Genomic DNA, 72,089 nt, shown 5'->3' with positions numbered 1-72,089 from the left:
GTCCGAACTATTAGCCCGCCAGCTTTTACCATACAATCTGGTTGAGTCTGAGGCGTTCAAAAAATTTGTAGCTATTGGGACATCGCAGTGGAAGGTACCCGGCCAGAATTTCTTTTCACAAAAGGCAATCCCCAACTTGTACTCGATTGTGCAAAAGGAAGTCATGGCATGTCTGGCACACAGTGTTGGGGCAAGGGTCCATCTGACCACTGATACCTGGTCTGCAAAGCATGGTCAGGGCAGGTATATCACCTACACTGCGCATTGGGTAAACCTGCTGACGGCTGACAAGCAAGGAATGCGTGGCATTGCAGAGGAGTTGGTGACACCGCCACAAATTGCAGGCAGTCCTGCTGCCACCTCCTCTACTCCTCCTACTCCATCCTCTTCCATAACCTCCTCGGCTGAGTCCTCTTGTGCCGCTGCTTCTTGCTCCACATCAACGGCACCCCCCCCAGCTCCCCAGGTACTATTCCTCATCCCGGATACGGCAGTGTCACGCCGTCTTGGGTTTGACTTGCTTGAAAGCAGAGAGTCACACCGGACAAGCACTCCTGTCTGCCCTGAACGCACAGGTGGAAAAGTGGCTGACTCCGCAGCAACTGGATATCGGCAAAGTGGTGTGTGACAACGGAAAAAATTTGATAGCGGCATTGAAGTTGGGCAAGTTGACACATGTGCCGTGCATGGCACATGTGTGTAATCTGATCATACAACGCTTTGTGCATAAGTACACAGGCTTACAGGACGTCCTGAAGCAGGCCAGGAAGGTGTGTGGCCATTTCAGGCGTTCCTACACGGCCATGGCTCACTTTGCCGATATCCAGCGGCGAAACAACATGCCAGTGAGGCGCTTGATTTGCGACAGCCCTACACGTTGGAATTCAACACTCCTAATGTTCGACCGCCTGCTCCAACAAGAAAAAGCTGTTAATGATAATGAATATTTGTATGACCGGGGTGCTAGGACAGCCTCTGGGGAGCTGGGAATTTTTTTGCCACGATACTGGACGCTCATGCGCAATGCCTGTAGGCTCATGCGTCCTTTTGAGGAGGTGACAAACCTAGTCAGTCGCAGTTGTGTGTGTGCGTGTGTATGGCTGTCTGCCTGTGTGTGTGTGTGTGACAGGGTGAAGATTTCTTGCACATGGGTGTGACAGGGTGAAGATTTCTTGCACAGGGCGCCCAAAGGCCTAAGGCTGGCCCTGCGCATGGGTCAGTGGCTCTGCACCAGACTTCCCTCCAATTGATCAAAGTTAAAGGATTTCAAGTGGACTGATTACAATTACAGGGCCTCTAAAGAGTCCTGTATTGTTATTTGTCGTCACTACCTTCCAGCGTCGGGAAGATTTCTTGCACAGGGCGCCCAAAGGCCTAAGGCTGGCCCTGCGCATGGGTCAGTGGCTCTGCACCAGACTTCCCTCCAATTGATCAAAGTTAAAGGATTTCAAGTGGACTGATTACAATTACAGGGCCTCTAAAGAGTCCTGTATTGTTATTTGTCATCACTAGCTTCCCGCGTCGGGAAGATTTCTTGCACAGGGCGCCCAAAGGCCTAAGGCTGGCCCTGCGCATGGGTCAGTGGCTCTGCACCAGACTTCCCTCCAATTGATCAAAGTTAAAGGATTTCAAGTGGACTGATTACAATTACAGGGCCTCTAAAGAGTCCTGTATTGTTATTTGTCGTCACTACCTTCCCGCGTCAGGAGTGGGTCATTTGCGCCCCTGCTGCCTTCCTTGCATGTGGTAGCTGTTTGTCAGGGATTTGTCAATCCATATCTGCCAAGTGACCCTATGACAGGGTGAAGATTTATTGCACATGGGTGTGACAGGGTGAAGATTTCTTGCACTGGGCGCCCAAAGGCCTAAGGCTGGCGCTGCGCATGTGTCAGTGGCTCTGCACCAGACTTCCCTCCAATTGATGAAAGTTAAAGGATTTCAAGTGGACTGATTACAATTACAGGGCCTCTAAAGAGTCCTGTATTGTTATTTGTCGTCACTACCTTCCCGCGTCGGGAGTGGGTCATTTGCGCCCCTGCTGCCTTCCTTGCATGTGGTAGCTGTTTGTCAGGGATTTGTCAATCCATATCTGCCAAGTGACCCTATGTAGGGGGAACAGTCTCTATTCTGCTCTGTGTCAGTGTGTATCAGGGATCATTAGGATAGGTGTCAATCCATATCTGCCAAGTGACCCTATGTAGGGGGAACAGTCTCTATTCTGCTCTGTGTCAGTGTGTATCAGGGATCAATAGGATAGGTGTCAATCCATATCTGCCAAGTGACCCTATGTAGGAGGAACAGTCCCTATTCTGCTCTGTGTCACTGTGTATCAGGGATCATTAGGATAGGTGTCAATCCATATCTGCCAAGTGACCCTATGTAGGGGGAACAGTCTCTATTCTGCTCTGTGTCAGTGTGTATCAGGGATCATTAGGATAGGTGTCAATCCATATCTGCCAAGTGACCCTATGTAGGAGGAACAGTCCCTATTCTGCTCTGTGTCACTGTGTATCAGGGATCATTAGGATAGGTGTCAATCCATATCTGCCAAGTGACCCTATGTAGGAGGAACAGACCCTATTCTGGTCTGTGTCACTGTGTATCAGGGATCATTAGGATAGGTGTCAATCCATATCTGCCAAGTGACCCTATGTAGGGGGAACAGTCCCTATTCTGCTCTGTGTCAGTGTGTATCAGGGGTTTTGAGGACAGGTGTCAATCCATATCTGCCAAGTGACCCTATGTAGGGGGAACAGTCTCTATTCTGCTCTGTGTCAGTGTGTATCAGGGATCATTAGGATAGGTGTCAATCCATATCTGCCAAGTGACCCTATGTAGGGGGAACAGTCCCTATTCTGCTCTGTGTCAGTGTGTATCAGGGGTTTTGAGGACAGGTGTCAATCCATATCTGCCAAGTGACCCTATGTAGGGGGAACAGTCTCTATTCTGCTCTGTGTCAGTGTGTATCAGGGCTGGGCTTTGAGGACAGGTGTCAATGTTAGGTGATTTCTGCCCTTTATGGATTAAAAGCAGACTCTGCATCAACTGTGCAATTTTCCATGGGAGTTTTGCCATGGATCCCCCTCTGGCATGCCACAGTCCAGGTGTTAGTCCCCTTGAAACAACTTTTCCATCACTATTGTGGCCAGAAAGAGTCCCTGTTGTTTTTAAAATTCGCCTGCCCATTGAAGTCAATGGCGGTTAGCGCGGTTCGCCGGTTCGCGAACATTTGCGGAAGTTCGCGTTCGCCGTTCGCGAACCGAAAATTCCGGGTTCGCGACAACACTAGTGCTGGTGTTAAAATAATATTACTAAAATGAAAGTGTATTTAATTAATCAATTGTAGGAGTGTTGTTAATATATATATATATTGTCCTGTTGAAATTTGACCCTGAAGAAGGTCCCGAGCGGGGACCGAAACGTTGGTCGCAATTTTAATCAACTTTAAATAAAATTTGGAACTTTTAAGCCCGGAGAGCAGCCTATTTCATTTGGATTTTATATATATATATATATATATATATATATATACACATACATACATATTTGTGTTCGGGGCAACATCGATATTGATGATACAAGATTTTGCTGTGACGTAATATAGGAAAAGTAGGTTGAGGTGTGCCAGAACCGACAATGCGGTAGGCCCCTGGAAATAAAAGTGGGCCCACTCTTAGTAGAATATTAATGAATCAAGAGTGGGGAGGGCATGCAGATCGCCAGACCATTAACGGTAGGGTAGGAAAGAGGGGAGTCCCTTTAATAGGTAATGCATAGCCACTCCCACAACTCTAGGCAAAGCCTTAACATTTGTGTTCGGGGCAACATCGATATTGATGATACAAGATTGTGCACTGACGTAACCTGTTATAGGAAAAGTTGGTTGAGTCGGTTGATACAAGATTGGTTGAGATGTGCCGGAACCGACGATGCGGTAGGCATGGAAATAAAAGTGGGCAAAAAGGATAGAATACAATGCCATTGTATATTTATTTAGACAATGAACATAATACAATGTATATTACATTATGAGGACATTTTGACAAAAGCCTTCCACATTCCTGTACAGGTTGCTTGTATACCTTTATTGGATAGGATGATGTGAAATATGAATGATTCGGAAAAGTAGAGAACATGTGATGTTGTATGTCAGTCAGGTATGACTTGATAGTATTGTGAGATAGTCTTAAGTTAAGGTGGCAAAAAGTAGCGAACATACCAGAGATGTTAAATCAAACATGTTGGCTATGTTATGTTCCGCTATGAATCTCTTGTTTTAGGAGAAGGCCCTATCATCGGATCGACGAGTATTAAGTGATAAAGCCAATTAAGTTAGCACTTGGCTATGGTTCGACAACTCATTGAATCCATTATTAGGTCTTGGAACAGTGGGGCGGTTGTAGCTAGTCATGAGGCAGTAAGAAGGGTTTCCTGGACTGCCTGGAATTGAGAACAAGATAATTGGTCAGCAGCTGTATTGTGAGCATGACAACTCCTGGAACATGACAATACACTAGGTAAAATTGTTTACAGGCCTCTAACCAAGTCAGTCTCCTAAGAAATCTCCTTATGGTTAATGAAGATGAACGCCCTTCATTTATGATATGACAAATTGTTTGATTATCAGAAAACATTGTATCGAACAGCCGGCCGATAAATGGCCACTGCAGCAGCTGCTATTGGGTATACTTCAAATAACGCTGAGTTGCGAGAAACCCTTCTATGTTTAGAACCTCTTCTGGCCAACTACCCCAGAGCCAATTATTACTGAATATGGCTGCGAACCCGGTGGTAGCTACATCTGTCCAGATGACGGGGGAACATACTCTTTCAATCCAATTTAAAAGGAATCTGCGCCACCTGAGAAGGTCAGCGGTGGTATGTGTGTTGAGCGATATATGGCTGATATCGTTGGAAAATTCAGGGAGTAAGCTAAGGAGTCTCGATATGGAGGCTCTACCTTGCGCTATGATTCTCATTGCATTGCATTAAGGGAGCCTAGACGAGATTGTAACTCCTTACAGTTACAGGAACCAATTTGTATGTATTGGCAGCGGCAGATATTAAATAAAAGCCAGCACAAGGTTTCTGCAAATGTGTCGAATATTTTTGCGCTGCTTTTTGATCCCAAAGTAAGTCTTGTGCAAAATAATACATGCTTCCCTATTTAATACCGTGCAGGTGCTATAGAGATGGGTGAATGGGTAGTAGTTTAAAGGTATTAATTATGTCAGTTTTACTGAGCCATGCCCCTATCCCTGCTGAAATGATTGCATCTATGGCACTATCTATTGTTGTGTATTGTAGCGAATCATGGAGTTAAGACTAGGGACTGCTAAGGAGTGTAGCGCAGAGAGGTCTATAATTAGTCTTTGTTTTGAAGAGTTTTCCTGGTAACTATGCACATTGGGTTTGTCCTCCAACTAGAAAATGGAGGTTTCTGAAAAGGCCCCAATAGAAACCCTTGATCCAGTTCATGCTGTTTCAGCATATCTATTGTCTCGGTATTTGCCATAGCCGATTGTAAGTTGTTGTATTCTTTGGTTCCTGCTGGCTTGTGAATAATGCCTGTATGGAAACCTTGGGTGAAATCTGTTCAAGTGTTTGGACGAGCGAGTGGGTAGAGGGCTGACTACAGAACCAACATTCCAGGGGGTCAAATAAAGTTTAGAATGCATTTTATTGCGGCACATCGGTTTTGCATGTGCCCTACAGCAGTGGGAACAAACAAGTAGCAAGCGGCAAGCACTATATCCACAAGTACCTTTGTTGAAGTTGTTACATATTTACCAAATACACAACTGGACGTCCTAATTTATCCTTGACTGGTTTGTCACTCTTTACTTTGGTGCTTGGGGTGGCCAAGTTAGGAGAGATGTCATGTGAAATTGGACATAAATTAGCTGAGTGTGAAGTGGATGCACAGATTGAAAATTTAAAATAAACGAATGAACGATAATGAATAGAGTCAAACCGTGATGATGCTGTGGGAAGGCTGTCCACAGGGTTGAAGGTCAGCGGGTGCTTCCGGGTCAGTTTGCTGCACGGAGGGCTGGAGCAGGAGCAAGCAACTGGAACGGAGCCTGTTGATGGGAGAACGCAGAGACAGCCCACAGCAGAGCAGGGATAACAGCAGTTCCATGCGGACAGGTAAGTTGAAAGATGGCTGTCTGCATGCACCAGAAGTAGATAGCATGCAGATCGCCAGATCATTAACGGTAGGATAGGAAAGGGGGGAGTCCCTTTTATAAGTAACACCAAGCCCCTCCCACAACTCCAGGCAAAGCCTTAACATATATCAAAGTATGTGAATAAAAGCAATAAAAAATAAAGCGCCAATACTAAATAATTAAGGTGGCAGTGCTTTCAAGTATACATTAACAATGCATTAAATAAATGGTATCAAATCAATATTGTTGAGGTCATATTGCTATCCAAAATCTCCTCAAATTTATACTTTACTGTGGTCACCTCCAAAAGGGCATCTGAAGCAAAGGGGTTGGGCTGGGTGCTCAACCCAAAAGGAATCTGTTCTATGTAATGTCACTTTTATTATAATTTTCATTTGGTTAAGAGCAGATATATTATATACATTGTGAGTATACACTTAAAAGAACTACCACTTTAATTGAATTATGTTTTTGTCACATTATATATATTCACAATGCTCTTACAACAGATTATTTAAGTACACTGCAGTCTATTTAGCCCTAGCACTATTTAATGTGTCTCCCACATTGGAATTAGTGTAGGACCCACAATATTGGGTTACTGTGAAATAGTGGTGTGCTTTACACGATATGGCCATATGGTGGAACTGAATACCCATATTTGTTTGCTCAGATAGAGGATTTTAAGTAGCCTTATAAAATGTATAACTGTATTTTTATGTGTGCACTGTTCCTTAATCTGTATTTTGTAAGCCTTTCATTAAGACAGCCTTCTAACAAGCTTAGTAATCACATTAAAAAGATTGGTAACATATTGCTGCCATAGTGATTGATCTTTACAAAAACAAAAATGATGTCAGGTATGGAAACAATTTCCAATATCACTGATCAAACCATGTCAACATTAACTAATGGGTAAGACCAAAGCTATACGAAAAATGAGAGGAACAGATATAAATACATTTTAGATATTGTTTAAATCAGGGGTAGTCAACCTTTGAATATCCACCGCCCACTTTTGCATTTATTGATGGTAAAACTTTACCTCCCACCAGTGCCGCAGTAACTAATTTGATAATGCTTTTTTTTTTAGAAATTAGGTTTTTTTTGCGTGTGTGAACAAGGCAGTGCATGTGTGAGGGGGCTGTGTGTTAGTGGTGAAGTGTGTGTGTGAGGGGGCAGTCTGTGTATGTGTGAGGGGGGCAGTATGTGTGAGGTGGGCAATCTGTGAGTGTGTGTCACGTTTAAACATTTGTTATGAAGGAACACAACTGCAGATTTCTTATAGTTCGAATGTTTATTAGAAAGTAATTGGTATTGACTTTAATTCCAATTTACAGGTACTGTAGCATTAAGTAATAAACGATAACTGAAGTCCACAATTATATGCAATGTAGCTTTAAGGAGTAAACGATAACTGAAGTCCACAATTATATGCAATGTAGCTTTAAGGAGTAAACGATAACTGAAGTCCACAATTATATGCACTGTAGCTTTAAGGAGTAAACGGTAACTGAAGCAGCAAGAGTCCTTTAGTAGTATTAATTAATTAGGTGATAAGAAGTTACAATTAACTGTTCCATAGACTTTAACTGAAGTAAGATAGATGCAGCTAACTGAGACAAGTATGAGTTGAAGTTAGCTGTAACGGTTGGCTTTAACGAAGGACTTTGGAGACAGGAAATAAAAGCTTGAGATGTAACGCTTATCACAGAGGTTTTACTTAGCTTCCGGCACATAGAACACTGGTTCCCGAGATTTCCTCAGAGGCGGTTTATCCTGCATGGATAGAGGTCAGCTTTAGCCGTGGTTGAGGAAAGGTGAAAGGAACTTGAAGTCTTCCAGTCCGGTCCGGTAACAGCAGGCTTTCACAACGATGTTGCAGCCGGTTCGTGAGTACGGAACGTAGTTCATTAATCCAGCGTCGATCAGCTGGTGTGGTCAGATTAAATAGGGAGACCGGGTCATGAAGAGGTGTGGCTAAGCTCCGTGGAACCAGGAAGTAAGGGGATATTATAATTAAGGCATGACAGTGTGTGTGTGTGTGTGTGTGAACGGGGCAGTCTTTGTGTCTGCGAGGGTTGTAGTGTGTGTGAGGGGTGTAGTGTGTTGGGGGGGCAGTGTGTGTTTGCGTGTAAAGGGTGCATAGGGTCTATGCTGTGTGTATGTGGGTGAGATGTAAAAAGCTATCTTAATGTCTCCACCTCCCTTACATAGTTACATAGTTACATAGCTGAAAAGAGACTTGCGTCCATCAAGTTCAGCCTTCCTCACATATGTTTTTGCTGTTGATCCAAAAGAAGGCAAAAAAAAAAACAGTCTGAAGCGCTTCCAATTTTGCAACAATCTAGGAAAAAATTCCTTCTTGACTCCAAAATAGCAGTCAGATGTCTCCTTGGATCAATCAGCTATTACCCCACTAATTTTATGGCAAGACAGGAGGCTTCACATTTGCTTATCTTTCTTTACTGTAACTCCCAGCAGCAAAGAAATAGTTAACAAGTTGTAAAAAAAATTCAACCAATCATAACACATCATACAACAATATAGTGCTATCAGACTCCTCCCACTTCCTCTTTCTTTGCTGCTTGTCTCCCAGGTGAGTCTATTCTAATTACGTTGCCTAGTCTCATTAATTATTTTTTATCTTGTAATTAATTGTTTCATAAATTTTTACATGAATATGTCTATTATTGCTATTTTAATTAAATCCTTGCTCCAAATATCAAGACACTTGCTGCATTGAAGCAATGTCACTTGTGCTCAATGGGATACATGTTATGATTGTTCCCTAGAATCCTTTTTTTGATATATATATCTATATTTTATTGGTTTCATCTGATCTCTCTCCAAAGGGTTTTTGCACCTTTAATTTGATTTAAATGTTTCAATTCCCACGGCCCGCCGGGTTATTTCCTTCCCCTTCAGTCAGGGGAATCTCCTCAGTAACGGACTCCATCTCCCAGGAGTCCGTTACCTTTCATTGCAGCCTTCGCGCCATTTTCGCTTCCCGCCCTTTGCGGCCGGCGCCGCCCCCTCTACTCGCGGCGGCCATCTTTGATCGCGGTTTCGCGTTCTTTCGCCGGACTCCGCGGCTCCTGACAGAAGATTCTTCCGTGGGCTCTGATATAGCCCTTTCAGAAGGTAAGTCTCCCCAACTAGTTAACCCTTTCATTAATGGTTTTGTTGCTTTGTCCCAATTTGGATCAGAAGTCTGATCTCTTTGCAGATACTCTTGCAGGTACCTTGCTCAGGATCAACCTGCTCAACCTGTTTGGGTGACCCCCTCCCTGTTTTTACTAATAAAACAATTGTTTTTTATAATCTACCTTTACATTATTACAATTAACTGTGTGGCTGACACCACCTTATTATTTTGTGGGTGACCCCCACTTACCACTATATATCTGTTTCTGTATTGTGGGTGACCCCCACCTTGTTTATTTCTGTGGGTGACCCCCACTTATCACCATATAATTTTCTATATTGCGGGTAATCTCCATTTACCATTTGTCAGGGTATTTATATCGGCAGACATTTTGTGCTATGATAGAAATTAAAAGTGTATATTCTGAGTCACTCTGAACAGACCAGACTCCATTTTGTTATTTTCAAGTTAACAAGAGACACAAAATTTCTATCCTTTCTCTAAAACTTTGCCAGAGCTAAAAGGAATGTATAGTATAAACAGACCAAGTGATAAGAGACTGTCTAATTGCTAATGGAATAGAATAAATTCTAAACAGACATAGGTGACAGAGAAGATTAAATAATGTAATTTTACTTTCTATATGTACAAGATTCCCATTGTATTGAAGGGGTCATATCTAGTATTACGAACTGTCATATTAGGAATTACTACAGAAAATGCCGACACAATGTCTGGAAAAATCCCAAAGAAACCCTTGATCTGACAGAAAACATAAAATTATGGCAACATAAAGATAAGCCTAAATGACGTCAAAATAGCCACCAGGAAAAGTTAACTCTTTCCTGGATAGGTATGTTTAGTGGGACGAGACTGCCATCTATAGACCAAATATTAAGTTGCTATCTAAAAGATAATCACACCCCTAGTGTTTCTATTGGTCTACGAACCAGTGACTAACAGAGAATCTGTTCCTTTAAAAGTTAAGACAAAGGGAAGAAAGATGAATGCAGATGCAGATGCAGCAAGGTATGCAGAGAGGAGGCAGATGAATGCAGGGGAATGCAGAGAAAGTCGGAAGCAGGCTAAGAAGCATGCAGAGTCAGAGCGAGAAAGAAACATTCCTTGACACTTAGCTACCTGAGAACATCTGGTGAGAATATCTATTTAACTGGTAAATATACTGGCTTCAATTAATTAATTCAAATTAATTAACATTTTTCTAATAGCATGATATATGACTGGATAAATCACGATCAGATTTCGATATTCAGAAATCTTAGTTACTAAAGAATATATATATACAAAAAGAGAAGTCCTGCGCTTAAGCAGCAAGGACTACAACACACATCAGCCCCAATATATAGTAAAAACCAAAGAAAAGAAAAATGTTACCTGCGCTTTCTCCTTAATCCCTATGTATATTTAGACAAATTGAGGTCATTTAGTTGCTCCAATGGCCATTGGAGGGAATGCCCGCCCGCCAACGTCAAGGCAGACCCCCCCAAGCGGGTCCCAACACTGACCCCCCAGCCTGCCTCCCCGAGCCTCTGGCAAAGATATCTCTAATGAGACAGAAAGGGGTATTTTTTATATACACCCCTATACTTATTAACCCTTAATAGGGAACACATGGGATGGGTAGCAGCATTGTAACCAGGCTGTGTGATACAAAGTAAATACAAATACAAAAAGAGAAGTCCTGCGCTTAAGCAGGAAGGACTACAACACACATCAGACCCAATATATAGTAAAAACCAAAGAAAAGAAAAACGTTACCTGCGCTTTCTCCTTAATCCCTATGTATATTTAGACAAATGGAGGTCATTTAGTTGCTCCAATGGCCATTGGAGGGAATGCCCGCCCGCCAACGTCAAGGCAGACCCCCCCAAGCGGGTCCCAACACTGACCCCCCAGCCTGCCTCCCCGAGCCTCTGGCAAAGATATCTCTAATGAGACAGAAAGGGGTATTTTTTATATACACCCCTATACTTATTAACCCTTAATAGGGAACACATGGGATGGGTAGCAGCATTGTAACCAGGCTGTGTGATACAAAGTAAATACAAATACAAAAAGAGAAGTCCTGCACTTAAGCAGCAAGGACTACAACACACATCAGCCCCAATATATAGTAAAAACCAAAGAAAAGAAAAACGTTACCTGCGCTTTCTCCTTAATCCCTATGTATATTTAGACAAATGGAGGTCATTTAGTTGCCCCAATGGCCATTGGAGGGAATGCCCGGGGAGGCAGGCTGGGGGGTCAGTGTTGGGACCCGCTTGGGGGGGTCTGCCTTGACGTTGGCGGGCGGGCATTCCCTCCAATGGCCATTGGAGCAACTAAAGACCTCCATTTGTCTAAATATACATAGGGATTAAGAGTAAGAAGAGGGGAGGGGGAGAGTAAGAAGGGGGGAGAGTAAGAAGAGGGGATGGGGGAGAGTAAGAAGAGGGGAGGGGAGAGAGTAAGAAGAGGGGAGGGGGGAGAGTAAGAAGAGGGGAGGGGGGGAGAGTAAGAAGAGGGGGGGAGAGTAAGAAGAGGGGAGGGGGAGAGTAAGAAGAGGAGAGGGGGAAAGTAAGAAGAGGGGAGGGGGGAGAGTAAGAAGAGGGGAGGGGGGAGAGTAAGAAGAAGGGGGGATTAAAAAGAGGGGAGGGGGGAGTAAGAAGAGGGGAGGGGTGAGTAAGAAGAGGGGAGGGGGAGTAAGAAGAGGGGAGGGGGGAGTAAGAAGAGGGGTGAGTAAGAGGGGAGGGGGGAGTAAGAAGAGGGGGGGAGTAAGGAGAGGGAGTAAGAAGAGGGAAGAGAGGGAGTAAGAAGAGGGGAGGGGGGATAATAAGAGGGGGGGAGTAAGAAGAAGGGGGAAGTAAGAAGGAAGGGAGATAAGAAAAAGAGGGGGTAAGAAGAAGAAGGGGGGAGTAAGAACAAGAGTGGGGAGTAATTAGAAGAAGGGGGTAAGAAGAAGAGGGGGTAAGAACACAACATTTTCCTAGTACGAAAAAAGACGGGAGACCACCGTCCTATTATCAACCTCAAAACATTGAACCAATTTATCACATACCGTCATTTCAAAATGGAAGGTATCCATCTTCTCAGGGACCTACTCTTCGTGGGAGATCGGTTCTCCAGATTCGATCTGAAGGATGCTTACCTCATGGTCCCTATCGCACCCTGTCATTGTGCTTTCCTGCAATTTCTCTGGCAAGACGAAGTTTGGCAGTTCACCTGCCTTCCTTTTGGACTTTGCTCCGCCCCTTGGTGTTTCACCAAGTTAATGAAGCCGGTCATAGCTCTACTCCGTTCTCAAGGAGTGCGCTCCATCATATATCTAGACGATATCCTGATTATGGCCCAAGACCAACATTTACTCCGCAAACACACACACATGACCTCTGCTCTCCTTCAAAACCTTGGTTTTGTAATAAATTTCCAGAAGTTCTGCAGAGATTGCAGGGTCTTGGCGAAATCAGATCTGGAACCTTCTAAAATAGTCCAGTTTCTGGGCTTTCAAATAGATTCAGTTCAGGTGACTTTGCAGTTGCCTTATCCAAAAATCAAAAACATAAAGAAAGAAATTAAAAAGTTACTCTCTTCGCAGCGACCTCGGCTTCGCGACCTTGCACACATTCTTGTACTCCTGTCCGCATCAATTCAAGCTATACTCCCCGGGCCTTTACACTACAGAGCAATGCAACGGTTGAAAACCTCCTACTTACATCGCTCATCCTCTTACGACCAATTCATATCCCTGACAGACAAGGTTCTCATCGAACTCCACTGGTGGCTTCGCAATATGGAAGCCTGGAATGGGAAAGCGATCTTCGGATCTCAACCAGATTTTATCCTGGAATCTGATGCAAGCCTTCTGGGTTGGAGCACTACATGTGCCCGAACCTCCACAGGGGGTCTCTGGTCCCCTTCAGAACAGGCACTTCATATAAATTGTCTCAAACTCATTGCTGGATCCTTCACGATCTGCAGCTTTGCCAAGAACGCATCCAACTGCTCCCTGGTACTTCGGATTTTCTTGCCTCTTTGCATCTCGCCTAAACTGTCAGACAGATGATTTTTTCAGCTGGCTACCAGACCCTCTATCTCTGGCTGTCGACGCTTTTCTACAACCTCAGTAGACTACCCAATCCTACTACCTTGTTCCCTCAGGGTCCTCAGGAACCCAACGGGCGACTACCATCCACTAGCCCTACAGGGCCATCTCCAATTGGTAGCTTGGACAGTTTCAGGGGAGCCTGGCATGTCGCGGGACTTTCACGCACTGCTCAGACTCTCCTATGGGATTCGTGGGCTCCAGGAACCAGACGAACCTACCTCTCCACATGGCGGGTTTGCATCAGCTGGTGTCTGGAAAGGGACCTCGATCCCGTTTCAGCACCAATTTTAAATTTTTTATCATTCCTTTTTGATCAAGGTAAATCATACCGGTCGATTAATTTTTTTCGTTCCGCCATTTCGGCAGCCCATGACACTGTTGATAATTCCTTGGTTGGCAAACACCCGTCCGTATGCAGACTTCTACAGGGCATACGCTTGACGAGGCCACCTGCGGCTAAATACTCCAACTTCTGGGATATTTCTAAAGTTTTCCAACTGTTGGATTCCTGGCCGTCTAACGAGGCTTTATCCCTAAGCCAACTCTCTGCGAAATTGGCCCTGTTCCTGTGCTTGGTGTCCTTCCGCAGAGTTTCAGACATTCAGGCCTTTGAATCTCATGCTGTGACCTTCGCACCAGACGGTGTCAGATTTACTATTACTAGACTAAGACTAATTCCTCCTCAGTTTTTTATCCATACTTTCCAGACAGACCGTCCCTCTGTATAGCCCTGTGTACCCGTTGTTACATTGAGAACACGAACTCTCTGCGTGCCCCTACTGGACCTCTTTTTGTCTCCTACGTTAACCTCACAAACCGGTCTCTTCCCCCACGATCGCACGCTGGATAAGATGGTTGCTTACCCAAGCAGGGATCGATCAATCTTTTGGTGCTCACTCTGTTAGAGGAGCAGCCGCATCCTCTGCCTTTTATGCGGGCAGCTCGTTGGCGGATATTTTATCCGCCGGAGATTGGTTAAGGGAATCTACCTTTCGAACCTTTTATTTTAAACCTACGTCACAATCGGCTTGTTCTTTCATTCAAGAGCGTTAAAACAGCAAATATGAAGCCTCCTGTCTTGCCATAAAATTAGGGATTATTCTAGTTTACAGTGAACGAATAATCTAAATTTTATTAAAGACAGGAGGCGAATATTTTCCCTCCCTTCGTTCATTATGGAACCCACCCTAGGGTAAGTTTCTTTATTTCCTATTACTATTGCATGTATATCCTCTTACAAATTGGTTGTTGTAAGTATACAGTTTAATGTTAATCTGGTACAACCTAGCACTATATCACATTTTATCGCCATGGTTTTTAATCCTATCAAATAATCGGAACTGTCACTTAGGTGCGTATTTATGTTTTTCTCTTATGTAAGACACTATACTTTCACGAGTTTCTCTTCTTCTCTCTGTCACGTCTCTGCTCTGTTCTGATGTCTGGACTTGGCTTCTGGTATCCAGTACTCTTTTTGCTATTCTTGCTTGGTTTTCTAGTCTATGTCTGGTTTTCTTTATGCTGGGATTTCTGGGTTCATTCCTATAGTTCGTCCCTGGATTTCCCAGTCTCCAGGTTTCCTTTAAATGTTTGTTTTATTTGCCACACCCGTATGTTTCCATCTTTCATTATGTTTCAGTGTTCCTGTAGGCAGCTGCTCACTGCTTCTGTCCTTTCTTGCAGGTAAGTACTATATATGTGTTCTGAATCTGTGGATGTTTTAGTATACATTAGGCAGTGTAGGTCCTGCCAGATATGGGGTACATTGGCGTTTTTGGCAGGCTTATGCAATGTATGATCATATAGTGTGACTATATGTCCAGTCTTGCCCAAGTTATGTTCATGTTTTCCTCATGTCTTGTGTATATGTTCTGGGTTTAGCTTACTATCCTTCTCTGGTTCTGGGTTCTATTGGTTCTGTCTTGTTTTCATGTTTGGTGCCTATCTCTAGTCTTGCCTTGTTTCTAGTACTGGATACAATCTTGCTGCAGAGCCTCCCTATTAAGCTCCTGGGAGGTCTGCTTAATTTCCATGCTCCTAGTTCTTGGTATCCGCTGAAGCTGATTCAGGGTCTTGGTATGTGGCTGCACAAACGCTGGTGCTCAACACCAGGGGGCGTGCGGTTACCCTGCACCAGACCCTGCTAATCCACCTCCACACTGTGACTCCTACTCTGAACATCAGGCATACTGGGTCCCGGTCCTGCTCCGCCGCCTGGACACTGTGTCTGGGTTCCGGACATCGGACCGCCACCCTGACACTCTCCTAATGTGAAGATCACATTTGCATCTGTTCGACTACTTGTCTACATGGTTGATTTTTTTTGCACACTGGAATTATGGTTCCACAGTATTTCCAGTTTACATGGTTGACTACTATTATCGCTGATCGGCACCACCAAGAAAGAGGAAGTAGGAGGAGTCTGATAGCACTATATTGTTGTATGATGTGTTATGATTGGTTGAATTTTTTTACAACTTGTTAACTATTTCTTTGCTGCTGGGAGTTACAGTAAAGAAAGATAAGCAAATATTCGCCTCCTGTCTTTAATAAAATTTAGATTATTCGTTCACTGTAAGCTAGAATAATCCCTAATTAGAAATTATATCCCTGTATGTTATGTTTTTGCAAGTATTTATCCAATTGCAGTTTAAACATCTGTATAGACTCTGACAAAACCACCTCTTCAGGCACAGAATTCCATATCCTTACTGTAAAAAAACGTTTTCTTTGCCGTAGATGAAATCTCCTTTCTTCAATGTGTAGCCCTGTTTATGAATAGATTTCCAGATAATGGTTTGTACTGGCCCCGAATATATTTGTATAATGTTATCATATCCCCTCTCAGGCGCCGTTTTTCCAAACTAAAGAGATTTAAATTTTTTAACCTTTCTTCATAACTAAAATTCTCCATTCCTTTTATCAATTTTGTAGCTCGTCTCTGCACTTTTTCAAGTGCCATGATATCTTTCTTTAGAACAGGTGCCCAAAATTGCACAGCATATTCAAGGTGTGGTCTTACCAGCGATTTATAAAGAGGCAAAATTATATTTTCATCTCGAGAATTTATGCCCCTATTTATACATGGCAAAACCTTACTAGCCTTAGCAACGGCAGATTGACATTGCATATTGCTGCCTAATTTGTTGTCTATAACAATTCCTAAATCCTTCTCGTGTGTGGTTATCCCTAGTTCACTACCATTTAGGGTGTAAATTGCTTGTGCATTCTTAACCCCGAAGTGCATAACTTTTCATTTCTCTACGTTAAATTCCATCTGCCATTTTAGTGCCAAGTCCCCCAATCTATCCAAATCCCTCTGCAGCAAGGCAATATCCTGCTCACATTTTATTACTTTACAAAGTTTTGTGTCATCTGCAAACACTGACACATGGCTTTCAATGCCCATTTCAAGATCATTTATAAATATGTTAAATAGAAGCGGTCCCAAAACAGAACCCTGAGGGACACCACTTACCACTTTTATCCAGCTTAAAAATTTACCATTAATGATAACTCGTTGTACTCTAATGTTATGGGCAAATGCAAATATTACAAGTTTTAGAATGAAATGTTGTATTTCTTAAACTGTGTACTTTGTCTTTAAGAGATATTGCAAATTGACAAGGTGTTAGATATGGAACATATTGTTTTTCATAGATGTTTCTTTAAGCAATAACCTCACTGCATAATATATTTGCGCCATTTTGTCCCAGACGAATTACAATAACAATAATGCATAAACAAGCTTCAAGGCTATGCTTCGACTCTTTCAGTACACAATATACTGTGGTAGCCCCAAGTTAATGGAACTTCCCCAAATCCGGGAATCTCCCACGACTGTGCACTTACGTCTTAGTATAAACAACAGATAAGCTATTCAGACTTTAAGATGCCATCTTGAACTAAGTCAGGAAAATTTCCATGAGGTATGCACCCTTTAGTTATGGCCTTGTATGTTTGCCAAATTAAGGGAGGTCCTAAAATTAATAAAGTAAAAGAAGTGTTACTTTTTCATATATGAACTACGGTAACCCTAAAATGGAGACACCTAAGGTATAAATAGGTGTACTTTCAAATGTTAAGACACAGAGGAGAGACTTGGAGACAGACACTGCTCCATCTTAAAATGACAGAGAGGCTGACATGATGACATGTTCAGAAGGGTATGTTAACCTATTAATGATATTTGCAAGCATTTAATTTCATCTTATAAACTCTGCTATAATGGATTTTATATGTCTATATTTATATTTTTATATAATAAATATCTAAAAGACAAAACTATTGCTTCCAAGACAATCCTTATTTTATATTGTATTCTCAATTATTTATATATGTTAAATAGAGGATCTCTTACTAACTATATAAAATTATGGCTAAGATATCTGTATGGTTAGCCCTACTAAGTTCCATGCTTTAAGACATTATAGTGGTAAATAAGGGAACCAGCTGCGGTTAAACTAACCTTAAGCCAATGTTCTACCCAAGAACAAGAATAATCATCTAGGCCAATTTATTTTAGTTTGAAGACTAACCTATTGGGAGGAACTGTATCAAATGCCTTGGCAAAATCCAAGTAGATCACATCCACTGCAACACCCTGATCTATACTTGTACTTACTTCTTCGTAAAATGCAATTAGGTTAGTTTGACATGACCTATGTTTCATAAAACCATGCTTATTATTGCTAATAACACAGTTCTTCCTAATGAATTCCTGAATATTATCCCTTAATAGCGTTCAAATAATTTCCCAGTCACAGAAGTTAAGCTCACAGGTCTATAATTTCCAGGCAAGAATTTTGAACCCTTTTTAAATATAGGAACAACATCGGCCTTCCTCCAATCCTCGGTACAATACCTGAAACAAAAGAATCGTGAAACATTAAATACAGAGGTTCACTTATTTCCCCACTTAGCTCCTTAAGTACTCATGGGTGGATACCGTCAGGCCCGGAGCTTTATTTACATTAATTTTCTTTAATAGCTGTAGCACCTTGTCTCGAGTTATCCAATCACAAGTTATCTGCAAGTTTGTTGCAGCAATCATTTGATTATCTCTTGCCATAGGATCCTCATTAATATATACTGAAGAAAAATTGTTATTTAAAATTGCTGCCTTTTCCTGGTCTTCATTAACTAACAGACCCATCTATGTTTTCAGTGAACCTACACTTTCATTTTTTGTTTTTTTAGAATTGATGTGCTTAAAAACAATTTGGGGTTGGTTTTGCATTCTTTGACTATCAATTTCTCATTTTCTAGTTTAGCCACTGTAATTGCCTTTTTGCAAGTATTATTGGCTTCCTTATATCTTTTATATAGGATGCCTCTGATTTGTCCGATTTTAAATGCTTTAAATTCCCCTTTTCTTATATTTAATTCCTTCTTCTTACCTTTTACCAGGGAGGAGGCACATAATGCTTCAAGCCCTAATGGTCCAGTGGTGGCATGTTCCTCATGCAAGCACAGCACTGTATCGAAGCTGTATAGGAACGTGCGGCAATGCCCCGAACAGCGTGCTCGCGGGAGGAACACCGAGCCTCCCAGGTCCTTCTCTCCCTCTGCTGGAACTCTAATCTCCTCCCCAGCCTGAGAGGGCTTACAGCAAGGCTGGCTCTGCATGGGCCAGCAGGGGAGATGAAAGAATCAGCCGGCTTTGGTTCACAGCCATCGAGGCTTCAGAACCTACCACTGCTCACCTGAAATCCAAAACCACCCACTAGTGGGCGGTAGGGACCAGGTTGACTACCCCTGGTTTTAGTGGTTAAACTGTTCACTTTAGGATTGTAATGCAAGCATCCTAAATGGAGATCAGTAAGGCTATTCTCACATTGTACATGAACTCTGAGAGATCACAGCAGAGAGCCAAAACATCTACATTGCTACCCACTGCCCTAGAGAAGGGTACTATACTATAGAAAAATAAAGAAGGGCACTATACTATTGAAATATGTCATTATATCATGGAAAATGTCCAGAAAGTCAATAGTTTGTAAGCCTACTTCAGAAGGTACCAAACAAATTGGTACTAAAGAGGGGAAGAGAGAAGAATAGAACAAAAATATATATAAAATCAGGATTTATGGCATACAAGGGTATCTCATATACAGGGTGACCTTTTCATGTACATTTTGTAGGAGCCTGATCGAAGCACACACATACCCTAGACGAGGGCTATCGTAACCACATAATAGGCCCCCAGGCAAAGCAATGTACTGGGGCCCTGCCTACGCAACCACTCACAGGAATAAAAATATTAATTATCAATAAAATGAAGCTTATATTTATTGGTACTGTGGCGAAAGTAACTTTGCCACTGGTTTTTGGAGGGGCCTGCTTGCCAGCCTCTTGCCAAAAGACTATGGGCCAGGTCAGTGACTGTAAATAACCATATTTTATTCCCCCTGATTTGGCACTTTCCATAGAACCGAATGCTAGCTCCCTGGCGGCCGTTCACATGGACCAAAACCGTGAATAGACTTCAGGGGAACTTAGCCACTAATGCCCTGGAACAATTTTGCATGAAAATTTTGCGGCTCCCGGTCGGTCCTCCAGCGGCACTTAGCCGTGATTCTATGGAACTGTTTTCGCCATGATGACTTCGCGGTTCCCGGTCGGCCCCCCAGCAGCACTTAGCCGCGAATCCATGGAACTGTTTTGAGCATGGGACCATGCCTGCAGACGGTCAAATAAATGACTTTCATAGAATTTCTGAACCCCTGAACTGATCTGGGTGACTTTTGGATATGTTTGTCACCCAGATCAGGGCTATCAGGAGATGTAATCATTTGTGGGGATATTATGTGTTTTGGGGTACTTTTGGGACTTTTTAGAAATATTTTTTTTTCTGCCTGGTGATAATTCAGTTAATACAGTATCTGACTCAATTATCACCCAGGCAGAGGGGATTGATTGTTAGTTTGTTATAGGAGTGTCATGCATTTAATCACTGTTCTTATTGGTCTGTGTCTTTGTGTTGGAGTCCCCAACAAGGTCCATGTGGGCGTACCCCTTGCATGGGGACTGTCATAAAAGGTTAGTGTGACACCATTAAAATTGAGTCCTGCTTTACCCTCAGCATAGAGCCTGTTGAATAAACACACACAAGGACTGCTGAATACACGCAGACTGCTAAAAACATAAAACAACAAGTACAGGGTGCACCAAGAACAAAGTGAATATACCAGGGAAACAGGCAAATTAAAGTCTCTAATTCACAGGTATATTCCTCAGAATTTCTCAAGACGTCTTGGGTCAAATCCTCATCAGCATATATGAAAGAAAAAAACACACAGAGGGCCCATAGAGGGCAATATAGAGGCCCATAGTGCTCTATATTAAAAAATAGGAGATGTACTTACAATTTACAGAGCAGACAAACTGCTCTGTGTAATGCACCTGGGTGGAACAATGCCCACCATGGATTCTTTGGATGGTATAAAAGCTTCAGATGTTAGGATATGCAGGTAAAAAAAAAATAAGGAAATAAAATAAAGAAACGCGTTGTGTTTTAATCTAAGTAAAAGTATTTTTTCTGACTACCTAATATTTTGACTAGTCTCTTTAATTTTAAATACTTTTATATTTATCCTTATTTTATTACCTGGCATATCCTAACATATCTATGTGTTTGTGGGGGTGATGTGTGTGTGTGTGGAGAGGGTACTGTGGGGGGGGTGCAGTGTGTAAGGGTGCTGTGTTTGTGTGGAGGGGTGATGTGTGTGGGCGGAGGGGGTGCAGTGTGTGTGTGGGTGCTATGTGTGTGGAGGGGGTGCTGTGTGTGTGAGGGGTTAGTGTGTGGAGGGGTTCAGTGTGCGGGGGACAGTCTGTGTGGAGGGTGCTGTGTAGGGGCTCAGTGTGTGGGGGGATTGTGTGTGTAGGAGTTCAGTGTGTTTGTGGAGGGGTGCTGTGTGTGTGTGGAGAGGTTCAGTGTGTATACGGGTTCAGTGTGTGGAGAGGGTGCTATTTGTGTGTGAAGGGGTTGCTGTGTGTGTGTGTAAGGGGTGCAGTGTGTGGGGGTGCTGTGTAAGTGAGTGGAGGGGGTGCTGTGTGTGTGGGGGGGATGTGTGTAGAGGTTCAGTGTGTATGGGGGGGTGAGTGTGTGTGGAGGGTGCTGTGTGTGTCTGGGGGGGATAAGGGAGAAAATATATATATTAAAAAAAGCTTTATACCCCCCTCCCCCTTCTTATCTTTGGCCATGATGGAGAAGGTACTTTTCAATCCCTGGTGGTCCAGTGGTGGGGCTTGCAGGAGCTGCAGGCTGCAGGCTGACCACTCTTTCCTGCAAGTACACTGCTGTGATGGAGCATTGCCATGGTAACAAGCAGGAGGGACGTTCTGCCTCCCAGGCCCTAGCTCACTACCTCCCTCTGCTTTGGGGCCGTTTAGGGAGATCTCTGATCTCCCTCACCGCCCCGAGAAGGCAGATAACAGGGACTGCAAAAACCAGGACATTTATGCATTCCGAGAAAATTTATCGGGATGCCGGGACATATGGCTGAAAACCGGGACTATCCTAGTAAAACTGGGGCGTCTGGTAACACTGCTCATATAGACATTATAGCCACTGGCATGCTAACCAAATTGCTCCTAAATGTAATCCATATGTTATTTTAAAAAAAGCCTCATACTAAGTAATAAGAGTATCTGGAATAACAATAAACCCATACTTATAGTAGACTGCATCCTATACAATTTATAGACTTACTTTAGGCAGTAAAAAAATAAAGCAGTCAGAATAGGGACAAACAGACGCCTGTATTCCTGCGTTCCACCAGTTAATGGGATTTCTGAAAAACCAATCTGTGCAATTGTCATCTTCTCAATGAGACAGTTTAGATCAGACATATTACTAAGAGTAAAAAACAAAACAAACTTATCACCCTTAAAATTATGTGGAAAGAAATCAAATACCTAAAAAGTATTCTTTAAACTGTAGAATGAAATAACAGGACTCCTCCTAGTCCTCACAATACAAAATATATAGATAAAATCTACAGAAAAGAAAAAATAAACTCATAGAGTAGTGCAGTTAAACACACCAATATACCAGTGTCCAAGGTTACACTCACATAAGTATATTGATTGTAGGCGTATCAAATGATTTAAAGATGGTATGAAGTACACAACACAGAAAATGGGCATGAAGGAGAGAATAAAAAATACACAATAAGTGTAGATTGTTAAACACTTAATTATGCGCTTGAATAAATCACAGTTACAAGTTTAAAGTGATATATAGACATATCATATCCATAAAGTATGATCCCCAGCCATCATCCACAGATTTGCGTTGTGAAGGATAAGGAGTACTGCTTCTTGATTATCAAGGCAATTTATTAGCAAAACAAAAATAAAACAGATACAGAAATAAAACCAAGATACAAAGAAATAAACCAAATTCAATCTCCCTACAGTGGCCCAACCCTGCGCGTTAAGTCAGCTCAAAATCGGACTTCCTCAGGGGTAAAATTTTTTAAATCTAATCTCCCGTGTAGTGTAATTCATCTTGTATAGTCTGGCGTTGTTTTAAATGTCAGGGCACCATTCCTGCCATTACTGTGAGCCTATCAGCAGCGAATGGTCCCAGCTGTAGCTTGTATTCACAAAATGCGTTCCAGACCTCGTTCTCGTATGCCGTCCGTTCTTGTGTACATGTGCACATATGGCATTCCGTTCCATCAGTTGGGAGATCGGAGAATACGCTTGTGTTCTACTTCAAGCGCTGTGTCGATTCCTTATACCATCTTATACAAAGTTCAAATATTGCTCGTGGATAATATGTGAAGAAAATAAAAAGATACATATGTACCATAATCTTAAAAAGTAAACAAAGCTTAAAATTTCCCTAACAGAAAAGTTGTCATACCAAATAAGATAAGACAATACAAGGATAGTACCAACAAAAGGTCAGAAGGATATAATATCTGTAGAGATATACATAGTTTGAATTTAGTTGGAAGTTTTAAAGGTATATATACCCAGAATACTTAGTAATAGAATCTACCAAGGATGTAACTAATTCATTCAGAAAGTTACAAAAAAAATGTAATATAGAGTCCTTTAAAAAAAAAAAAAATGAATTAGAGAAAAGATATTAGGTTATTTTTAAAGAAATTTATTTTATTATTTTAAAGATTTTACATACTTTCAAGTTTAACGGTTTGATTGTTAGACTTAAAAGGTTATAAGCCACCATCCATAATCTAGGAAGTGACGGTTTTGCCCTAACAAACAGTCCGCCTGTAACAGAGACAGCAGGTGTAGCAAGTGTGTGTGTATTTTATCTCTTTTCTTAACCTCTCTTTTTTCCTTACCCTATTTATATTTGGATTACTCTGAAAATATAGATTCTTATACTTTAACTATCAGTAGATTCTTATACTTTAACTATGCATTCTCTTCTTTCCACATATCCTTTTTTAAGCTGCTAATGGACTTGCCATGTCAGTATACCTCTGCCATCTAGTGGTGATTTTTAAATATTGCCGATATATTATTGGAAAATCCAAATAATAATTTAAAAAATTCAGTTCAGTTTAATAGAGATTACAAATCTATTTTGTAACCAGCTACCCATACTAGAATTATGACACCAAAATAATTTCAGCGGGGTTACAGGTAACTGTTAAGTTCCAATTTTTACATCTGAGTTGCTCAATATAATATGCTTATTGATGTATATTAATAGTTTAATAGTAATAATAAATTATAAGTATTATGAGTTATCCTTGTTTCATCTTAGGAGATACACCACAGTTTCCTTTGAATCTAGGGAGTGACTAGTTTAAATACAGCATAGATCTACTATTTCTTGAATACAATTTAATCTTTTCTGATGGAGTAAATATTTACTTATATATTTATACTATGATAAATAGACTTGTGCATTTGGATTCAGCTGAATTTGGGCCTATCATCTATTTGGCCGAATTCCATATCTCTGAAATACCATACAGATGTTTAACTGAACAAATGACTAGCACAATGGCTGGACATGTTCTTATTCGAAGTTCTGCTCTTGGTGCAAAAAAAGCCCCCAGATGATTGAGGGCCAAAAAAGATGATTGATGGCTAGGGGACCACTAAATGTTGATTTTTTTTTTTTCAAAGATCAAGTGAGAATAGAGAAATAGAGGGGAGAAAAGAAAGAAAAAGTACAAAAAATTAAAGAAATATATATATAAATATGTATAGTTCAGAATAATATATATATATATATATAATAAATACAGTTGTAGTCAAAATGTTTGCATACCTTTGGATGATTGGTAATATATTCCATTTTGAAAGAAAGCATGAGTGAGCAGGCAAAACACGTTTCTTTTATTTCTTATGGGTTCATATTAAACTGTAGGTTATAACAGAATGGCACAATCATAAAACAAAACATGGCAACAAAGAAAAAAGTCTAAGCTCTTATTACTGTGTATTGCCCCCTTTAGCATTAATGACAGCATGCTGTCTTTTGTAATAGTTGTCTATGAGGCCCTTAATTCTTGCAGGTGGTATAGCTGCCCATTTGTCTTGGCAAAATACCTCCAGGTCAAGCAAAGTCTTTGGTTGTCTTAGATGAACCGCATTTTGAGAACTCCCCAGAATGGCTCGGTAATATAAAGGTCAGGAGAATGTGATGGCCACACTAGAACCTTCACCTTTTTCTGCTGTAACCACTGGAGGGGCAACTTGGTATGTGCTTAGGGTCATTATCCTGCTGGAAAGTCCAAGTGCGTCCCACGCACAGCCTTCATACAGAAGAATGCAAATTGTCTGCCAGTGTTTTCTAATAACATGCTGCACTCATTTTGCCATCAATTTTCACAAGATTCCCCTTGCCTTTAGAGCTCACCTCTCGCCAAAACATCAGTGAGCCACCACCATGCTTCACAGTGGGGATGGTATTCTTTTCACTATAGGCCTTGTTGACCCCTCTCCAAATATAGCGCTTATGGTTGTGACCATAAAGCTCTATTTTGGTCTTGTCACTGCAAATTACAGTGTGCCAGAAGCTGTGAGGCATGTCAAGGTGTTGTGAGCATATTGTAACCAGGCTTTTTTGTGGCATTTGGCTTCTTTCTGGCAACTCGACCATGCAGCTATTTTTTGTTCATGTATTGTCGTATTGTGCTCCTTGAAACAACCACGCTGTCTTTTTCCATAGCAGCCTGTATTTCTCCTGTGGGTTTTTCTTTGTATCCCGAACAGTTCTTCTGGCAGTTGTGGATGAAATCTTTCTTGGTCTACATGACCATGGCTTGGTATCAAGAGGTCCGTGAATTTTCCACTTCTTAATAAGTAATTGAACGGTACTGACTGGCATTTTCAAGGCTTTGGATATCGTTGTATATCCTTTTCCATCTATATAGAGTTTCATTACCTTGTTACGCAGGTCTTTTGACAGTTCTTTTCTGCACCCCATGGCTCCGTATCTAGCCTGATCAGTGCATCCACTAACAAACTCATTGACTATTTATACGCAGACACTAATTGCAATTTAAAAAGCCACAGGAGTGGGAAATTAACCTTTAATTACCATTTAACCTGTGTGTGTCACCTTGTGTGTCTATAACAAGGCCAAACATTCAAGGATATGTAAACGTTTGAACAGGGCCATTTGGGTGATTTCTGTTATCATTATAATTTAAAAAGGAGCCAAACAACTATATTATAATAAATGGCTTCATATGATCACTATCCTTCAATAAAATAATTTTTTTGCGTGATCAGTCACATTTTCAAAATCAATGCCAAAATGTCACAATTTCTGCCAGGGCATGCAAACATTTGAGCACAACTCTATGTATAATATATAAAAATAGATTTATTTTTACTGCTCCTCCTTTTTTGTTCCTCTATTGGTTACTTTTGCTCACCTGATCTGTGAACCAAATGGCAGGAAAATGCACATGTCAGTGTACTGCAAAATATATACATAATATTGTTATATATTATATATATTTTTCAGTGCACTGAATGGCCTATTTTCAAGTTAATTTTGGTTTGTACGAATGTTTCCCTGAATATATGTCTATGGGCAGTATTTGGCGGAACAATCATATGAATGAGAATTGGACATTCTGAACAGAATTTCAATTTCAGGAATAAGATTTGGTAAGCCAAACTTTCCCATGTTTAATGATACATTATTTTCCCGGGACGAAAGAAAACACAGAGTATTCCTTTATGTGAATCCACTTTCAAAATTTTGCTTTAACTGGTCCTAAATTAGATTTCATTTTATTGACTTTAAATTCTATGTATCTCCTGTTTTGAAAAGTTCTTCTCTACGTCATAATTCTGATGTCCTATGAGACTGCATTGCTGGACTAATTAAGATATTTGTAATTACATTGCTGTTTTTTTCGATCTAGGGAAAAGGGTTTGATTTTCTTTAGTGTCTAGCTGAAAGCAGAAGCCTGCTGGGATTACAATGGAAAATTGCTTCCTCTACCTTACTGATAAATACCAAATGTATCAAATATTTCATATTAAATGTACACTCTTTAATATGGATGGTACTTGCATTTACATTATACAAAAGTAATATACTGGGAGGCAGAGTTTGTGTTGTAACATACTATACATACTTTCCTTAAATTCCTCTCCACATACAGAGATGATTTATTTTTACAAATCTGTCACAATGGCCTTGGGTGGAATCCCTATCCTGCTCCTTTCCACCAGCTGCACATTAGGTGTCCTCCATGCCAAGCTGTGGGTGTCAAAGTCTCCAGGGTCTGGCTTCAGTCTCTACTACAACCATGATCTAAGTTGGAGCTGTTGTTCCTGGAATATTTATGGAGTCATGTGACACTCCACCTCCACAAAGAAGCCATTCCTATTACCTGGAAACCCTTGTGAGAACTTTGAGAGTCAAAGTTTCAGAATAGCCAAAGACTGGACTGAGAGCAAAGGTTACCCAGCATGTTGCTCCTATCCCTACTTCTGCACATGTTCCTGCCCTGCATTACCGCTCCCTAGTCCTACCCTGCTCTCTATATGTCGTTGGATCTCCAAACTACTTGGACTTGGCTGCGTATATTCAGTTATGTACCTTTGCTGCCTGCCCTGACCTCAGACCATCTGACCTCACTTTTACCTTGTCTTCTTGGACACCTCACTTGACTATTTTTTCTTAATTTTATTAATAAAGCTTCAGTGTTTCCACAGATCTTCTAGGATCTTGTCCTCATCCAACTCCAAGTTACTCTAGAGGTCATGCTTGTAAGGTTGTGCTGTCTTACTGCTATTGGATCCAGCTCCTGATTGGCCTACCAGGTCAGTGACAAAATTACAAATCACGAATCCAAAGAAAATCATGAAAACCCAATTCATGAAATCTAAGCTGATTTTTCTTTATCAGCTCCTGAAGAAATCACGGTGTTGATCTGAAAGTTGTTTTACCAATAATTAGCACCAGGTTACTGAGAGGAAACCCTGTGCAGAGAATTGTATTGCCTATGCAGAACAGAGCAGACTGCATTACACTAATAGGGGAGAGAGAGAACTAATGAATCCAGCAGCGTTATTCATCCTTTTTCCATGCTAAGAATGAGCATTATTTTTCTCAAAGAGGTAAAAAAATAATTTACCACTCTGTGGCCATCATCTAGTTTCATTACCAACAACCTTTTTAAGCTATGCTGTGTATTTACTCCTCAGACTTGAAGTATTAGAAAACATAGCATTTCAAGGCAACATGCAGGGCTGCAGCACATAGGAATAAATTGACACCATTAGCATTGTAAACTGCCACACTGCTGCTGAATTCAGTTATGCTCAAAGTCATTTTAAATATCCATGCTATTTATTATCACGCGTGGCAGACTGGCTTCCATGAGTAAGTGAGTTCAAAAGAGCAGATCTATTTCCCTAGTAAGTGCTAATAAATCACAATGCTAGGTAAATATCACACATAAACCTGTCAATTATAGCTAGACTCAGGGACACTCACAATACTTGCCTGGTAATGTGTATAGGAATAGATCTTTGGGCCTTTATAGGGATAATTAATTAATAGTGTTAATTCCTAACGGGATTAAGCTTTTGAAAGCCAGGAAACTGGGAATTGCCTGGACCCAGTGGCGTATCCTGGTTTTGTGCTGCCCTAGGCAGGAGCTGAGCAGACAGCTCAGAGGAAGTGCTCCCTCGCCAGCCGCCCGCCGCCCGCCCGACAGCCCAGCATGTCTGTTAGCTGCAAGGCTAACAAGGCATTTGCCCTGGGCATTTGGGGGCGGCGTTTTTTGCTGCCCCCTGGAAAATGCCGCCCAAGGCAAATGCCTTGTTTGCCTCGCGGCTAATACGCCCCTGCTGCCAACCACAGATCTGCTCAATGACCACAAATGCATGCTTCTCCAGAAGGTTGGAATATTCCAAGATGAAATCTGGTGATTTAAAGTATCCACTGCAAGTTATCTTAAATAACAACTAACGGCACACAGACTGCTTCATCTTTATGCCATGTCGAGGCAAGAAAGGTAAACTTAAAGGATCACTACAGTGTCAGGAAAACAAACCCCCACACTCAGGACCCCCCCTCCCGCTGGGCTGAAAGGGTTAAAACCCCTTCAGCCACTTGCCTTTATCTAGCGCTGGGCTCCATCGGTGCTATTGACCTCTCCTCCACCTCCGACGTCAGCTCCCAAGTGGAGCCGAATGCACATGCGCGGCCAGAGCCAAGCGCTCATTAAAAATGCCTGCGCGCTCATTAAAAATGCCCATAGGAAAGCATTTCTGCGATTTTCGCATTGAGCAGTGCAGAAGCGCCTCTAGTGGCTGACAGGAAGACAGCCACTAGAGGCTGGATTAACCCTGCAATGTAAACATAGCAGTTTCTCTGAAACTGCTATGTTTACATCTGAAGGTTAAAACCTGGGGGACCTAGCACCCAGACCACTTCATTGAGCTAAAGTGGTCTGGGTGACTATAGTGGTCCTTTAACTTTAAAACTCTCACCAGCACTTAAATAGGTAGGGGAACACTGCACGATTGTATTCCTAATGCTATAGTATTCATTTAAAGTGACCCCCATCTACCTCTGTACATTGCATTTCTATTGCTAGAAGTAGACTTCGTATGCTCTTGACTTTTGCTTGGTGCTTATAATTGTCCATATCTTAATAAGTGATCTCAATGGAACAGATCATCCATCCCTCCCCTAGTTGTTAGACTGTAATTTTGATTATTTTATAATATACAGTACCCATGCTATACTATGCTCATCCATCCAAACATTAGGATTTAGTAGACGTACTCTATGTTATTTGCATTTTTCTTTGAGCTGTGCAATGGCCCAAAGGTGGGGTTAAGTGCCATTTGGTACTCATGTTATAACTTTTTCTGTTTAGTTTCTCTGGAAATGGACAGATGTATCTGTGGAACACCTTCTTCCTCATGCTCTCTCTACCTACATTGTTCTTTTACAGACTGATCTATACTCCACCTTTAACCTCGTATTTAATTTCATCTTTCTACCTCTTTTTTTATATTGCTATTCATATATAAATCTGCCTTTATCACTGTCAGAGCTTAATTTATTTGCCAATAAATCAGTGTCAGGGGCTTTATGCAGTGGATCTCTGTAGTAGCGCAATTGTCTTTCCTAGGGATTTACTTGATGTTTCCAGCCAGATGGTGCTTTAACCCCTTAAGGACACATGACATGTCATGATTCCCTTTTATTCCAGAAGTTTGGTCCTTAAGGGGTTAAAGGAACACCTAGGGCACCAGAACAATAATGGTATTATGGGGGCTGGAGGTCCTGGGCGCTGTCTCATCTTGAGGGGCTAAATCAGTCCCAAAGTGGTTCAGAGTAGTGCCCACTCTCCACTGGCTTCCAATTGAGTAACATGCTTGGGAAAAGGTAATTATTTTTTCTCAATGGGAAGTTATTATTAGTCTTAGAGCATCATCGGACATTCTCAGCTTATCACCAATGCCTAGTCCAAGGTTCCTACACTGAAGCCAGGGCCAGAGTAGGAGACACATGGACCGGGAACATGGGGCTGTCTGGGCCAATTTGGGGTCTAGCCATTCATGAATAGATTAACCCCAGAAGATAATTTGGCACCCCGGGCCTCCAGATGAAGTTGTTATGGTGTTTTCACTATTCCTTTAAATAAGTGTTATTTACACAGTTGGAGTGAATGGACAAGCAAAACATTCTAGTTTAGTACCAACCATAATCTTTTTCTAAACTAACAGAAAAATATAATTACTAGATCAAGTATGAATTAAACAACAACAACAATATCCAACAATGTTAAAAAAAAAAAAACACTCTTTATGTGTGAAGAAAAGAGATGATTGAGAAATAAAATATACATCTAGCAAGACGTAGGTCTATGGTGAGACAACATCTAAAGGGCTATTTATTTTAGGTATCAGTTTTCTTAAAACTAGTCATTCAAAGAGTCAATAGATGTCTTGGCAGTGTCTTATATACTCAGCTGTGGCCTCAATGATCCAACAACAATTTGCAATCATTATTCTGCTCTCTGGGCTTTCCAGGCTGACTTCAGCCAATCAGCCGTCCGGCAATCTGCTGTGATCTTTAATACAATCATGTTTTAGGCCATCAGCAAAAACAAACTGAAAATCAATGTGTTTGGCATCTGCTGAACAGTGCATCGAGGTCAGGCAGCTAGTGTCACTATTTCTTAAACCATCCAGAAAAGGTTTTACTGGAGTCCTCAGCAATGATTCACATCGGAAAATAAAATAAAGCCTAATTTCTATTTAATTAACTCAATGGTGAAATAATATAGCTTAATTCTTAATAAATCCCTGGTGTAATAAAAATATGACTTCATTGTTAATGAATTCATTGTGTAATGAAATTGCAGAATAACTTGGTATAAGGCTGTTATGTGCAGGCTGCACATTTAATGCGATAAACTCACCTAACGCAAATCATTCATTTATATAGCTGGAATAAATGCAAATGTTTGATAATAATAGACAACTCTGTAGTATTTAGATATTTCATATAATTTATGTTTTATAAAAAAAAAAAAAAGAACATTTCATATTACAAATTAGTTTCACATAAATGTCATGCATAAGTTGTGTGCAATTGTAAATAATATATTTGTCCCGTGAGTTGTTTCAGTCCACTGAGAAAAGTTCTCATTCTCTGTAGAACAGGTACAGACAGATGAGTATATTTTATGTGTATAGCATAATAAAATCTGAATATATGCTTTTTGGGGTGGGGAGGGGTTGTTTGGGTTTCTTTGTCCCATTAAAAAATTAATGCTAATGTAAAATAAGGACTAATTTATATTATGGATGTTATGTTCCCTCGATCTGAAGGCTCAGAAAGGCTATGACAAAATAGTCATTTATTTTTATTGCTTAAGCCAGTGTTTCTTAACTCATGGCATGGACCCAATCTTGGGCCATCGTACAATTTGTGAACACAATTGGTTAGAACACATGTGATGCAGACAGCTTAAACATTCAGAAGAGTGTCATAAAGGTATTTTTTTTAATATACCATATTTAAAAAACATTGAGCTAATTTTAACATGTGATATTGCAGCAAAAAAGAGATACCTTAATAAGAGACAATGTAAAATAGTCAATACATTTACAAGTCATATTAAGATCGTGGCAGATGTTCTGCTTGATGCACTAACTGACCTTGATTCAGAAATGGTCATTAATAATGCCTTTGTGTGGTATTTACTTTTGTATCATTTAATTAATGAACTAAGATTGTGAAATAATTTGACTATTCAGTAATCATATAATGAGTATACCAGGGGGGCGGGACCCTGGATATCTTCCTTTCCATATTCCTACTGGGGCATTAGAGAGCACTCTCAGTCCAGAAATTAGTAGGATTTATTTACATCCTATCATACTAAAACAAATAAATAAAACCAATACTGTATCAAAAGGATTCAATCACTTCTAGTGGGATTGGGTTGGTGTGACCATTAATTTGTGCAGTTTGTATATCAAAAGTTTTCATTTCTCCTTTGGTCTTTTGATGATCAAATTTTGCTTCTTTGAACAAGGGCCGTAGTTTGACACAAGAGAAAAACAGAGTGAATCGCAGGAAGCACGCAATGCAACTCGCAGCAATAAGGAGAACTGTAAAAAAAGGAATAAGAAAGCCTCTTAACACACAATGTCAAAGTTTTCCATATCAAACTTCCATTAATAAGACACATGAAGCAATTTAAAAAAAAAAATGATGATCTAACAAGATTTGAAAACTTCCGTGGCTGTCTGTGATAGTTACTTCTCTTGATATGGGTATATGTGTGACCTATTGATCTTAGCCCAGGCTCACATAAATGGCAATACCCTGTAAGTAAATACATCAGTGATCTTAGGGAAATGAGCTACATTCTACACAGCAACCCACCCAGTGGCGGATCCAGAGCCTGATCTCGGGAGGGGCACTTGTAGATTATTTAAATAAATAATCCAGACACAATAACCACTACAGCTCAGTGTAGTGGTTATAGTGCCAATAATGCCAAGACCCCCTCCCAGAGTAAGTAGTCAAACTGTTTAAGAACTGTTTGACAACTTACCTGAGGTCGTCTGGGAAATGGGGCTGTAGTAGGGCAGAGGAGCAGTGGTATGTGTGAGTGGTGCAATGTGTGAGGGGTGCAGTGTGTGTGTGTGTGTGTGAGGGGGACAGTGTATTAGCAGTGTGTGTGTGAAGGTGTGTGGATCAGTATGTGTGTGTGACAGTTACAGTGTGTGTGTGTGTGTGTATTGCAGTGTATGTGTGGGGCAATGTATGTGTGTGGGGGCAGTGTGTGTATGTAGGGGCAATGTGTGTGTATGGGGGCAGTGTATGTGTATATGGGGGCAATGTGTGTGTGTATATGGGGGGCAGGGGCAATGTGTGTGTGTGTGTATATGGGGGGCAGGGGCAATGTGTGTGTGTGTGTGTATGGGGGGCATGGGCAATGTGTGTGTGTGTGTGTGTGTATGGGGGGCATGGGCAATGTGTGTGTGTGTGTGTGTATGGGGGGCAGGGGCAATGTGTGTGTGTGTATGGGGGGCAGGGGCAATGTGTGTGTATGGGGGCAGTGTATGTGTATATGGGGGCAATGTGTGTGTGTATATGGGGGGCAGGGGCAATGTGTGTGTGTGTGTGTATGGGGGGCATGGGCAATGTGTGTGTGTGTATGGGGGGCAGGGGCAATGTGTGTGTATGGGGGCAGTGTGTGTGTATGGGGGCAGTGTATGTGTATATAGGGGCAATGTGTTTGTGTATATGGGGGGCAGGGGCAATGTGTGTGTGTGTGTGTGTATATGGGGGGCAGGGGCAATGTGTGTGTGTGTGTGTGTGTATGGGGGGCAGGGGCAATGTGTGTGTGTGTGTGTGTGTATGGGGGGCAGGGGCAATGTGTGTGTGTGTATGGGGGGCAGGGGCAATGTGTGTGTATGGGGGGCAGGGGCAATGTGTGTGTATGGGGGGCAGGGGCAATGTGTGTGTATATGGGGGCAAGGGCAATGTGTGTGTATATGGGGGCAGGGGCAATGTGTGTGTGTATGGGGGGCAGGGGCAATGTGTGTGTGTGTGTGTGTGTGTATGGGGGGCAGGGGCAATGTGTGTGTGTATGGGGGGCAGGGGCAATGTGTGTGTGTATGGGGGGCAGGGGCAATGTGTGTATATATGGGGGGCAGGGGCAATGTGTGTGTGTATGGGGGGCAGGGGCAATGTGTGTCTGTGTGATAAGAAGGATTTTTCTTTTAATGTGTGTGTGTTTTTTTTTTTGTTTAAATTAAATAAATGTTATGTCCCCCCTCCCTTCTTACCTTTACTGGGAGGAGGGGGGACATCTTTCGTTCCATGGTGGTCCCAGTGGGGTTCATTGGTGGTCCCAGTGGTAGGACTGAACTCTAGCCCGCGCTCCAGGGCTAGAGTTCACTCTCGCGAGATTTGGAGCGTTGCCGTGGTAACCGCGGCAACGCTCCAAATCTCGCGAGAGGAGGACCCGGAGGAGCTGCTGGTAACTCCCAGCTCCCGGGTCCTCTCTCCCTCCCCTGCCGGTCGGCTGTCAGCAATGTGCCTGCGGACCGGGGAGGGAGATCACTGATCTCCCTCCCCGGTCTGCAGGCACAATGCAGGGCTGGCACTTGGGCAATGTCAGCCCTGCATTAGCCGGCAGGGGAGAATCTCGGGGGGGGCAATTGCCCCGTTGCCCCCCCCCTGGATCCGCCACTGAACCCACCTGAATGTGAACTACACATAGCAACTCAGCAGAATGTACGTACGGCATTAGCTGTTCATGGGAATATAAGCTGCATGCATACACCACTCACTGGATTGTGAAATATGTATATCAACAGCTCAAATAAACGTGAACTACATAGAGCAGCAACTCTGTGTGGCTTGTGAGCTTCATGCCATGCACAAATACAAACAGCGCACTGGAATGCAAGATGTACACTGGAATAGTTCATTATATATACACACTCACACACACATATACTGAAACAGCTCATGGGAGCACATTGCGCACTATATAGATTAACAGTTCATGGGAGTGTGAAATATATAAGATCATTTATATAGCACCAACATATTCTGCAGTCATTTACAATTATAGAAAAGGGGTATTTGAAGGGGAAGAAGGTCCTGTTCAAACAAGCTTACAATCTATGATGGTTTGAGGTGGGCAGATATATATCATTTGGTGTCTTGCACAAGGACACTTACTGATAAGGTTGTATGTAGCTCACTTTCTCTATGTTTTTATCTTACGTGGTACTGTCAGGATCCTATCCTGACAAACAAGACTTTTTGTTTTGTTTATTCTGTTCCTTTAAAACCAAGTTCCTGCACAGATTATGTTTTGCCTTCATCATCCTCACCTGCCTGGACTAATTATGAAGCTACAAAAGGCAATACCCAACTCACCACATTGCCTTTACAATGAAGTTGATGCTCATCTTGTAAGGCTTCTGTTCCTGGCTCCTGTAAATGTTCCTGTGGACCTACACCTCTACCCTGCTTTATCCTGCCAACCAGCTTTATACCAACCTGCTCCAACCCAGCCTAAACTAAATTTTTATCCTGCCAACCTGCTTTATTCCAGCCTGCTCCAACCCAGCCTAACCTACGTTTCTATCCTGACTAACCTGCATACCCCTATCTGGACATTGCTGCTAACTCCTATTACAAGGTGTTATTTTCCTTTATTATCAGTGCTTCCACCAACAGGGGGGCTGATTCACTAAGTTCTGCTTTTCCCATTTTCCTGAAACCTTGTTGTCCTGTTCCATTCTTTTCTTTTATACTTGACCCTCTATATTTAACCTATTCCTTTATCTATAGGTTCTCTTATCTTTCTACATCCTGTTTATAATTTATATAGGGCATGTTGCCTAAACCTTTGTTTTTCTTATTTTCCTTCCCCCTATTCTTTCATTTATAAGATATCATGTTGTTTTCTATTATGTCCAAACTCTCCAATAAAGCCTCTAATGTTAACTGGGATTCAAGCTTGGGCCTCCTAGTTCTACAGCAATGTTACTACTGCTCTAACCAGATGAATACACATGCACACCCCCCTCCCCCCCCCCCCCTTCCCTGCTCTAGGATTACATATAAGTAAACTTTTGTTAAATAAATACAAATTTTACTATAGACATAAAAGGTAGAATACAAATTCAAAATATAATGTTTTGGATATACCGGTCACGTCACTACGCAAACGTCATCACAAACACGTCCTGATGTCACGTGACCCCTCTGTACTCTTCCGGGTTCCACTCCGTCCTGAGACCTATTCTCACAAGTTTGGTAAGCCACTTATTGGCATAAGTTGTCAGCACAGTTCCAATGCTCAACTCAGTCACCCCTTGCTACAGAATTGGTCTGCATGTTTTGGCCAGACAAGAGAAAAAACATAATAAACAGAATGGGCCCGTATGCTAATCATCATAAACCATTTTACAGTTGTGGCTTACCTTTTAATATATCGGTTTCAGCCGTTGATGAAGTTTCTTTTCCAAAATAGACACCGACAGAAGCAACAATTGCCACAGGGTAAATTGTAAAGATGTATCGTACATATTTTTCAAAAACAAATGTTTCCATCAAGAACCTAAAAAATGAAAAAAAAACAAAAGGATGTCATATTGGTATGTATTTAAATGGACATTCCTAGTCACATTTTATATCCGATCAATCCCTAAAGCCAGTGATCAGTCCACTTGGGAGTGTATACTGTGACCAGAGATATTTATTCCTGGTAAACACATTTACTTATAGATCTTGTTGGAAGAGTTGGCATTTTTTTGTTAATTTATATATTTTTTCCAAACCCTGCTGGTCAGATTTGGTAACTGGGAAATATATATATAATCAGATCCACATGAAATTACCATTTATACAGATTACCTACAATCAAATAGATTATTTATTTCTAACAAGGTGATTTACTAAAATGTGACTTCAGAATTTCAAATTCACTCTGATTTCTCTTTGAAATGCATGCTTTTGTACTGCAAACTGTAATGCAACAATAGGAGATTTTTGTAATGGGAGGTTTTAGAAAGCAGACAGGTAAGGTATTTGGCAAATAAATGATAAAATACCTGCACAATACAGAAATGAAAACTGCACTTCTGGGACTTGACCACCAGAGGACAGCATAATGCTTTTTAAATTCCATCTAATGGCAGACCATTGCAGTGCTTTCATCATTTGTTTATTGATAGGCTATTCTAAAAAAAAAGTTCCCAATTAACGTTATGATGAAAATCATATGCCAACTCATTTAACAAGATATATTTTAAGCCTTTCCAAACCTCTAAAGGTTTCTCATTATTTTTTATTTTGGTTTATTACATCTATGCTAACTATAAGAAAATTCTATGATTACTTAAAAAATCACACACATACGAAATGAAACCGCACTATTAATAGAAATGAGTTTTCCTTGTTTCTTAGCTGAGCTAATTGTAAGTGGTTGTCAGGTTGATGCTGGCAGTGGATTTTGGCACCGTTTAAACAACAACAATTAAATTGATAATTAGATAACATTAACATCAAGTGCCAAAGATATTACATTAAGTGCTTTAACATGCTTAATATTACATTCTGAGGCAGGTGCGGAAGAACAAGCGATGTTCAGTTTGTTTGTCCAACTTAATCGTTCCAATAGTTGGTAGAATTTCAAAAAGAGTACAGGGTTACACACAAAGTGTGAACGGCCTGGAATTTAAAGCACTATAACATACAAATCCTTTATCTATGGTTATGGTGCCAGCAGTGTCGTAAAGTCACCCAAAATAATGTGTCAAACCATTTAAAACTGGTTTGAAAACTTACCTGTGTCCCACTCCCACTTCCCTGCAAACTCTACAAGTTATATAACCTATTGCCAAAATGTCAATATATTAAACAAACATTTTGCAAATGGACGAGGGTCCAATCGTCTTGGACAACCCCCCTTGACAGGCAGAAGTCAAAGGCCTGATCGCCATAGTGACTGTTGCAATCATGGTAGTTCTACAACGGTATATACGTTATATAATGATATCTAAAGGGTCTTTTCCATTTGTTGCAAGCCTTCATGGAAAGTATTCTGTTTGTCTCTGTGAGTTAATAGGTGGTTTTCCAGAATCCCCATCAAGCAAGCTGGTAAGGCATACACTTTCGTACTTCATCTACCGTTACTATAGATATTATAACATTGTCTCATCTCCCCCCTCTAGCTGGTGCTTATACTGACACTACTATTATACAATATACAGTTACAGTCCCCACAAACATTTAGGACAATGGTATTCCAAAATGACGGCTAAGTCTACTCTTTGTTTTCTCTGTTCCACAGAATTCCTGCATACTGATTACAAAGCATTCCACTTCATAGTGGCACAATTTTAGACGCAGTTCCTTTACGGTAACAATGGTATTTCCTCACCACAGCATTTTATCCAAATGGGAATCATTCTTCTAGATTGTAAGCTCACGGGCTGTCCTACGTAGTGGTTTGTGGGAGGATTAAAGCCAGGGGCATTGTCTACTTCTTTTTTATCGTTGTGTCTAGTTCTATATCCCTCTGTTTTGAAGCCACCCAAGCATTTTACATCATTTGTTCATTGCTATGGATATTAGTGCTAAAGAAGAACTGTACAATAAATAAACACATCACAAAATTATTCTGCTAAATGCCTGAATTAAATAAAAAAAAAAAGTTTAAAACAAAAAATCATAATCCGCATTTTGCTCTGTGATAAACACAAACATTTATACAAATATTCAGTTCAGTTTATGTTACAAAATTAAAACATGAACACAACAAATTAAACTTACCAGAATACCAGGGCAAAGAAAACCAGGCAAAGAACCATACTGCTGACCCCAGGGTCTCTTATAGGGACATAATATTTTAACACCATTCCAAAATTAATAATAGTAGCAATTGAAGTCCATGTAGCATACATTGCCAATCCATTATGAACCTGAAATAGAAATAATACAAATTGACAATATTTAAATAAAGTGGCTTGAGTAGGGCAACAATGTTCCAGTTTGGTGCATTTTTCTATCTCCTTTTACGTAACATAAAAACCATATATGTGCATGCATACACAGACATAATGTGATTGCATAAGTCTGTCAGTACCAATGGCATATATATATATATATATATATATAAATAAAAAAAATACCGGCACTCTAGGTTTTCGAAAACCTAGAGTGCCGGTATTTTTTAGATTTTTCTGTATCTATGTGACTTGGCACCAGGTGTTTAATTGTTTTTTAGTTGGAGTGCAGGAGTCTTATTTCATTATATATATATATATATATATATATATACACACACCGTATATATTCGTGTATAAGCCGACTTTTTCAGCACATTTTTTATGCTGAAAAATCCCCCCTCTGCTTATACTCGAGTGAGAGTCCCACTTACCTGTTCTCCAGGGCCGGTGCTACCATAAGGCGGCCCAGGCAGCTGCCTTAGGGTGCACCGGCACTGGAGGCGCAACATCAGGCTGACCGGAAGGAGGGAAGCGCACTTTGCTCCCCTTCAGCCGGTTGCTACTTGAAGCGTGGCCGAGCGCAGCCCAGAGCTTCCGGCCGGCAGAGCCCAGCCACTGCCCGCACTCCTCCTAACCTGGTGTCTGCCGCAGGCTGTTTGGAGTGAATGACATCATATCCCTGCTCCTTGTGTACCACACAGCGTGGCTGGTGCCCAGTGATGGTGGTGAGATCGGGTGAAGATGGCGCTGGGCGGATGGAAATCCTAATGACAGTCTCCAGAATCGCTTCTATCTGTACCATGGTAGGTGCCCGCGTTGCCGGGGGCCGGGGCTGGCTGTGTACTCCGCTCACACCATGCTGCACGCTGGGGACACGGACAGCTTCCAGGCAGGGTGCTCTGACTGCAGCTGCTCTGTGCAGGAAAGGCCGGGGATGCGCTGTGGCCTGTTTACCGTGTGGGAGAACCTGCTGCACAGCCAGAGACCACGGCGCTAGGTGTATCCAGTGCCTAGCTGCCGGCTACTGACAGTGTGCACGGCGGGTACCACTCCCCGGAGTACAGGCACTGACTGGGCACTGCCCACCAGCTGGGTGCCCCCCACTAATACAGGGGACAGGGAGAGCTACACACCGGGCCATAACCCGGGCACCAGCTGAAGGCCAGGGGTCATAATCCTAGAACAAGTCATCAACACTTAACATGCACTAGTTGCAGAGCAGGGAGTATATCGTCAACACAGGTCATTACAGCACTGGAAGGGTATGTATGTTTGTCTCTGTATCTATGTATGTATGTATGTATGTATGTATGTATGTATGTATGTCTCTGTATGTATATCTCTGTATTCATGTATGTATTTACCAATAGCTGCTGCATTTCCCACCCTAGGTTTATACTCGAGTCAATAAGTTTTCCCAGTTTCTTGTGGTAAAATTAGGTGCCTCGGCTTATATTCGGGTTGGCTTATACTCGACTATATATATTACTTCTAATTCCAGTCCAGAAAAGTTTAAGATTATAAGTAGAGCCTAGAAACATATTGATTGCACTTTGACGACTAGGTCTCTAAAGGTTGTAACAATCATCCAAGACTGATATTTATTTTTGTAGAGGTGGCCTTCCTGTCATTGCAGTCTGGTATTTCATAAAATGCAAGTTTTATACTAGAAATATAAATATTGACAACAAACCAAAAATTGTACATTGCTTAAACTCACCAAAATTCTTGTGCACCATAGGTCTACCCGATAATTTTCTGCCAATATTTTTCTATGCCTGTAGCATCTACTGCATGATATTTGAAGCATCAAAAAGCACGTGATTGGAATTAAGACCAAGAATACATTGGAAAATACAAGATACCTACAAAAGAAAAAAAATTTATTTAGACAAACTTTATACAGCTACAGTGAGGGAATCAAGTATTTGATCCCCTGTTGATTTTGAACGTTTGCCCACTGCCCACTGACACTGTCAATAAATGAAATAAGGATATGATCCCCCATCAGCAAGATTTCTGGCTCCCAGGTGTCTTTTATTCACCTCTCTCTTAAAGGGAGTGCTCCTAATCTCAGCTCGTTACCTGTATAAAAGACACCTGTCCACAGAAGCAATCAATCAGATTCCAAACTCTCCACCATGGCCAAGACCAAAGAGCTGTCTACGGATGCCAGGGACAAGATTGTCGACCTACACAAGAATGGAATGGTCTACAAGACAAGCCATGCAGCTTGGTGAGAAGGTGACAACAGTTGGTGCAATTATTCGCAAATGGAAGAAACACAAAATAACTCTCAGTCTCCCTCAGTCTGGTGCTCCATGCAAGATCTCACCTCGTGGAGTTTCAATGACCATGAGAATGGTGAAATCAGCCCAGAACTACACGGGAGGATCTTGTTAATGATCTCAAGGCAGCTGGGACCATAGTCACCAAGAAAACAATTGGTAACACATTACGCCGTGTAGGACTGAAATCCTGCAGCGCCCGCAAGGTCCCCCTGCTCAAGAAAGCATATGTACAGGCCCATCTGAAGTGTGCCAATGAACATCTGAATGATTCAAAGGAGAACTGGGTGAAAGTTGTATGGTCAGATGAGACCAAAATCGAGCTCTTTGGCATCAACTCAACTCACGCTGTTTGGAGGAGGAGGAATGCTGCCTATGACCCCAAGAACACCATCCCAACCGTCAAACATGGAGGTGGAAACATTATGCTTTGGGGGTGTTTTTCTGCTAATGGGACGGCACAACTGCACCTCATCAAATAGACGATGGATGGGCCATGTACCGTTAAAACTTGGGTATGAACCTCTTTCCCAAACGTCAGCCTCGAAACCTTGACTCGAAATGACTAGGATAGGATTTGCAAAGAGGAGTGGGACAAAATTCCTTCCTGAGATGTATGCAAAAGGGTGGCCAACTACAAGAAAACTCTGACCTCTGTGATTGCCAACAAGGGTTTTGCCACCAAGTACTAAGTCAAAGGGGTTGAATACTTATTTCACTCATTGACATGCAAATCAATTTATAACTTTTTTGGCATGCGTTTTTCTGGATTTTTTTTTTTGTTTGTTATTCTGTCTCTTACTGTTAAAATGCACCTACCATTAAAATTATAGACTGATAATTTCTTTGTCAGTGGGCAAACGTTCACAATCAGCAGGGCTTCAAATACTTTAATCCCTCACTGTACCAATGACAAGAGCTGATGTCAAATCTATGGTCAAAGCAAAATAATTCATCTGAATTTTGGGCGACTGCAGGTTCGTCCGAAATTCCAACTCTGAAATGTTAGGTGGACGAATCATAAAACCAGTTAAATGGACAACGGGAGAAAAACATTGTGTTTGAATTATGATTTGGTATTCTGTCCATTTCACCAAATAAAAGTTGATTAATAGGGAAAAAATAATTATTGATATTTATGGGACATTTATGGGATATTTATGTTGATTTTATTCACAGATCAAGTAAGAGTCTCCTCTTTTCCTCTCTGTTGATTACTTCTTTTTACTTGATCTGTCAACCAAAGAGCATGAAAATGAGCCTATATGTGCACTGGATAATATATACATATTTATGTTTTACAGTACACCCACAAGCCAATTTTCGCACCATTTCTGTTGGTGTGACTGGATTTTGCAGATTTGTTTTGCATAGCATGAATGAAATACATCTGAACTGAAATGCCACATGACAAATCAAAAATTGGCCAAAATTATTATTTCAGACAAACCTCTTTGGACAAACCACATTTCTATTGATGTGCAGTCTCTGCTCTTGGTCAAACCAAAATGATGGAGCATGCAAGGTACACATATATTATATTTAAAGACATATGTATTTCTTCCTTCCTCCCTCTGTAGCTGACATAAGAAAATAGATAATTCTTCAACAAACTAATCCTAATGTGTGGGTGTGTGTGTACACACTGGCTCACTCTCTCTGCTGTCTGCATCTCATTTTGCTAATAAGAATCAGCCTGAAAACATTATTTTCTAAGGAAAAAAACAACAACTTACTCTTTGTCCCAAATGAATAGCCATCCAATGTTAATTGAATTGTTCAGTATCCACATAGTAAAAAATTCAGGAGGGTGGATTCCTAATTTTGCATAAATATATTCATCTTTACTTCTAGGAAAGCAAACAAAGAATACAAAGAAAACGTGTGTTATTTAGCTTATAGTTGTACCCCTAGGTAAGTAAATATAATAGTATGTACATTTTTATTTAAATGGGCCGAATGGTTGTTATATGCCGTCACATCCTATGTAATGCTGAGAGTCTTTTTGCAGGTCCTTTTGAAATAAAAGCATACTTTGTCAGTATGAAAAGTTATAGTCAGGTCCATACGTTGACCAAGTCCTGCTTGGCTTTTTGTTTGCATCATGGCTTCCCATCACTAGTGGGCATGTTACAAAGGTAAATGGAGTATGATAATCTGCATGCAATCTAATCTAGAATCACCAGGAGCATTTAAAAAAAATGAAATGTGTAAAAATAGATCAGGAAAAAGTATCGATTTCCATTTAATGTACAAAACTCCACAAAAAAGCTCAATAATTTAGCAGAGTAGAACCCGTTATTTGCTGCAACCTTAACAGTATAATAAATTACACTCAGCTGATTTCAATATCTTATTGTATCTTCTGATCATCACTTCTAATAGCAAGAATGTACCAGTTTCACTCTAAATGTCTATTGAGCTCTTGCAGAGAGTTCATATTGTAAAACTTGGGCACTTGAACTTTGCAATATTATATTTCCACTTTTTTTTTTTATTTAACTTGAGAAACACATTTACTGCACTCTAGAACATACACACTGTTTGCTCTAACAGTACTTTTAGCAGTGACATTTTATATATGATTGAATACAGCTATCAAGTTCTGCTATATGGCAGTTTTCTGAACAGAATATAAAACGCTATAGTGCATTGGACGACATAAAGTACAACATCAAATATATTTGATGTTCTATTGCACCAACTAAAGTAAGAAAAGGAATATATCAGAGCAAAATACACCCATCTTATTTGAAATCAGACATTTTAAATTGTAGTAAAATGGTGAAAATTTATATATGTTCTTGCTTGATGTGCATTTCTAAATAAAGTAAGTGGTTTCAGGATGGCACCGAATTCTGTGTTGCATTGATTTATTATTAGTAATTGTCTATCCTCACTACCAAGCATTAAATACAAAAGATATCCTCTTCTGTAATTGGAAACTAGATAAATATAATCGTATCATTTAGCTGCCACATTCTTTTTGAAATTGCTCTTCCCTATGACCCAAATGAAAAAAGGCAGAATAAGAATCAAAGGTGCTAATTACATAGAATCATAATCACTGTAACTGTGTGAAATATTAAAGGGACACTATAGGCACCCAGACCACCTCAACTTATTGAAGTGGTCTGGGCACAGTGTCCCAGGTCCCTAAACTCTGTAAAGGTAATTATTGCAGTTTTTAATAAACTGCAATAATTACCTTTGACGGTGAACTCCACCTCTAGTGGCTGTCTACCAGACAGCCACTAGAGGGACTTCCGAGTCACTAGGCGACTTTTGTTTGCCTAAGGAGATTTCATTTGTTTGTTTGCCTAAGTTTTTTTACAGTAAGAGCAATAAGGATATGGAATTCTCTGCCTGAAGAGGTGGTTTTGTCAGAGTCATCACAGATGTTTAAACTGCAATTGGATAAATACTTGCAAAAACATAACATACAGGGATATCATTTCTAAATTGTGGGGTAATAATAGCTGCTTGATCCAAGGAGACATCTGACTGCTATTTTGTGGTCAAAAAGGAATTTTTTCCTAGTTTGTTGCAAAATTGGAAGCGCTTCAGACTAGGTTTTTTGGCTTCCTTTGGATCAACAGCAAAAACATATGTGAGGAAGGCTGAACTTGATGGATTTCAGCTATTTAACTTTGTAACCATGTAACTATGTAACTAATGCCAGACATCCTTATGCGATGCATGAGGACATCCAGCGTCACTCGAAGCCCCATAGGAAAGCATTATAGAATGCATTCCTACAGAGGAAGTAGTAATGCGAATGCGGCCATCGCTTTGAAACGGTGCCGATGGAGGTGTAATTACACCTCTGACAGTGTTATGCCAGAACACAACAACAGCTCCAACTAATGTAAATTCACTGCATATTGGGCATCTGTCAGCACACATAGCATGCTGCCAACATGGCCCCCACATGCCGTTTAAGTGCTCCCTTCAGCCCATCCTCTGGGGTGTACCTCCTGCAGTCAGAGGGAGTGACCCTACCATTGGACACTCAGGTCGCAGGGAGAACATGTCCTAAGCATAGGATCACAGGTAGGGTTTTCCTTTTTATTTTTCATTTGAAGAGTGGTAGGTAGGTATGACAGAAAGGGGTTACTATACCAAAAATCTAATGCTTCCTGTTTTTTGTTTGGAGTAACCCTTTAATACATCTGTCATTTGATGCATATGCTCATAACATATAAACATTTTAGATATTATTCCTGATGACATGGCTCTGAAGGTTATCGACCAATCAGTCTTTGGGTCACATGTCTAAAATGATCACATGATATATCCAGACCAATTTGTGAGTAGTGACAAATTGATATAATAATAAATAAATAATTATATTATATAACAGTTACATGGTTGTTTGCTAAAGTTGTCATTAACTCAATTCATTCAGGCAACTTCAATCTTAGGACAAAGTATCGAAACAGGAAAATTCTCTAAATCAGCTGTATGTCTAGCTCATCTGTTTGGGTCTAAAATTACAATTCCTGGTGGATGGCTTAGATAAAATAGTATATATATGTAGTTATGTATTTATTTATTTACCTTCTGAAGAGTGTGGAGAGGGCATACACAATCCAAAGTCCATTCCAAATGTAAATTACGGACCAAATAGAAAATGTCCAGCCCGCAGGAGTTACATCCAAAGGGTACTTACCAGAAACATTACTGGCTGTTGTATCGAATAATCCTAATATAAAGACAGAATTACAATTTTCTGTAAAATAACATTTTCTTGTGTACTGCATAGTTAAACAAATGGCATTGAAACAATTATTATTTATAAAATTGTTTTGATGAAGAAACAGCTTTATGATTTCAAGTGATAACAAACATTCCTTATCTGTGCAAAGAATATTAGTTCTACCATAACATATTTTGAATTAGTTCACTAATTATTTGCCCAAAGTGCCTATTTAAAAGAAAAAAATATCTGATTCCCTCACCCCCCCCCCTCCCCCACCTATTCCAATTTGCAATTCCCTCTGCCAATTCTCTACAATTCTCAGTTTAGTGAATACAAGCCTTATATTTTAGATAAAGTGTTGCCAGCTATTTACTATCCGGCTTTCAATAGATGTAAAAGTATGTTCACTAAACTGTAATTTGCGTTAACTGGCATCTCACCATAATTTATCATTTGGAGAATTAAAATGTTTTAATGTATACAAGCATTTAACTCCGTAGTAAATCAAATGCAGTAGTAGTTTCATACATGTCCTACAATTGTTTTGCTTTTACACTTCCTGGTTTTACCTAGTTGTTTGCCCTAATTAGAGCCGACTAGAAACTGTTTCAGGAAATTAACAAAGCTACAAAATGCATTAACATAGCACATTAAAAGGCAAAACACTATAAAAGCATATCATTAATGTACACTATAGGAGAAATTGACTGTTAAAAGGCTTACAATGGACTTACCCCCTTTTCCAATAGCTGAAATAACATTGAATATTACAGTGCAAATGTAGGAGACCACAGAGAGGATGATGAGTGCACCGAGAAGCTTGTTATAGGCCGACATTGTATATGTGAAGAAAGTCTAATTCTGGAATTGTTGATTGGACCTAAAATGCTGAATCTCGGTAGCTGGCTTTTTATATACACAAGCTTACATCTCTCAGATACACACACACAGGTCTTATCTTTAAGACTTTGACCTTGAGTTATTATGAGTCTTATGAAATCTCAACAATAAATGTAAAATAGTTTACTACGGGCAATAAGCCAAACTTGTGTAACAGTAGAATTCCTAGGGTCGATAATTGTCATCTTATGTAAAAAATGTCACACAGTTATTTACAAACATAAGGATTCAAAGTGAATTTCAAATCTAAGGCAAAAAAGTAGCCAAATTGGCTTAGAGTATTTTTCCAGTTCAGCTATTTTTGACCTTGAATTTTGCTTTGAATTCTCACTCTAGTGAATAACCCTTGACTTGCCTTGGACCTCATATTATTCTGAAAACGTGACCATGCATGACTGCTGAGAAACAAATCTCTATATAATTAATGCTAACTCAATTTATGTCTTGTACAGAAAATGATTCTGTAGATCACAGATTTATTTCCCAGTCATGGAATCTGGTGGCAGTGAGACACCCCATTCCATATAGAGTGCGTGGAATACCTATGGAATTCAGTTCTTTACCTATTGACACCACACATGCAGCAGTGCATCTGTGTTGCTCTTTGTGGATATATATTTTGAATTAAAGCAGCTTTTTTGAGGCACATTATGGGGAACTGGCTTGAATGTCTACAGCACCCTAAAATCTCTAGTAGGGTTATTTACTAGAGTAAGATCTGTCAAAAATTTAAATTTTATTGTTGTTCAACAAGCTTTATTAGTGTCTTCAGTTCAAATTACAGCAGGGTGGTCAAGATATAACGTAATAGACACGCAGGTCTCATGGAAACACATATAACAGTAACATAAAGCTTAGGATAAACAAGTGACATTGACATGAAGTCCGATATAAAGCTTTTGTCAAGACAAGCATGAAATGTCGTCATGTGGCCTAATTGGCTTGAGTTTCGTCTGCTTTTAAGTTTAAAACGACTTCATTCAGCACAGACATTTCGGAACGTGTCCTGAACTGTGTATAATAACAAGTAACTTTAAATTTAACAGGTAATCATAGTATTGGAGACATGCAGTTCCCAGTGAATATTGTACGGATAACAATTGGGACGCGATGTGCAATATAAAGGAATGGTGCGAGAGTATGTTTAACCCGTCAGAGTAGGCACATGGGTGACCAAGGTGTGGCGTAGGTATTAGGTAGTCTGATAGTTCGAATGTTATATCAGCCTGTAGGTTATTTCGGGTTCGGTCAATCCGCCTATGGTTCGCTTTTCCAATAAGGCGGTTGTGATAGTCAGGTCATATTTAGTGGTCATTTGCTGTGTGGGGTTGTTCCATGTTCGTGTTTTGTGAAACCGTGGCTGAGGTGTGTGTCTCTAATCTGATGAGTGAATGCAAGTGTGTGAAGCAACCGTTAGTAATCTCGGGTTGTATCGAGCTACTTCTGTTTTTCGATTAAGTCACGGAGCTTTGTCCGAGTACTGAAAGGCATGTTGAGTGAGAAATAGAAGGGGGAGATACAGAGGTGGGGGGGGGGGGGCAGTAAGATGAGACAGCGGTTTGAAGAGAGGGAGAGCTGGGGTGGGGTGGGTGGGTGGGGGTTCCACTGCCCGTGCCCATGGCATCGCGTGGATCGTAGCTTGGCTCAATCTCCAAAAAATTTAAATTTTAAGGCCAAAATTGCCAACCTGGAAGCATAGTTGACTTTTTCCAGATTTGATCTTCAATTTGAAATTCACTTTGAATTCACTTTAAGATTTTACAATTCTCAATTTTTAGTGAATAACCTTGTTACAGCCCCTTGCAAATAAATTTTACTTATATGTCCACTTTTGGGCATGGGCCTCATTTTAAATGAACACATACAGCACCATAACACTGATTTGTGTTTCAAAGCTGTTGTAATCAGCAGACACATACTCCAAGGAATCCATGTATAAAGTGGAATTATGAGGCAAAAATTTGGTTCTTTGTTAAGCTAATTTGCATACGCCTACCCAGAATTCCCTTCGGTAGTTGGAGCACTCTCAAAGTGAGATTGTAGGAAGAAGTGAGTGTAGGAAATGCAAGTCTTATGGCTTGACTGGTGTGTGTATTTGTGTTTAACTATCCACCTAATTCAGGTGGAAGGGGTTTTCATCCACACCCCCCCCCCCCCAACTCTTTTAGTATGTATGTATGTATGTATATATATATATATATATATATATATAGGAAATAATAGATGAGAGCACTCCAAAGGACTTGATGAAAAAAAATTATCTGTGTACAAGAAGATCGACGTTTCGACCCGCAGGTCTTTATCAAGATCTATATATATCTAGATATATATATATATATATACACACACACACACACACACACATATATATGTCAATTCGTGTATCTGTGTGTCAGGGTGTGTATTTGTGTATATGTGTGTGCATCTGTGTGTCAGGGTGTGCATCTGTATGTGTGTGTCAGGGTGTGTGTATGTGTCAGTTTGTATCTGTGTGTTAATATGTCTGTATCTCTGTGTAAGTATGTATGCATTTGGCAGTGTATGTGTGTACCCTGTTTCCCTGAAAATAAGACATCCCCCGAAAATAATCCCTAGCTTACTTTTGGGGGATGCTGGAAATATAAGCCCTGCCCCGAAAATAAGCCCTAGTTGCTAGTTCGCTAATCTATGTTCAGGGGAGTTTCGTCGAACATAGATTCGCAGGATTCCATGCCCTAGTGAGAATTCCACTGAACGTAGACCTACTTTATAGCACATGCTTGCTACCATTTTCCTTAAAAATAAGACATTCCCCCGAAAATAAGCCCTAGTGAGTTTTTCAGGGGAAAAATGTATATAAGACCCAGTCTTATTTTTGGGGAAAGACGGTATGTGCATACATCGAAGCAATCAATCACCAACACAACTTGCAAACACACTATTGCAAGCTAACACAAATATTACATACAAACACACCTCTGCATTCAAACTCCTAAATTATATAAAAAAATACACCCCTTCACTTAAACACCAATACTACACACAGTTGTATATCCGCATTTAAAGCTAACATTACATACAAACACACCCCTGTATTAAAACACTACAATTATATACAAGCACCCCTTCAATCAAACACCAACACTACACATTAAAGCACACCTGCATTTAAAAGTCAAGACTACATAGAAACACACCCTGCATTCAAAAGCAAACACTACACTACATTTTGGCTACTCTTGCACTAGAGGGGGCCCAAAAAAATCCTCTTGCACCAGGGCCTTCTCTATATTCGTTCAGCCACTGCCACTCTCATCTGGAGAGCGGTCAACACAGCTCAATAAATGATGCTCTTCATATACAGAGCAATGACATGCTATTTCAATATAGCACACACACTTTATTTACAAACAATAAAACCTATATGAAAAAATTGTAACTGTTACTGGACCTTGGTGAGTATCTTCTGCTAGAACGCCAATACTCACTTAAGCACTTTTTAAAAGTAGGGCTTTCAAGTTCTCCAAAGTCCGTTAGTCGTTTTAATTTCCTCCTGCTCACGTGTTTACTATTTAGCAGTCATATTCAAAATGACTTAGTGAGTAGAGCAACCAATCTGCTAAAAATTTTGCATCAAGCTTGAACTTTCCTCAATGGAAACTATTTGGATGATTTAGAAGACTTTCAGGGACGATGCAATGAGTGCAGAGCAAATAAAAGTGAAGCTTGTTCCAAAACTAAAATCACCTTTCAATTTGTAGCTTGTTCCAAAACTAAAATCACCTTTCAAATGGAAGAGATTTCAGACCATCAATGAGATTCAAGTAAATACAACTACGCAGCTGATGGCGATTCCAACAAAGGATTTTGCAGAGTGTCTTGAACAGTGGAAAATAACTGGAAGAACTGTGTGAGGTCCCAATATGTCTACTTTGAAAGGGACTAAGACATCATCCTATGTACAATGTTTCTTGTATCTTGTATCAATATTTTTCATATTACATGGCTGGATAAGTTCCAGACAGACCTTGTACTACTGTTTTATAAAATTAGTCAATAAAATAGATCTCCTACTAATATTGTCTATTTTATCACCATAGGAATTACAGCCCGCTTGAGAGCAGCCTGTGTCCACTGCCTCTTCATCTGCACCTAGAAGCTCTTGCACTAAGCTAGGCTGGCAATGCAGGAAGGAGCTCATTGCCTGAAAGTGCTCAACTGATGCTCTCTGCCAATGTGCTGACTTTGAACTCCAGGGCTTGGCTCAGTGGGGCTCCTTGCAAGAACTTGTTGCTATAGAGGATGTGGAGGTGGGTGTCGAGAGGCACCCAGGTAAGTTGTCAAACCATTCTTAAATGGTTTGACAACAGACACTGAGGGAGGTTTTGCCGGTGCACTTATCCATTACCATGGGCTGTAGAGGTTATCTTGCTTGGAGTGTTTTTTAATTCGCAAAAATTATGAGTTTGGTAAATAACCTTCTCAGTGTTGGACATGATCATTCTTAGGAATGACACCAATCGTGTTTTGTCTGTCTGGAGGTGTTTAAAAGTGTAAAGTTGACCCCCAAAAATTAGGTGGTTACACACTAATGGTTTCTGGTTAGGAAAAGATAAAACGAATGAATGAGGGAAGGCTGAGAAAGAAGCAAAACAGAAGCAATAAGTTAGCCACTTTTATTGCTTAACTTAAATTCAACATGTCAGTTTTGTGCATTTTACCTGCTTCGATTTATTTTTTAAACAATTGTTATTCTTTCACACTTTCAGATTTCCACATAAAATATCCAAGTGTCACATGTTCCTAAACAGCAGAATCTTATGTAAACTTACAAAGTACTTGTATAAGGCAAAGCCAGTGTTCCTATTATCACGCATCAAAGCTTGTGTAAGACAGTGTCAGTGCTTGTGCAAGGCAACACGAGAGCTTGTGTAATGTAACAGTGCAGCTGTTAACTATTAAACCGAAGAGTAAAAATAGAAACGTACTGGAAACACTGCTTCACGAAACACTTTATGTAACATAGTTGAATAAACTAATAATAACTGCCATTTGAAGACTGGTGTTTTTTTTCTTAAGAAAACGTTTGACTTTTGGAAGCATTACATTTACATTTATTGGGTCCAATGCAAATACCTTCTAAATAAACAGACAGAGGTCAAGTTTTAAAAAAAAGTTTTAGATTAGAGTAAAACCTCTACAAAGGAATCATTAGACATTTTGTCTAATCCCGTTATTAGCTGTTTTCTAGATGGCATTGACATTTTCTATGAATAAAAAGATATATATATATATATATATATATATATATATATATATATAAATATATTTGTGGTCAGAATTTAAATTGAATATAGAAATAGAGGACAGGGGGAGAGTTGGTAGTGGTGTGCCGAAACAAACATACGGGTAGGCCTGTAATAAAGAGGGCAAAAAGATATAAACAGAAAACACACTTAATTGCAAACTCATAATGCTAAACATTTAAAAGCTTTCCTGAGTTCTTTCTCAGGTTGCAGAATATAAGTGTTGTAGACGGAGGATTTACATCTGCCCATTCTTTTAATGATATGCAATGGTGTGTCCGTACTGAAGACTGCGGAGGCTGCACCAATTCTGAAGGAGTGACCAGAAAATGAGGCGGGGTTATGTCCCAGACTTAGCAGCAATGTTTAAATGTGAAATATGAATTTGGAGGTGGTTAGTGGGTGTCCGTGAAGAAGTAATAAGGGAGAGTTAGCCGGGAGGCGAGTGGGTAGAAATGAATCTAGTATTTTTATGGGACACCAGAGGTTATCTGTTGAAAAGAGAGGGATTGTAGTAATATAGTTTGTGTGGTTAGTTTTAGATGTATGTAACGACATAACATAATGGTCGCCGTGTTTGACCATGTCCGATAATTTTAAACTTGTGCTGATATCGGATTGACAGATTACAGTGAACTCTCGGGGTCTAAAGAAGCCATAGAAGTTGATGTAAATAGCTACTTTGATGATAGAGTTAGCCTGGGCGTTAAATGGTTTTGTGTCCAATAGATCCGAGATATTCCTGAATATGGGTCCGTCTACATGTAGTCTGTAGGTAGCAGGAGGTCGATCTATTTTGTTCATACCTTTAAGAATAGTTTTAATGGGGTATGAAGAAAGAAAAGGGTGATTGTAAAAGGTAGTGAGGACGTGGTGCCATATACCTGTAAGATATAATTTGATAGTGTTATGTGCTAATTTGAGGTGTAAGTGACAAAAAGAGGCAAAAGCCACCATTGTCTCGATAGAGTAATTATCCAAAATGTGAAACTCCCCACCAAATTTGCGGAAAACAGTCAACTCCCTATTGTATGCTGTCTTAGTGTTGGCTGACAGGGCATTGCGTGAGAGTGATCGTGCGTGGGTCAATAATCCCGTTAGTCCATGATTAGCTCCAGAAATGTCGGTATTCGGGATGGGAGCTCATTGGCAGAGGGATGCACCTTACAGAATGCCTGAAAATTAGACCGGGACAGAGCGTCAGCTGCCGTATTTTGAATGCCGGGAATGTGTTCGCACACCATGAAGAATTGTAGTTTTGTGGCCAGCCACGTCAACTTTCGTACCAAACGCACAAAGGTGTTTTCTAGGAGATGTAGGTAATATCCCCAAACCATTTTGGGAGCTATGGGAAAGAGTCCATAGAATTTGACGAATTTCTAGCATAGAACATCTATTAAGGTCTTTTTCAGGAGACATAATACCTTTAGGACTCTAGTACTGTTGCGAGTGATTGTTTATAACCTTACAATTCCTCCATCTCCATGGCACAACATATGATTGCTGGTCAGTTGCAAAGGACACTTATATTGATTTATGTTCCTATAGTGATCAAAGTGTTGATATATCTCACCAAGTCTAGCCCTGTAAATCCCATTTAACTCTACTGTGTAGAATAATTTGTCTGCCCAGACAGTACATTTTTTTGCCCTCAATTTTTTTTGCAGTGATTATATGATATTACTACTAGTTCACAATTTAGTGAACCTTCCTTTTACTAGCCTATCCAGTTAATCCATCTCAACAGCAATTACTATCTGTGCTTGTTTAAGCCATCATACATATCCGGCTGCCTCTTTTGGATTGCCAATATTGATAGGAACTATTATATTTAGTAACCACTATATTATACTTAGTAACCACTTTTGTTCCCCATTTTTGTTTATTTGTATCCATTTGCTTTTCCTTTCTAATTTACCTAATAAAGATAATAAAATATAAAGATAATAAAAAATATTTTTTACCCATTGGATACATTTCAGTTTTGATACAATTAGTGGGAAATAGTACCCATGGTCCCATGATACAATTAGAGGAAATTCACTTGGCTGTAAATCATTTATGTATTTATTTGATTCTTCTATTTCAATATACCAGTTCAAAACAATCATAGTCTAGGTTGTATTTTATTCACCTTTCATTCCAGCATTCCAGGGTACAGGCCCAAGGTGGATCTGCTACCATCCTACTGACCATTGTGTCCCTAACCAAATGTTTTGGGATCATGTGACACAAAAAAAAAATGTAATTTCATATATAGGTAAAATATCTCCCCTGTGGAATGATACACATCGCGAAATTGAGGTATCCCAGTAAAGACTGGAGATCCCTCCTTGTACCAGAACTGTTTTGTAGGAATTGGTCCAGTTCTTGTGTAATGCGTATCAATTTCACATTGGAGAGGCGTGCCTGCATGGACACCAAGTCTAGTGAGATACCCAAGAATACCAACTGTGTTGTGGGGCATATCGTTTTGCCCAGGGACAATGGAACACCTAGTGTTAAAAACAGTGCTGTGGTGCTAAGGATGCTTCGTGGTGTGAGTGAACCTGCCTCAACCAGTAAGAAATCATCCAAATAGTGTATGACCATGGGGCATTTTGAGCAGCCAGCATAGAGTCTCTGCAAAACAGTTTCGGCTTCTCCTGGAGCCGAAGGTGAGTCTGGTGGCAAAGTAATAATTATCCCTCCATTTGACGCCATGGATATGCCAAAGTGACGGATGGGTAGGTAGTAATTTGAACGCATTTGTAATATCCATCTTACTGAGCCAGGCTTGTTCACCGGCCAGTAGGATGGCTTGTATGGCATGATCCATGGTGGCGTAATGGAGAGAAAATTCTTCAACCGGTATTAGTGAATTTAAACTAGGATTGTGAAAAGTGAGGAGCGGACAAATCGATGATTAAGCATTTTTTTTTTAGAAATGTTGTTGGTAACCACTCCAACAGGGTTTGTGCACCATGACAAAGGGGGGTGCGGAAAAGGACCAATCATAAAACCTGACGTGGTCTCTTTCCATAGCAACTTGTCAACAGCAGATGGGTCATTTGTAGCCAAGAATAAGTTAGGACATTCTAGTGTGCCAGAGGGGAGTGCTACTAGCCCTGTGTGAAATCCATTGGAAAATCCTGAAATCAAAAATTGCGCCAAGTGGTGGGAGGGGGTGGTGCGCAAGTGGTAGGCTAGCTCGTTAATGTCGACCTCCGTCAGTCATTTCTTAGGGAAAAGCTTAGAGGGGCACATGGATTTTGTATGTGCCCTAAAGCAGACAGAGCAAATGTGCAACACCCTGCAAGCGGTGTAATTACAGGTTCCTGCATTAAAGTTGTGCACACCTGCACGTTGCCCAAGAATACAACTGGTCTGCCTAGCTTATCTCTCTGTCCCCTCTCCTGACTGACGGAGGGGGTGCTGAAAGGGTAGGAAGTGGAGGGGTCTGCTTCGCATGGGCACAAGTTGGAGGAGTGAGAGGTGGAGGAACATACTGCACAAGATGGGGGCCTCAAGCTTGTGAAATGCCTGCAGAACAGCTCTGTGCCCAACTGACTCCAATCTATACACGTGTTAAACTAGGCCAGAGCTGCTGCTGCTTTAGCCGACACTGACTTGTGATAATCGTAGAAAGCAAAGCCCCCATACTTGTGCCCCAGGTTCACCACTTTGTGTAAATAGATGTTGAATTCCTCACGCCTCTGGGGGTATACAGAGCAGATGTATAACCTTTATAACCTGAAACCGAAAATGAATTTGGGGATGAATAATTTTTATTGAGTCGTTGATTCCTGGTTTTAAGGATCACAGAAATGTCCCTGTAATTAAAGGTTCTATTGTCTAGTATGTCCTGCGAAGCAATGAGTAGGGAGACTAGGCTGATGTCCTTGCCATCAAAGCTGTCTTTCTTAATGGAGGAAGGGATGGAGTAAGCTGGGGCAATAACACATGAAGTGGTGGGTGCGGGTGCAAGAGCAAAGGCACTACACTGGGAGTTTGCAGGTGCAGACATGGAGGCTAAATCGTCAGGTGTGCTGCTAGTGGTAGGCAGGGCCGGATTAACATAGGGGCTGATGGAGCTGCAGCTCCAGGCCCAGGCCCATGGAATAGGCCCATTTTTTTTTATTTTTTTTACACACTACTCTTAGGTTTGCCACCTGACTGGTATTTTACTAGCACAGCCAGTATTTGAGGCTGTCTGGCCGTGCCGGTATTGCGGTAATACCAGCAATACAAATGCAGGTATTTTTCTCAGAATAAATGGAGATTACTCTGCAATACCAGCACCGGCCAGAAGGAGTCACTGTGTGTGGAGAGAGGCAGGTATAGGAAGTTACAGCATATCCCTGCCTCTCTCTACTACTCACTGATCCATGAGGGAGCAGCAACACAACACAGAGTCCAGACAACAGCTCTACAGTAAGTGAGGGATGGGGGGAAAGATAGTAGGGACACATGGGGACACTCAGACACTAGGGGACACAGACACTAGGGGACACTGAGACACTAGGACATATGGGGACACAGACACTGGGAGACCTGGGAATACAGACACTTGGGGACACTGGAAAACATGGGGACACTGAGACACTAGGGGACACTGGAACACATGGGGACGCTGAGACACATGGGGACGCTGAGACACATGGGGACATTGGGAGACACTGAGACATTGGTACACGGAGACACCATGTCCCCCAGCCAGTGTCCCTAGTGTCTGTGTCCCCATGTCTCCCAGTGTCTGTGTCCCATGTCTCTCAGTGTGCCTAGTGTCCCCATGTGACCCTATATGTCCCAGTTTCCCCATGTCTATGTCCACAACTGTCCCCTAGTCTCCCAGTGTCCCCTAGTCTCCCAGTGTCCCCTAGTCTCCCAGTGTCTGTGTTCCCATGTCTCGGTGTCCCTAGTGTCTTAGTGTCCCAAAATGTTGCAGTGTCCCCATGTCTCCCAGTGTCCCTAGTGTCTTAGTGTCCCAAAATGTTGCAGTGTCCCCATGTCTCCCAGTGTCCCTAGTGTCTTAGTGTCCCAAAATGTTGCAGTGTCCCCATGTCTCCCAGTGTCCCTAGTGTCTTAGTGTCCCAAAATGTTGCAGTGTCCCCATGTCTCCCAGTGTCCCTAGTGTCTTAGTGTCCCAAAATGTTGCAGTGTCCCCATGTCTCCCAGTGTCCCTATATGTCCCAGTGTCCCTATATGTCCCAGTGTCCCCATGTCTATGTCCACACCTCAGTGTCTGTGTCCCTAGTGTCTCAGTGTCCCCATTTCTCCCAGTTTCCCTAAATGTCTCAGTGTCCCCGGGTCTCCCAGTGTCCCCGGGTCTCCCAGTGTCCCCGGGTCTCCCAATGTCCCCGGGTCTCCCAGTGTCCCCGGGTCTCTCAGTGTCCCCGGGTCTCACTGTGTCCCCAGTATCCTAGTGACATGGGGACACATTGATACATTGGGACACTGGGAGAAATGGGGACACTGAGACACTGGGAGACTAGGGGACTGGGCGACATGGGGACACTGACACTGATACACTGGGTGACTTGGGAGACTGAGACACTGGGAGACAGGGAGACATTGGGAGTAATCCATCTATACAGCAGAATCAAACTGTGAGTAGTTTGTTGGTGATTTTACAGAATTTTCTCTGATGTCACTCCTATTATACAAATGATTAAGGCTGGTATTTTTTCCCAAGAAAGGTGGCAACCCTAACTACTCTTCACATACTCTTGCTTAAAGGAGCACTACAGGGTCAGGAACACAATCATGTATTTCTGACCCTATTATGTTAAAACCACCACCCTGGCCCCTTCTTGCCTCCCTAAGTATAGTAAAATATAACTTGTATTCAAGTCTGCAGCTGCTGGCTCTGCCTCTGAACTGACTGTCTGCCGACATCATCAGAAGTGGTGGTCTGAGCAAATTACAATACTTGCCCATAGGATTGGCTGAGACTGTTAAGTAGGCAGATCAGGGGCAGAGCCAGCACAAGTCCAACATAGCCCTGGCCAATCAGCATCTCCTCATAAAGATGAATTGAATCAATTCATCTCTATGAGGAAAGTTCAGTGTCTGCATGCCGAGGGTGGAGACACTGAATGGCAGTGCTGCACACTAGGCAGTACTGCCCCAGGAAGCACCTCTTGCAGCCATCTAAGGAGTGGCCAGTGGAGTTATTTTCTCTGAAAAGACAATGTTTACTGCAAAAGGCCTGAATGGAATGATTCTACTTACCAGAACAAATACAATAAGCTGTAGTTGTTCTGGTGACTATAGTGTCCCTTTAAGTTTGGAAGCTTAAGAGGGATGTATGGGAACAAAACCTGTGTGGACTGGCTGACAATAAACTGAATTTAGGTAATGCTGTTGGTCTCTCTAACACTGTGGTATGTCCCCTCCTTTCTTCTACACTCACTACATACACATTTTCTCTGTCTCAGACTGTATACCAGGAACTTCTGCCTGCTAGTAAGAAGATAAGGAGACAAGTGGACCAGCGAGTGCTAGGGGACAGTCCTTAGAAAGCATGGAGTGAGCGCATCATTAGACGCATTTATGTCAAGCTCAGAATGCTGCCTGCATAGTATGCCCTTAGTTGGCCAGCCTGCAGGATTGGCGGGCAGCCTGACATGCATTCATGCCAGGCTGTCCTTCAAATTCTTTGGACAGACATGCCCCCTTTTTGAGCATGTTCTCCCCTTTTGGCAGGTCTGGTGATGTGATTCGCACCAGTGGCCCACCCTTTTACCCCGCCCATTGACTTCCTGCTTCACTGGACACTGCTGTTAGGGGGTATGGATTTACTTGAAAGATGAAAGCATAAATTAGAGAGAGATTAGCATAGAGTATGTGTTTTCTCATAGCTGCATCCTATGAGTTTCCCTCCAACACCATCTCCATCAGATACATGACGCGTGGGAGGTATGACCGTTTTAGTGTTTTTGGTCGATAAGATTCTGTAAATAGGCCCATCATAATTGTCAGCACCAGGCCCACTGGGCTCTTAATCCGGCCCTGGTGGTAGGGATGATGATCTCTATCTTGGTCATCCTCTCGTTAAGCGACTTGAGGGTAGACAAGATAAATTACAAGGTGTCTTAAAATTGTCCACAACTTCTGCCCTGTAAATCTTGTAAACTTGTGCCAGGCCTGGGTTAAATAGACTGAGCTGCTAACAACTTAAGTTTCTGCTTTCCTAGCAGTGGCTGGGTAAGGGATGTTTCTGTGTCGTAGTTCCGCGGCTAGTTTGGGTATGGTCCAGGACCTCAGTGACCCGGGGGTAGTTGGAACGATAGAGTCAGTGGGTGAGCTTGGTCTAACAGGAGTGCTGGGCCCGGCAGGAGTGCCCTAGAGAGACAAGTCGTCTCCTTGGATAGAATCTTGCAACATTCTATATAGAAATTAGTAAAAAGGCTAATTGAAAGACCCTTGATGGAACTCCATATATAAAACTGGCTGGCTAGCTTTTGCCGTGACAGGTGGATCCCTGCTAGTTGCCAAGTGGCGATGAGAGGCTCTATGGTTTGGTCCATGGGGGATCGTAGCCACAAGTCGGTGTGGCAGGGTGTTGTCCTAACCCTTGCAGACAGTTTTCTATCCCTAGCAGGGCTTGTCTTATAGGAATAAACATGATAGTGACCTACGTACCTAAATAGAGTGAAACATGGAAACAAGGTTGCTATAGTTGATGTAGCGCCTAAATATGTGAAATCTGAGAACAAGGTGAGTACCATTTGGGAAATCATATGTATGCATACTGGAGGCAATTAACCATGTACTATGTGAAAATACTGTATATGTACCGAACAGTGCATAGTAGTGTAAGGCAACGTACTGTATTGAGCGGGAAAATGCTAAGGGTAATTTTATGTGACAAAATCATATATCTACTAATATGTGCAGGAACTGACCTTCCTAGGCATGTACTGCATAAATGGTAAGATTTTTTATTACCTGAGATCCTAAGTGAAATGTAACAGAGTAGAAGTTAACCGAAATTACAATTTTAATATAACCGAATGCACAAATCCCAACGTACGGACAGAAGAAAGAACCGAATGTACGGTTAGAGTTTGTACAACAGACAACCACAGAATGGCAATCGTGTCAGCGTGCAAAATGGGAGCCCGTCCCCGCATAGGTAGGCCCGAACGTGGAAATGGCGCGAACGGGTTCCCACGTGTACTCACGTATGAGTGCCGTGTACCGTGGCCAGAAGCCGGTGTCTGTGGTATGGAGATACTAGGGCCCGTTCGGAGGTGCTGAGACCGGGTCGGGGAAGCTGCAGGTTGGATCGGTGGAGCTGCTGGCTGTGTAGCCGTTGCGCGCTGGGTCGGGGGAGCTGCAGGCCGAGAGGCAAAAACCATCCGTTCTGCTGGAACAACTGACAGTAAAGACCGAAACTGGAAGTGATGGTTGCCATGGCAACAGGTCGCTCAACAAGAAATAGCATATGTAAGCAGGGGGGGGAACTCCTCCCACTAATTCAGGCCTATGGCCTTTTACGTATATAACAAAATGTTGTGTCTGTTTCTCCAGGAACTTTAATGTTTACCTGGAGGGACCAGTTAAGGATCCATCACACTTCCAATAAGTGTGCAATGGTGTGGAGATAATTAAATATCAGGAAGGGCCTCAGTGAACATTCCCTTCCTCCACTTATTGGCCGGTATGGTGGAATACAGTACAATAACAATATAATGAAAAAAATAATTGGACCAAGGCATGCCCTTTGACTACCAAATGTATGATGTTTGTTTTCAATTGTATTCATACAGGAACACTTTATATTACTACCTTTTCCTTACTGTCTTCTGTAACTTGGATTAAAGTGAGCCTCTTAACTTGAATAAAAGTGAATAAATGGATTAAATGATGCATTGCATAAAAGAAAGCCCATAAACACATTTAAATGAGAATTTACGATAAGTAACTTAATATTCATATTTCATAAATTCATATAATTAATACAATATATAAAATACTAAATGGTACAATTTAGGCACCAAAGCACAAATATTAAAAATAATGAGAATAGAAATCAAAGACCTGATATTTATTGTTTAAAACAACCTTAAATTAAGTGTCAATTTGAAAGACTCAATAAAATACGTTAGTATTCATGAAGTAATAGGACAAGAGAGCTATTTGTTTTTATTTAACTTTAATACCTTAGCTAAATATACAGTTGAGAAAAAGGTGATTATACTCATGAAATTTAAAATTCTGCTCTTAAAGAAAAGACCCAATATCTACAATTACATCAATTATCACTTCTTAAAGAACTTAAAAAAAAAATATTTGCCTTTGTGTTTGTCCATATTGGAATTTTTTTTTACAAAATATTCAGTTTTGATTAAACTAATCTGGTTTTCTACCCTGTCCTTGTTATGTTATTGAATCTTGAAACTGAAAAATAGCTCTTGGTAAGAGTTTATAAGCTGATCATTGTCGTTTGAGATCAGGCAGCAAGCAGTTTGTGATGTTATAAACTAGCGGCTTCATTTCTATCTTCTTTTTATATACCATCACAAAAAAGCAACCTGAAGTTTTTAGAGGAGCTTTATCACGAATGTAACGGCAAATTGTATTTGTCAAAAGGAAAAAAATTGACATTTCTGGGACAAATTGATTTACCCCTATTTATCAACAAAAAACATTCAGTTTTTTATAGAATGTTTATCTTCCATAAACATTGAACAATCACTTTCTTCTGGATTGCTCCAGTTTTGCTTTCTGATAAATAGGTTCTTAAAGCTATTAATCTTTGGTTTTAGCAGTAGGCAAAAGTGATGGCTTGACATATTTTTACTAGATATATGTATGCATTATAACATCAAGGAAACAGGCTTGCGTTTCACAATATTTTGATAGTTGTAATGATTAAAAACTAAACTTTTGTTCTAATATGAGAGATGCTCTTCTCCATAGCATTGTAAATACCAACTACTATTTACAATGCAATTGACCTCCCTAGAAGACCGCTACAGGCGCAATCATATTAAATTTGTGGTATACCAACTATAATTTCTGCCAAAGAGCTGCCACACTACTTAACCCCTTAAGGACAAATGACATGTGTGACATGTCATGATTCCCTTTGATTTCAGAAGTTTGGTCCTTAAGGGGTTAAAGGGACACTATAGTCACCTGAACAACTACAGCTTAATGTAGTTGTTCAGGTATGATCTATAGCACCCTGCAGGCAATCTAATGTAAACACTGTATTTTCAGAGATTGATAGGAATACCTCCACTGGCCGTCACTCAGACGGCCACCAGAGGGACTTCCTATCATGTAGGCCCTAAAAAGGCACTGTGTGCGCGCCTTCTCTCTTCTGCCAGTCAGCAGAGGAGAGGGGGCGGGCAAAAAGCGAGCTAAGCGCGGTAGTGCACTCAGGACTTCAGAGGGCGGCATGAATGCCGCCCTCTGAAGTATGTGCTTCGCCGCACATGCGCACAAGGGAGCAATGATGCTTCCAAATGGAAGCGTCTGATTGCTCCCTGCTCGCGCCCGCCTATTTAGTCATTTTGATGAAATAGGGGGTGCGGCTTCACGAGGCTCCCGGCGCTGGAACCAGGTGAGTAAAATCCTCTACCTGGAGAGTACCTTTAAGGTGACTCTTGGCTTTTATACTAGTCTACAGGTACAACCAGACAATTGTTCCTTTACACTGTACCCACTTGCAGGCCATTCTTTTTGCAAATTAATGTTGCAAAATCTCGTTTCAAAATTATTCAATAATAAACTATGGAGCAATTCTAGCACTATTTAACTGAAATGTATTTATTTAATTCAGATCAACGAGGAATAACTTGTTATAGTTCCAATTTGTTTTAATGATCTTTTTCTTCATTTGAACAAAGAGTGTATTACATTTACATTGATATGAAAATTTACCCCAAACCTATTTTACTGAACTTACTTTACTTTACTGAGCTGTTGCAACTAGATTATTACTAATGAAGAAGCCCTTTCAATAGTACAACTGCAGCAGTCAGACTTCCCTTTACTGTTGAGATGAAGGATTAGTGTGTTTCATTATCTCCATAGTTACTTGACTTACAAATGTTTAGGGCATAAGGGGAAGTCCCTATTTTTGTTCTGCATCATTAGGCAATCTTTCTCATATGTGTTCCTTAGTAAGTCTAAATGCAAAGAGAATTTTCAGGCAACTAACAATTTATATTATTCTAAAACTTGTCATTTTAGTAGAGACAATTAGCAATCTAAATTCAAAATTATTATTATTATTATTATTTAAATTACGCTTAGACATGTACATTTATGCTATATTACTTATGCAAGGCATTATGATCATTAAGCGACATTTTTTTCTGAACTGTAATTGCAAGTGAAAACATTCCAAAAGCCCCCAAATGAGTGATTATACAATATTATATTTGTCACATGTATGCTGGGAAAAACTGTCACGTTATATTACAGGTATTGCCTTCATTTTAATGACCACAAATGGTTTGCTTCTATCAATGAACAACTAGGCAGTAATAGAGTGTTTAGTGAACAGTTAATTTTTTGCAAAAACAGATAAGCTTGACAGGTTAAGTCCCATTGAACTGTTTGCATAAGATATCTGTCATAAGGCATTGTCACTGAATAGAGCTTGATAAGAAAAGGCTATCAATCATTATAAAACAGTATCACTGATGAATAACAAGATATATATATATATATATATATATATATATATATATATATATATATATATACATATATACACACACAAGACCTCTGAATGTGTCATTTAGTACCAAGACATTAGCAGCAGATCCTTTAGGTCCTGCAAGTTGTGAGGAGGGGCATCCATTGATCTGATTTGTTGTTACAGCACATCCCAGATATGCTCAATCAGATTGAGATCTGGGGAATTTGGAGGGCAGGGCAGTACCTTGAACTCTTTGTCATGTTTCTCAATCCATTTCAAAACAATTATTCTAAAGGAGGTCATTGCCAACAGGAAACATCATTGCCATGAAGGGGTGAATGTGGTCTGCAAAAATCTCTAGATAGGTGGTACATGCCAAAATGACATCCACATGAATGCCAGGACCCAAGCTTTCCCAGCATAAAATTACCCAGAGCATACATTTCCTGCACCTGGCCATTCACCTGATCTAAAAGAAAACATGATTTATATTCCCCTAACCCTACCTTCTTGGGTTAGGGGTAGGGTTAGGGTAGAGTTAGGGGTAGGGTTAGGGTAGTCGTAGGGTTAGGGGTATTGTGAGGGGTAGGGTTAGGGTTAGAGGTATGGTATGGTTAGGGTAGGATTAAGGGTAGGCCTAGGGTTAGGGGTAGGTTAGAGGTAGGGTTAGGTGCCCGGACTGCCACCCCAACCAATTACACTTCTATGGGGCTCCAAGTGCCAGGAATTAGCTTATTGCTCTAGATTTCTGTCATCATTCACGTAATTTTCCCTCCCTCTCTTGTTTTGCCACTTTTCAGAAATCCAAAGCACTTCGGCAATTCGGTTCGGTTCGGCACTTCTGAAATTCGTGAATTCGGCAATTCGGCACTTTGGCAATTTGGTTCAGCACTTCCGAAATCCGGAACTTTGGTATTTCGGCAATTCGGGATTTCGGCAGTTCGGAGGCAATTTACATTCAAAACGAAACAAATTGCACATGTCTACTCTTTCCTCTTGCGACACTATTCTACATACATGTAATAATTGGTTATATGGAAGACCATCCCTAAGGTGTTGCAGGTGATAGCTTGTACAGTTGACACCATAAGAACTGCAGACCCCACGAACCGCCGCAGCTTGGTTGGGGTCTCGCCGTCTCCTACCCACCGTGGACCTATGACAAGGCTCCAGGCTCCAGTGGGTGAACCTCTCTTCCTTCAGAGAGTGAAGCAAGAACAAGCTCTTAAAAGAGCTTAGTGATTATAGCCAGGGGAGTATACAGTGTATAGCAATTCCCAGTGTAGATGCAGCCATTTCCCCCACACATGAGATGAGGCTCTATGTTGAGGGTAAAACAGGAACTCAGCAGTCTGAGGGTTTATTGTGTCTTATATACAGGTTTTCCCACAAGGTTACCACCCACATGGACCTTGTGGAACACAGGATACAAAGTTACAAAAAACAATCAGGACAGTCTTGTACATTTAGACACTCCCAGATAATGCACACAAACCCTCCCCTCTGCTTGGGAGATAATTGAGTAAGACACCGTATTAACTCAATTAACACAATTAACAATTAACACAAAACACAGAAAACGTTACGAACGTCAGTAGTTATGGTACTTTGTTTGCCTATTCTTTCCACAATTGCTGAGCATCAGTGATTATGGCTACAGCTTGGATGTAGAGATGAATAGTTCAGATGAATGCAACTTCCAAGACAAATCTCCACAGCCAATAAAAGGTTACCCAAGCATGAGCCTGGACTTCATGAAGGGTACAACAGGAATAATGTTTTATTGATGCCACACTTGCTTTTATGCAAGTCCCCATGCAAGGGGACCTCCCACAGTACACAAAAGCAACAACCAATCATAGATCTTTGTTACAGTTAAACACTCCCATTGTAAACATAAAATCTGCTCCTCTCTGCCTGTGAGATAATTTGGTAAGCTAAGGGATAACCCAATTATCTCCAGCAAAGGGAACACATTTTCCCCAAAACTTGGAACACCCCTTAAAATGCATTGTATCCCCACAAATGGCATATCCCCTGATAGGCCCGATCTGGGTGACCAACATATTAAAATTTCACCCAGATCGGTTCAGGGGTTTTCAAAAAGTATGGAAGCCTTAGTTCACCGACTGCACACGAGGCTCCTGCTCAAACAGTTCCATGAATTCAGTGTGTGCGGTTGGTCAATTTAGAAAAAAGGAATACAAATGAATTAAAACACGAACGGAGCCTCCTGGCTCATAGGAGCGATTGTTCCCCTTGTTCGTGGGATCTGAACTACCAAATGGCACTCTCCTGGCTGTTCAACAAAAGGAAGCAGGTGTTCGTATGGTTTCAGCGGTGTTCGGGAAGTCGAGTGTCCAATTTTAGTTCCAGACACTCGATGACCAAGTCCCACCGCCTCCTTTTGTGCAAACAAGATGGCCAACGTTTTCTCTTCAACGTGGCGTTCGGCTATACGAATGATGGACACCCGGCGAGAGCTCTCAATTGATGGTTCCCTTTGTAGATAATGAGCCAGGAGGGAGGTCTGTGTTTGGTAGTTTCAATCTACCGAACCAATGAACAAAAAAATAACGGATGGTCTTTAGAATAAACCGAATACAAAGTCTATTTTCTTCACAACACCCCAAAACACCACATAGCCCCATACATTATACATCCCTGGATAGCCCTGATCTGGGTGAACAACATATCCAAAAATCACCCAGATCAGAGCAGTGGTTCAGGAAATTCCTGGAAGTCATATTTGACTGACCTCAAACATGGCTTTCATGCCCAAAATAGTCCCAGGGATTTAGGCTCTGCGACCGGTCTAATTCACATAGTTCAAATGCAGTTTGAATGCACGAACGGGAGCCGTTCGTGTAAATAGCCAATGTTAAAGTGGCGTTCGAATTGTCGAACGGCGATCGACTCCAGCCGAAGCGTTGAAGTTTCAAAGAAGGTAAAGTTCAGAGTTGGACTAAACAAGATTGCCGACGCCACGTGTTCGACTATACAAACAGCGATCACCCAGCCGTTCGTCAATTAGCTTGTGGCTGCACACTTGTGTGTGGTCCGGCTGTTCGGAAGTTTGTTCGGTAAATCCCATTTACCGAACCACATAGTAAAAAGGCGCAAACAAGCCTTTTTACAGGGAGAAAACAAAATTTTAGCATATGGGCCATAACCCTGAGGCAAAAGGCTGGCTAACAGGCCCCTCCAAAACCCAGTAGCGAGGTTATTTTCGCCAAATACAAGTACATGAGTAAATTGTACCATCCTATAGATCTGGGAGTCTAAAAATGGTACTGTGTATCTGTCACATGTCAGGATAAATTTTATATTAGGGTCCAATTGGTTAAGTGGTTGAAAAAAGTTGTCCAATTGTGTTTTAGGACCACCCCAAAAATATAATCTATAAATCTTTTCCATAATAAACAACAGGAGAATAAAGGTAGTTGCTAAATGCCCATTTCCTTCAAACGATTTATATATATATATACTGTATATATATATATAATATATAATATACATATATATTAGTGTATGTTGGGGCTACAAAAGAACCCATTGCCGTGCCCTTGATTAGTTTTTTTTAATGTGTATTGTCTAGTGCGTGTATATGGTGCTATCTCCTCATCTCTGCCTAGCGTCCAGTCCACTGCTTGTATGCCATCTTCATGACCTATGGATGTATACAAAGCTTGCACATCCAAGGTTACTAACCATAATGCCTCAATATCCTTCAGGGAAAAATCCTCTATCAATCTCAAAAACTCCGTAGTGTACTTGATGTAGGATTTTTGAATGGATACATATTTTATCAAGAACTTGAATCTCTGCTGGAGGTTGCACTATGGATCCTGTCCCACTCACTATGGGTCTACCCGGTGGAAACTGAGGGGTTTTGTGCATTTTGGGTAATGTATAAAAAAACAGAATAGCTGAATGTTTCCGATACATGTATCTGTATTCCCACTCCATAATAATGCCTTCTGTTTTAGCCCTCTCATTAAGATTCTGGAGTGCAATTTTCAGTATGTGAGATGGATCTCTATCGATGGGAAGATAATTGGTAGTCTCACTCAGCTGAACTCTAATCTCATTTATACAGTAATCACGGTTCATTATATTTTTGTAATGATTCAATGGTTTAGACCATAAGGTTAACTGAGCATTTATTGAGTGTTTTATACAGTCGTACAGTGTTCTGGATTGTTCTTACACAAGGTTGGATGTAACCTAACTCTCAGGCCTATTGGAATCCTTTTTTGTCGAAGGTATTCACCTAATGTATTTACATGAAGTTCCCAATTTATTTTCTTTCAAAGTTCCCTCTCTAATTTATTCGCTATTCCATGTTCATTTAAATTTGTCAAAAAATCCCTAGCACCCCTGAGGGCTGAAGTTATGCAACTAATATCACCATCTGTGTAAGCAAAAGTAGCCATATGAAAAAACAAATAAAAGAGAAAAAAATCAATTTATTGGTTATTTGTAATAAGGGGAACTGTGTCCTCCAAAAAATATTACCATGACTGGGCTAACTGGAATACAGTGCTGCTCATCAACAAGGGGTCAATATAAACAAAGTATAAATGTATGTTGGCACTCAGACCTGTAAATGGGTGCAGATATCTAGGTTACCCACCTATAATAACCTCAAAATACATATAAACAGAGTCAAATGAGTGATACCGCACACCAAATTGAAGCTCAAAAAAGCAAGAGGGTTTTAATTCATATTATATACAAGAATAAAGGTAATCAATTAGTTCTGCACTTCTACAATAGAAAAACCTGAATTCATATCATGTACACAAATGCTATAAAAAAACCCTAGTTCATATTCTGTGCGCAAAATCAAAGCCATAATCCATATTACGTATATACATTAATCAAAAAACTGTTCATCAAGAAACAATTCATATGTCCTGAATTCTGACCACATCAAGGATCAATACTTAAATATTCTGAGGTACCATAATCCATACCACTATAAAAAAACATGCAACCCTATTATTAAAAAGAGGAACTGTCACTTCCCAGAGTTTAATATTTTATTTACAAAATAAAATGTAACCCCTTAAGGACGGCAGGCATCCTATGGCGGTCCTAAGATTAGCCCGAAGATTACTTATACACTACGCAGGATGCCAATGAGACCATCTTAACGGAGACACAGTGTGATATGCTTATTTGGATACACATGTCCAGCAACCAGGAGAGAATTAATTTGGTGTACTTCTCGGCTTCTATGAACAAGTGATGTTACTCTCTACATATTTGAGAACCATTGGACCGTTCACAGCTATTGCATAATCCCATAATTGAAACCTTCATTTGGTGAGATCCAACCATCTCTGTAATCTCTCTCTCTCTCTATAATATATATATATATATATATATATATATATATATATATATATATATATATATAGTAAACGTTCAAAGGACTAGTAATTTCTTTTTTTTTTCTTTTTCTTTTTTCTTTTTTACCTTTTTCCTTTTTTTCTTTTTTCCTTTTTTCACATTTTCAATTTTTTTGAGAATCACTAAGGAATGGATCCATTTGAACATTTATTAACTTATACACAGTATATATGTTGTATCTAATTAATGTATATAATCGTACATAGCCTGGGATGTGTATATATATGAGCGTTTTGTACCATAGATGAATTGTTAAGGAGTTTATTATTTATTTCTGTCTGTGTACCATATAGTGACTAATATATGAATATTTATCTACTTTAATGAATTGGTTCAGACAACCATTGGTTCAGACAATTGGTTCCGATTTATCTACTTTCATGAATTGGTTCAGACAAATTATGAAGGAAATCATCAGAATACAATAGTGTTTATATGTTGTTGATGAATTAATTTAGATAACTAGTGTATAATAAATCAATTTCACTTTTTTGCATATCAAATATCGACTCTCTTATTATTTTTTATGCATATGGTTATGCATATGGGTGCGGTATTTAATTGATGTTTTGTATGGCACGTGTGCCACCCACGGCACTCGAGGTGTCTTTGCACGACTCTCAAGGCTGTTAGAGCCAAACAGACTCTGGCCTATAAGGAGTCCCAGTGAAAGTTCAGATATCTGCTAATACTAAAAGGTGGTGAAGGACAATCCTCAATTTATGCATTGCAGGCAGGGCCGTCGCTTCCTATAAGGTAAATTAGGCAGCTGTCTAGGGCGCCATATAGGAAGGGGTGCCCTGCGCCCCCATCGCCGGCCCTTTAAATGCTGCAGCCACCTGAGTGCTCTATAGAAAGCACTCAGGCAGCTGCCGCACTTCCTCTCTTCTCACCTCCCCTGTAGTGTGGCCGAGCTCCTCTCCAGTCCGACCCGGCTGGACTGAGAGGAAGTGCACACTCAGGAAACAGAAACTCCTGTACCGCGGACTGGAGAGGAGCTCGGCCACGCTACAGGGGAGTTGAGGAGAACACAGTGAGGGAGGGTTAAGAAGAACTGGGGGAGGGGGTGGAGTAAGAAGAAGGGGAGTAAGAAGAAAACAGGGGGGGAGTAAGAAGAACAGGGGAGGGGGGAGTAGTAAGAAGAAGAGGGGAGGGGAGAGTAAGAAGAAGAGGAGGGAGTGGGAGCAAGAAGAAGAGGGGGGAGTAAGAAGAAGAGGGGAGGGGGAGTAAGAAGAAGAGGGGAGGGAGTAAGAAGAAAACAGGGGGAGGGGGGGCGGGAAGTAAGAAGAACACAGGGGGTGAGGAGAAGGTGAGATGAGGAGAACACGGGGCGGGAGAGGGGAGAAGAACACGGGGGAGTGAAAAGAACACAGGGGGTGAGGAGCTAGCTTGTAACAAATGTAGTAGTAGTAAGCATTTTTCTGCCTTTTTGACACACACAGTGAGTTTGTACTGTATATTTCGCAAACCTTGTGTGTGCTACGGGTCTATGATACTTCCTATGTTGCTCAGCTACTGTCACGATTCGGGAACCTAACACGCTAACAGGTCACAGATAGTAAAGGGTGCAATACCGGTCCTTAGAATGGCCGGGTTAAGCACACTAAGAATAGTCAGGAGACATGCCGAGTAAAGGGAGCCAGAAAACAGAAGAACGAGAAACAAGCCGAGGTCAAAGGAATGGAGAATACAGGAGAATCGGAATAACAAGCCAAATATTCGGTAACCAGAGAGACACACGAGCAAATAGCAATACAGGTATCAAAGACCACAACAGGGCACTGAGAGACAAGAAAGGTAAGTATTTAAATCCTGTGCTTAATTCTGATTGGATAATTTCCAATCAGAATTAACAATCACACGTGGGAGATATCTATACCTCCCACTGTGATTGTAGTGCTGTGACTTTAACGCCGGGTCACGTGGCTGACCCCGGCGTTTGTATGAATGCGCGGTCTTCCAGCGTGCAGCGTTATACATGCTGCCGCTGGGAGACGAGAAGGAGGATGCGAGCGCCGTCCGGGGCTGTGAGGACGCCGCTCGCCAACAGTTAGGGACCCTGACATTACCCCCACCTCGAGGACCGCCCGGAGGGCGGGAAGCCGAAGGCTTCAAAGCAAACCGCGCATGAAAGGAGCGGACCAAAGAGGGCACGTTAATATCAGAGACAGAAACCAAAGACCGCTCCTCAGGACCGTAACCCTTCCAATCCACTAGATACTGCAACTGACCTCGAGAGAAACGAGAATCAAGGAGAGCAGCCACCTCGTACACATCACTAGAGACCGCGCGGAGGGCATCGGAACACCTGAGAGACCCAGAGAACCGATTACAGAGCAAGGGCTTTAAAAGGGAGGTGAGAAAAGTGTTAGGTATACGCATGGAAGGAGGCAATGCCAGGGAGTAGGACACGGGATTAATCCTACGCAATACCTTATAGGGGCCAAGGTACCTGGGCGCAAATTTCATCGAGGGAACCCTGAGGCGGAGATTCCTAGAGGACAACCAAACCCTATCACCCGGAGCATAAGAAGGAGCCGCACACCTACGGCGATCAGCGAATCTCTTCTGAGTAATCGCAGCACGAGAGAGAGCAGCATGGACCTGATCCCACATCTTCCGTAAGGAGGCGAGGTGTTCGTCCAAAGCAGGCATTCCCTTCTCGGAGAACACACCGGGAAGGACAGAAGGTTGGAACCCATAGGCCACCACAAAAGGACTAACACCAGTAGAAGAATGAGTCACAGTATTCCTGGCAAATTCAGCCCAGGGAAGGAGATGAGACCAGTTGTCCTGGTGTGCATTCGTGAAGAGGCGTAAATACAACTCCACAGACTGATTTGCCCGTTCGGCAGCTCCATTAGATTGTGGATGATAGGAGGAAGTAAACGACAAGGAGACCCCATCTCAGCACAAAAGCCCCTCCAAAACCGAGAGACAAATTGAGGGC

At 41.1% G+C, this 72,089-nt stretch overlaps 1 protein-coding gene across 1 annotated transcript; it reads right to left on the bottom strand.

Annotated features, from left to right (window-relative positions):
* Positions 1-31,707: 31,707 nt before the first annotated feature.
* LOC134607895 (uncharacterized) lies at positions 31,708-46,753 on the bottom strand. Its single transcript, XM_063450478.1, has 7 exons — positions 46,627-46,753; positions 45,751-45,895; positions 42,927-43,040; positions 40,623-40,767; positions 38,727-38,875; positions 36,374-36,510; positions 31,708-32,527 (listed from the first exon to the last, which is right to left on the bottom strand). Exons 1-7 carry the CDS (start codon positions 46,727-46,729, stop codon positions 32,325-32,327), a joined length of 996 nt encoding a protein of 331 aa, XP_063306548.1. The 5' UTR covers positions 46,730-46,753; the 3' UTR covers positions 31,708-32,324.
* Between the last annotated feature and the right edge of the window lie 25,336 nt (positions 46,754-72,089).

This window comes from Pelobates fuscus, chromosome 4 (assembly GCF_036172605.1).
Source record: "Pelobates fuscus isolate aPelFus1 chromosome 4, aPelFus1.pri, whole genome shotgun sequence".
NCBI lineage: Eukaryota > Metazoa > Chordata > Amphibia > Anura > Pelobatidae > Pelobates > Pelobates fuscus.
The sequence above is the reverse complement of the archived record's forward strand: the minus strand, read 5'-3'. Positions and strand labels throughout refer to the sequence as shown.

Coding starts and splice junctions, on each gene's coding strand:
- LOC134607895 (XM_063450478.1), bottom strand. CDS start 46,729: ATGTCGGCCTATAACAAGCTTCTCGGTGCACTCATCATCCTCTCTGTG. Junction 45,896..46,626: donor TTCAGCTATTGGAAAAGGGG/GTAAGTCCATTG, acceptor TCTTTATATTAG/GATTATTCGATACAACAGCC. Junction 43,041..45,750: donor CTCTCCACACTCTTCAGAAG/GTAAATAAATAA, acceptor TTGCTTTCCTAG/AAGTAAAGATGAATATATTT.